At 45.5% G+C, this 68,370-nt stretch overlaps 8 protein-coding genes and 3 non-coding genes across 14 annotated transcripts in view; 6 read left to right on the forward strand and 5 right to left on the reverse strand.

The window, feature by feature from the left end:
• The window catches only part of mybpha (myosin binding protein Ha), an 18,884-nt gene extending 12,405 nt beyond the window's left edge, over window positions 1-6,479 (forward strand). For all 4 annotated transcript variants that reach the window (XM_067240872.1, XM_067240873.1, XM_067240874.1 and 1 more), the window contains 4 exons: window positions 3,480-3,666; window positions 3,979-4,044; window positions 5,822-5,865; window positions 6,039-6,479. In XM_067240872.1, the coding sequence (XP_067096973.1) occupies window positions 3,480-3,666; window positions 3,979-4,022 (231 nt within the window). In that variant the 3' untranslated portion in view covers window positions 4,023-4,044; window positions 5,822-5,865; window positions 6,039-6,479. The remainder of the gene's footprint in view (window positions 1-3,479; window positions 3,667-3,978; window positions 4,045-5,821; window positions 5,866-6,038) is intronic.
• A 3,747-nt stretch (window positions 6,480-10,226) lies between these two features.
• Window positions 10,227-20,282, forward strand: LOC136946510 (Fc receptor-like protein 5). Its single transcript, XM_067240876.1, has 19 exons — window positions 10,227-10,314; window positions 11,744-11,803; window positions 12,356-12,622; window positions 13,136-13,417; window positions 13,729-14,019; window positions 14,318-14,599; window positions 14,911-15,201; window positions 15,500-15,781; window positions 16,093-16,383; window positions 16,495-16,776; window positions 17,069-17,359; window positions 17,655-17,936; window positions 18,233-18,347; window positions 18,577-18,734; window positions 19,094-19,195; window positions 19,490-19,552; window positions 19,776-19,835; window positions 19,955-20,020; window positions 20,146-20,282. The coding sequence occupies exons 1-19, from the start codon at window positions 10,287-10,289 to the stop codon at window positions 20,217-20,219; spliced, it is 3,567 nt and encodes a 1,188-aa protein (XP_067096977.1). The 5' UTR covers window positions 10,227-10,286; the 3' UTR covers window positions 20,220-20,282.
• A 726-nt stretch (window positions 20,283-21,008) lies between these two features.
• apobec2b (apolipoprotein B mRNA editing enzyme, catalytic polypeptide-like 2b) lies at window positions 21,009-23,134 on the reverse strand. Its single transcript, XM_067240877.1, has 3 exons — window positions 22,733-23,134; window positions 21,750-21,930; window positions 21,009-21,467 (listed from the first exon to the last, which is right to left on the reverse strand). Exons 1-3 carry the CDS (start codon window positions 23,029-23,031, stop codon window positions 21,120-21,122), a joined length of 828 nt encoding a protein of 275 aa, XP_067096978.1. The 5' UTR covers window positions 23,032-23,134; the 3' UTR covers window positions 21,009-21,119.
• Window positions 23,135-26,891: 3,757 nt separating this feature from the next.
• Window positions 26,892-31,242, reverse strand: si:dkey-109j17.5 (zinc finger BED domain-containing protein 4). Its single transcript, XM_067239123.1, has 5 exons — window positions 30,699-31,242; window positions 30,059-30,274; window positions 29,658-29,917; window positions 28,784-29,381; window positions 26,892-28,576 (listed from the first exon to the last, which is right to left on the reverse strand). The coding sequence occupies exons 1-5, from the start codon at window positions 30,846-30,848 to the stop codon at window positions 27,746-27,748; spliced, it is 2,055 nt and encodes a 684-aa protein (XP_067095224.1). The 5' UTR covers window positions 30,849-31,242; the 3' UTR covers window positions 26,892-27,745.
• Window positions 31,243-32,861: 1,619 nt separating this feature from the next.
• ccdc115 (coiled-coil domain containing 115) lies at window positions 32,862-34,649 on the reverse strand. Its single transcript, XM_067240463.1, has 5 exons — window positions 34,381-34,649; window positions 34,174-34,277; window positions 33,985-34,094; window positions 33,602-33,805; window positions 32,862-33,092 (listed from the first exon to the last, which is right to left on the reverse strand). The coding sequence occupies exons 1-5, from the start codon at window positions 34,495-34,497 to the stop codon at window positions 32,971-32,973; spliced, it is 657 nt and encodes a 218-aa protein (XP_067096564.1). The 5' UTR covers window positions 34,498-34,649; the 3' UTR covers window positions 32,862-32,970.
• Window positions 34,650-34,779: 130 nt separating this feature from the next.
• Window positions 34,780-37,755, forward strand: ebp (EBP cholestenol delta-isomerase). The gene is made up of 6 exons (XM_067240451.1): window positions 34,780-34,799; window positions 35,647-35,783; window positions 36,154-36,454; window positions 36,696-36,732; window positions 36,825-36,955; window positions 37,167-37,755. The coding sequence occupies exons 3-6, from the start codon at window positions 36,154-36,156 to the stop codon at window positions 37,385-37,387; spliced, it is 690 nt and encodes a 229-aa protein (XP_067096552.1). The 5' UTR covers window positions 34,780-34,799; window positions 35,647-35,783; the 3' UTR covers window positions 37,388-37,755.
• trnae-uuc (transfer RNA glutamic acid (anticodon UUC)) lies at window positions 34,904-34,975 on the reverse strand. The gene has a single exon. It is a non-coding gene; the product is annotated as a tRNA-Glu (tRNA).
• On the forward strand, window positions 35,270-35,341 carry trnah-gug (transfer RNA histidin (anticodon GUG)). The gene has a single exon. It is a non-coding gene; the product is annotated as a tRNA-His (tRNA).
• Window positions 37,756-38,152: 397 nt separating the features above from the next.
• On the forward strand, window positions 38,153-38,225 carry trnaf-gaa (transfer RNA phenylalanine (anticodon GAA)). Its single transcript has one exon. It is a non-coding gene; the product is annotated as a tRNA-Phe (tRNA).
• An 857-nt stretch (window positions 38,226-39,082) lies between these two features.
• On the reverse strand, window positions 39,083-41,236 carry fkbpl (FKBP prolyl isomerase like). Its single transcript, XM_067240464.1, has 4 exons — window positions 41,169-41,236; window positions 40,575-40,712; window positions 40,182-40,462; window positions 39,083-40,086 (listed from the first exon to the last, which is right to left on the reverse strand). The coding sequence occupies exons 2-4, from the start codon at window positions 40,708-40,710 to the stop codon at window positions 39,355-39,357; spliced, it is 1,149 nt and encodes a 382-aa protein (XP_067096565.1). The 5' UTR covers window positions 40,711-40,712; window positions 41,169-41,236; the 3' UTR covers window positions 39,083-39,354.
• A 17,437-nt stretch (window positions 41,237-58,673) lies between these two features.
• Window positions 58,674-68,370, forward strand: part of LOC136946559 (protein Wnt-2b-A-like) — an 11,973-nt gene continuing 2,276 nt past the window's right edge. Inside the window, 5 exon segments of the mRNA XM_067240934.1 lie at window positions 58,674-58,907; window positions 63,438-63,561; window positions 63,563-63,659; window positions 65,921-66,198; window positions 66,534-66,798. Coding sequence (XP_067097035.1) covers window positions 58,723-58,907; window positions 63,438-63,561; window positions 63,563-63,659; window positions 65,921-66,198; window positions 66,534-66,798 — 949 coding nt within the window. The 5' untranslated portion in view covers window positions 58,674-58,722.

The following is a 68,370-nucleotide window of genomic DNA, read 5'->3' on the forward strand; positions in this document are numbered from 1 at the left end:
GACATGCGTACACACAAACACTGTACAATTTGGCATGAATAGAATCACCAGGATATCATTTTAATTCTATTCCATTTCTATAATCTCACCGCCTCTTGCTATATTCGCATCTGAAACGACCCGCATCACAATGGCCTTCCCAGCATGCCCCACAGAGAGCTGTTGACAGCTGCTGATTGTTTGGTATTCTTCCACGTGATTGGCTACCCGTGATTCTCCCGTGGTGACCTGTGAGTGGTCAAATCAGAGCGTAGACACGCTTCAGATACCTGGGAGGGCTAGCAAAGCTATGGTGATCTGGAGAGACAGGGCGAGGACAGGACTCCTCATGACTGGCAACATTTTCACCTCAGCGGTTAAACTGTGAACTGTTGAAAGTCAGGGTATTTGTCAGTTATTCTTAAACTGGTGTAAGGGCTGTCATTCAGGTTTCACCTCAGGGTAAGAAGTTTAGAAGGAATGTGCTGAGATCCAATCCATGTCACGTGTGGCCCCGTGCCAGGAATGTCTTTGGGACTTTAGCTCATTGTCTCACCACATAGCTGAGATTCACTTACTCAATATCGCTTGAAGAACTTTTAATCAATATCGCTTTAATATCGATTAGAAGTCAGATCAGTGTGTCCCACAGACAGAGTAGTGTGTGTTAACCTTCAGGTGTATCACCTACAGGCAGCATTTCTGTTACCAGTTATCCATTCCATCAGCAAGCCAGTATTGACGGCTAGCCCTGGCATGTGAATGCGATTGTCTCAATCCATCAGTCCAGTCTACATTACATTACATTTACATTTAGTCATTTAGCAGACGCTCTTATCCAGAGCGACTTACAGTAAGTACAGGGACATTCCCCCCAAAGCAAGTAGGGTGAAGTGCCTTGCCCAAGGACGCAACGTCATTTTTGCACGGCGGGGAATCGAACTGGCAACCTTCAGATTACTAGCCCGACTCCCTCACCACTCAGCCATCTGACTTCCAGTCTCCGGCCAAAGTCTATGCTTTGGCGGCTGCTCCCGCTGGTTAAACATATCTTTACAGTTGTCTTACTGACGCAGATGGCTCGCTCTCCAAATGGTGCTGCTGGGTGGAAACAAGGCTGATTATGTGTCCTAACGTCCTTGGCTCTTCACCCCATCCCGCGAGGAAGAGAGACTGAGAGAGGGAGAGAAAGAGAGAGGCAGAGAGAGAGGCAGAGAGAGAGAGAGAGAGAGAGAGAGAGAGAGAGAGAGAGAGAGAGAGACAGAGAGAGAGAGAGAGAGAGAGAGCGGAGGGAATGGGCTGAGCCACATGCCAGTGGTTGCTGCTGCATATCTGAGAGGGGTCCTCACAGGTGGCCGTGGCTGCCCGCTGCATGCCTGTTGCTCTCTCTAAGGACCCAACGGCGAGCGCACAGGCCAACTGGTGCCTCCTTAGAGCACTGAGCGAGAAATAGAGAAGCGGGGGTGGGAGGGTGGGGTCAGTGTGAGTGTGAGTGTGAGTGAGGGGAGGGGAAGGGGAAGGGGGGAGAGAGAGCGTGGAGGGATGAAGGTAGGAGAGGAAAGGGGTGTTAGACTGGTAGAGAAAGAGTCATGTTTCAAGGACAGCTGAGGAGGGTGTGGGGAATGAAAGTGTCTGTGTGTCCGTCTTTCTGTGAGTGTATTTATTTGTGTTTGTGGTGTGGTTGACAGAGAGCGATGACATGACTGCTGAATGTGTGGTGAAATCCTCGTTCGTTACGGATGCCCAGGGATATGCCTGCATTTCCAGGAGGACCCTGGTGCTGACCCCTTCTCAGACCTGTAAACCTATAGCTGCACTTGCCATATCCTCGTCTATAAGGGGGACGGGTTGGGTTCGACATGTGCAGCAACTACGGCAGCTGTCTGAAACCTACTTGTCTTTGCGCTTGCCTGTAATTGTGTGTGTGTGTGTCCTCTTGAGAGGCTCACACTTCTGCTGGCTCTGTGTCCAGTGACACCACAGCACAAAGAGGTAGATTAGAGAACACAGTGATAGGCCCACATCCAACTCCTGATCAAAATAACTCTCCCAGGACATAGGAGGTTAGAAGGTTAGATGAGAAAGCAGAAGCTGTAGGAAAGAGAGAGAGAGAGACAGAGCAAGAGACAGAGCAAGAGAGCGAGCGAGAGCGTCGAGCAGAGAAAGTGAGAGATTGTTTAGGGGGGAATTTGACACAGAGATAAGAGTTGCCTGTCTGTGTTGTATCAGTTCAGGCACTATTTTTGCCACTAGACAAAGACAAGACAAAACCTGACCTCAACTGTATATATATATATATATATATATATATATATATATATATATATATCTGTAACTGTCCCTCAGACTATGGGAGTGGGTTTGGATGAAGAGAAGAACCATGGTGGGTGAAGGAGGCTGGAAAGAGATAGAGAGATGAGAGCCTGACAGCTTGTGAGAAAAAGGGGGCTTATCAATCAACTCCCTGAGGCTAGCCACGTTAGCGTGGCTCCCCCCTCAGCTCTGTTCCTACCCATGGGAGTCATGGCCCTGCCTACGGTAGGGTCAGAGGGACAAACTGCGTGCCAGGGGGTGTGGGGTGCTGGGTATGGCTGGGGGTGGAAGATAAAAGTTATTGGTCTGGTGATAGATATTCCAGAAAGACACTCATGTCTACCATACCTCAAGCAGTTATTTCTGTCACCAGATTGACTGGGGTCTTCTCTCTCTTATTCCTTCCATCCTTCACTCCATTTCATCCCTCTAGTCTCTACGACCCAGCCTCATCCTCTGGTCGAGGGTGATGCTCTAGTCTCTACGACCCAGCCTCATCCTCTGGTCGAGGGTGATGCTCTAGTCTCTACGACCCAGCCTCATCCTCTGGTCGAGGGTGATGCTCTAGTCTCTACGACCCAGCCTCATCCTCTGGTCGAGGGTGATGCTCTAGTCTCTACGACCCAGCCTGATTCAGGGACAACAGGGTTCTCTCATGCAATAATGTAGAGTGATGAGAGCTAACATGCGAACCTGCTAGACCCCTGGAGGTGTAAAACAGTGTCCAGGGATATTAGCTTGTGGATTCAGCAGTCGTCCTCCATGGAAGTAGGAAAGCAGCGGGCGAGGGAATGTGGGAGATTCCATCCCCTGGGGGTTCTGACGGGAACGCCATGTTGCCGGAGCATCAACCAATCACAGAGCAGCACATTCCTGACCAGGGGTCAGGGACAGGCTGGGGTTACTCCCTTGGTGCCCCTGGTGCCCCGACTGTAAACCTCACTAGTCTGCAGGGCCAGGATAGAGGAGCAGGTCAAAGTGGGGGTTGTCAGGAACATAGAGGAAAGGAAGATTCTGCTCCTTTCTGAAGTTGGTTGATACTGACCTGTTCTTATAAAGACTGTGACTAGAAGTCAAGTGTTTGTCTTCTCATTTTAAGATTACCAACACAGACTGGTTGTAGCACAAAGATTTCACACTTTACACTGTCTAAGAATTAATATCGCTATCTCCTCCCCATCCTCCAGCCCAAGGTCATGTGGATGAAGAACCAGATTCCCATCGGTGAAGACCCCAAGTACCGTCAGATCTCCAACCAGGGCGTGTGCTCCCTGGAGATCCGCAAGACTGGCAACTATGATGGGGGCGTGTACACCTGCAAGGCCAAGAACGCCCATGGAGAGGCAGTGGTAGCCTGCAAGCTGGAGGTCAAACGTGAGTATGGATGGACTGGGCATTTACTGCAAAACACCTACATGACACGATGCATTACTGAGACATGACAGCAAGCACAATCAATCCAAAACCTTTATTTGAAATAAGGTCCTCTTGGTAAAGCAATGCATAAAGGGTACTGCTGTTGTCAAACAGTTACAAACTCGGTCAGATACAAAGGAAATAGTTTGAATAGTAGCACCTTAAACCGAAAGTAACAGGATGCATTTGGTTCTGTTGACGAGTCACATGGTGTACATGCACGATGGGGGTCACTTCTGACCGTCGCTCTTCCTGCTTCTGTTCCAACAGAGGTCATTGTTGCAGACGCTGATAAGGAGAAGGAGGAGGAGTAAAACAAAACCAACACACACACAGGTGAGTAACACACTTCGGTCAGCGTTGGCCAATCTCAAAGCTCTGATGCTCTTCGCTGGCATCGAGCTCACAGCCTCACATTAGAGGCATTACTCTCTGCCCTTCTCACCCTGTGAGAGCCTCACACACACACACACACACAGTCATTCTTGCCCCCTTGCCCCCAAGTCGTCTTACCCCTCCCACGCCCCCCCCCCCCCCCCACCCCCTCCCCCATCACACCCCAACAGCGAGACACTTTGGGAAGTGGTAATGTGGAGAAGATTAATGTTAGTGAAATTGCAATACCGAACAGCGAATGGCTGTTTGCCCTGCTTTGATGTTTCTATACATGTGTGCAAACTGCTAGGCAGCTTGTGATACTTGTTGGACAGATTGTTTAGTGCTCCTCAAATGCCAGTGGAGTTTCCCTTTCAAGGAGAGCCAGGGAGAAGTTGTGGAGCGATATTCCCTGGCATATCTTGCTATTCCCAGCTCCCCTCCATACCTCCAACTCTCCTAGCAATGCTGCAGAGAGGAACAGAATCATAAAAGCACACAGAAACGTAGGGATAGAGAGAGAGAGAGAGAGAGAGAGAGAGAGAGAGAGAGAGAGAGAGAGAGAGAGAGAGAGAGAGAGAGAGAGAGAGAGAGAGAGAGAGAGAGAGAGAGAGAGAGAGAGAGAGAGAGAGAGAGAGAGAACAAAAAGAGATAGAGAGATAGAGAGAGAGAAAGAAGTAAAATAATGGAGTAACGAGAAGCTCGGCAGGGAGCTAGGAAATATAGAGTAAGAAGGAGAGAGAGAGTAGAGGGGTTATAAATTGAGGAGAGAGAGAGGAACATGGAAGGAGGGAAGGAGGGAAGGAAGGAGTGATGATGCAGAGGATGGGTCAGGGTAATGGTTTCCACATGAAGGACCAGTCTGTAATGTGACCCAGTGTTTTACGGCCCATGTAAAAAGAGCCGAAGCTACTGTACATACAGATCTGGACTGCAAATGACCAACCATGTCCCCGTCTCTGTCATGTGACTGTGAAGATTTATGATGATAGATAGATCAGACAGAAAGACAGATAGATAGATAGAAAGATAGAGAGAAAGAAAAAAAACGTAGGAGGACAGAAAGACAGTTTGACAGGAAAAGAGGGAGATAGAAAAAGAGTGCATTTGCCTTTTTGACCAGACAGAGGCAACAGTGGATTGAAACGTGTCCACTTGAAATGGGTGGTGGACACATTTCAAATTTCACAGCGATCCACTGCTGCCTTGAAATGTGTCCCAGGGTGGTGTATGTGACAAGATGAGAGGTCCTGAGCTTGCTTTTCTGTTCTGAGTTCAGGTCTTACCATTAGTCTCTCTGTCTGCCTGGTATGTCACAAAGGGGTGGGGGGGGGGGGGGTGAAGAGGGAGGGAGGTATGGAGGAATGGAGGAGAGGCAGCTGTGGCCCCCCTAAGACACAACCATACATGGGAGGACTCTTCAAGTGAGGGGGTGCAGAAGTTCCTTGGGTGGTGTATGTGTGTGTGTGTGTGTGTGTGTGTGTGTATACCCGCCTTCTAAAAATGACTTTCGGTGCGATGGCGCTCAGGGCTGTCGATCTCTTCACATTACCATGAGTCAACAGGGTAAGAGGAGGTCCCCCACTGGTAGAGGGGAGAAGAGAGAGGATGAGGGGAGGGGAGGGGAGGAACATCCAACCCAGGTAGACAGGTTACATCAGATACTGCCATTAAAGATTGAAGAATGGATTCACACGCACACACTCAAACATCTAATACATTGTCTCTTGTCTTCCAGTGCCTTAGCAGGACCAGTGGGAGTCTGGACCTTAGTTTTCAAATGTGAGTCATTGTTTCTCTGTGTGTGTTCGCTTATTGATTGTATTACATTTGACATTTTATTCGTTGAGCAGACGCTTTCATCCAAAGCGACTCGCAAATTGCCTACAGTCCATCTGTTCCACAGGTGTGTGTATCCAGTATCTCATCCTATGTCTGTACTCTCCCAACCATAGATTGTTGATGGAGTTGAGCAAGACAGACGATTGGCTGCGCTGCAGCATGTACATAAGAAGAAGGAGGAGAGGACGTCACCCACCCCACACACACACACACACACACACACACACTCCCCTCCCAGCTCCACCCCCGTGTACCCACCCTATGAGGACTGCAGGAAAACACCCATCCCAGATGTTCTTATTTGTTAAACCCAAACCAACCTGTCGAAGTAACGCCAAAGAATACACCTGGAAACGCATTGGATGTATGCTTAGTTGTGCAGGCTAGCGTCGAGGGAGTCACTGTTATCCAGCGCTATTTATTTCTGCTTCCTTGTGTCTGTCTGCTGTTTATTTTCACCCGTGTGTTTGCTCAATAAAAGGGTGAACCCACAGACATGTGAGTGTGAATGTGCTGTGCATGAATATGCATTAAAGTGTATTTTTTGAGACAGAGATATTAATTTGTGTCTTTTTTTTTACTCTCCTCTTTATTGACACTTGGATTGACTTTCCTTTTCTCCGAGTCTTTTATACCAAGTTAATACTCGTAATAGTTACTGGACATTGTATGAGGGGTACACTGACAGCCTGGCTGTACAAAACATTAGGGGTCGATGATGTTACACAACTTTACACTTAACTCATGCTACATCAATATGTTTTACTTCCATGAATGTGTTAACAATAATGGCTTTACAACTGGCACAAGGTGGGCACAGTTGGTTCTGGGTGTGATTGTTTTGAAATCCAGGGGGTGCCTGAAATGATGTCAACTGTGTCAGCAGATGTCAGGTTTAGTCTGTGTTTTAAATGCTTAGTCATTTTCCTATGCCATCTCACAAGACATCGACTGTGTCTGCACTTCTGTAAGTTCTTACATATCGTATTTACTGATCCTGTAGTAGAACATTACTCCACCTTGTCATGGTGCAACACTGACACCTAAAGGTCACTTGTTATTTCTGCGTCTGTGCTTGTTTCTCTCTGAGACACACAGTCTCTCTCTCGTTCTCTCTACCTCTTTTTTATCTCTTTCTTTCTGTCGACCTGTTTCTATCTCGCTCAGAATTAAGACGACTTTTCTGGTATCGGTACTTTACTTCACTATTTATTTTTTTTCCAACTTTTTACTTCCACTCCTTACATTTTTTACACAAATATCTGGTCTTTCTACTTCGTACAGTTTTTTACAATCACTTTGACACAAATTTCAGTACTTTGATGTCCTTTCTCAAAACTCACAACTGATACGCTAACACAATTTTCAATTGCTTGGATACAATACAAATTCACCTTAGATCATTGAACTATAATCATCTGTTCAAAATGATACAACTAATCAAAGTAAGACCATTTTAAAATGAAATTCACAGATACATCTGAAATGTCTATAATTTCCTTACATTAATGATCTGTCAATTGATACGACTGCTCAAAATTATAAGTAACTCTTGCATTTCTCTTACTGCATAGTTTTGTAGAAAATATTCCAAGTTTAGAACATGAAAGATTCAGTTTTCAGATTTGAAAACCAGCAGCACTTCTAGGTATGCATGTCTTGTACTCTAATTGCTTTGTCAATTTACAGCTTTGTACTTTCCCCCATACTCTCCCTTCCTCAACCCAATTGAGGAATTGTTCTTCACATGGAGGTGTAAGATAGGCACCCTCATGAACAAGTTACTCTTCTCCAGGCCATGGATGATTCCAATGATTCCCCTGTCTGTAATATTCTCTCTTAGTCCATTTATGGTGATGTAGTATCTTATGAAACATGTATCGCATATTTTGTAGTACAATATGTAATGAATGTACAAACAACTACATGGTGAAAGTATGGGTATCTTGTGTGTGGATGATCTAAGTGAATGTTCCTATGGTATTTTTTGAACTAATGTTTCTGCATGTGCAAGGTAAAATATGAACATACAATGTTATGCCTTGAACATGTGACAGTGTGTGTTACAATTAATGACGGTTTCGAGTTTTGTATCTAGAGTTTTGAAAAAGGACATCAAGGTTCTGAAATTTGTGTCAAAGTGATTGTAAAATTTCAAGCCAGTCTTGTTACTTTAGTGTCAATCTGTATTTGGTGACGTGACCTCTTTCTCTCCTCTACGTTCTCTGTGTGTGGAAAGTAGAGGAGAGGTTTTGAAAGGTTTTTAAAGTTTGACTTTTTTATTTACATTTCGGATCACCCATGGCCATAATGAGGAAGATGTTCGAAATGTCTATAGTTTATTTTTGTATTAATGTCTTAATATGGTCCGGTTACCAGCGTGACACTAAAACTTGGTAGCAATGGCTACTTTTTACTTAAGTATAGAGCCCACACTTCTTTACTTTAACTTGAGTGAAAAAGTCAACTTTTACCAGTCTTTTTAAACATGAGTATCTGTACTACTTGAATGAAGGATGTGTGTACTTTTGCCATCACTGATCTCACTATCTATTCATCTGTCTGTATTTCTGCTTTTAACATAGACAGGGCAGTATTCATAAAATGCAATACACTTATTATTATAAACTATTATACTAAAAGTAAGTGGCTTTTTGATGACCAGTTTTGAAGAATCTCACAGATAACTTGCCAGGCACACGCCTGATGAATCAGCCAGCCACAGGGCTGCAGGATGTGGTGTTTGATTCTGCTCCACATCCTTTTCACACTCTGAACACACCCATCATGCAGGGGTCTGATGTTACAAATGCATGTGACAGTTGTAAGGATAGACTTCTATTGACTTTTATTTAGATGGATCTCAGGGCTCAACATTAACATTTTTTGGCACTGGCCCAAGACAATTTTTACTGGCCCCCCCTCCAAAAGTTGTAATTTATCATTGTTACAACAAAACCAAAGACTTATAAGTTGTGTTATTCTGTTAACATGTTTAACCATTTATTAAACACATCCTGGATATAAAAAGAACAACAATGAAATCACATTTCTAGTGATAAAAAATAAAAAGGTAATAGTCAGCAAAACAATTGACTTTTAACCTCAAACGTGACGTGCTCTCTTCCCTGCTGACAGCCATCTCTCTGCACAACTGAAACCTCTGGTCCCTCAATGCTAATATATAAAAGCTTCCATAGCATTTCATCAGTATGATACTAAGTACCTAAGTCGACACCATTCTTCTGCTGCAGTTCAATAGCCTGGGGGAACGAGGCGAACGGCTGGCCCGTCTTAATTACGTGATATGCCGTTGTTATAAATCGTGCAATAACACGATGGGCATCTACATTTAAATTCCTGACCAGCATAGTCAACGGCCTGGAAGATGGATTGTCAACCATCCGCTTAGCTGTCACGCAAACCAGGTGCTGTCTGCTACTGCTAGCATGGCTGGTCAGGTATTGTTTTCGAAAATTGTCGGTGCCTCTGTAAAATGTAAAAATATCCACTTTTGTCTGCTTTAGACGGGAACATACGACAAACGACACAGTGCATCTTCGTTCCATAAAAAAGTTGCTTCCGTTTGAGCTCGTAGCTCTACTTTGCTGCCATCTTCACTTTATTGTCTCGCGCCAGTCTCGCGCCAGTTGTTAAAAAATGTATCGAGATTAGAGAATTACAATTTGACAACCACTCGTCACTCCTCAACTCTTGATTTGCCAACTGTGCGCCCCACGAGCTGCAAAGTTATTTATGCATTTAGCAGAGAGCAAAACATATGAAGGATGTTAACTTTTACAATGCACATTTTTTTTTCAATCAATAATTTGCAGTGGCCCGATCGGGCCAGTGAGTTGCTAGTTTAACTGTCCCGACAGTGGACAGTTAAACTGGATCTTTCTTCTATGGATCATGTCAACTCCCCTACAGTCAGCCTGGCTTTTAGTCTTGGGTCTTGCATTTTGATTCAGTGAGGGTACTAGAAATTGAGCTTTTGATTTGTTCCCTTATCTCTAGCTGATCGTAAGTCCAGAAGTACAAGTTAGATAGGTATGGGTATGGTTGAACAATCATTTCCTGTTTCGTCAAAAGGAGTGTCAGACAGTGTTTAGGGCAGGAAAGGCAGATGTATGCTGAAAGTTTGAGGTGAGGTTGGAAATATGCATAACCCACAACACACACACAGCATCTGTACAAGGGGACACACCACACACACAAACTGCTGACATGCACACACCACACACATACACACAACAGCACACCATGCATGCAGAAGCACACTACAGTGTAGAGTGAGAACAGCAGATGCAGGTCAGAGAAGCTGGGTGTGCGTCACCTTCAGAGACACTCAGAGGAAAATGTGTCTCGATAGGCTCCTCGTCTTCTGTAAGTTATCATTTCTTCAACATTTTTGAGAACATTTACATGTAGGGTGAGTTCAGGTAATGTGGGACATCAGGTAAAGTGGGACAGTTATGCATTTTGATGATTTAATATGTGCAAAACCAACATCCAATCACCAGAGCTGATCTTGACTCGTAAATACAACACTCTAGTCTATGCAGTGGTTTTTATTTGTCTGACATCATCTGAGTATGCGTGATCTGGCTTGACAGGGGGTCCGTACAGAAAAAAAAGCATCGAAAGTTCAGCGGCATATGACATTCTATTTCTCAATGATAAGGCTGGCAAAAGGAATTTAAATTAAGTTACACTGAGTATTATTGCAGCATAATGAAGGGGTTTAACCACTGATTGAAACACACAAAAATGTGTAAAATAATGCTTTGTTAGCAAATAACAAAACGTTTTATGTGACTGCATTCTAAAGTGGAACATCTAGTAATGCTTTGTTTATGCTATAAAAGTAATTTAATTCGACAATTCTCACATTTTTAATACCAATGCATCACACTGCACTTAAGTTCCCAAGTAAATAACAACTTTCACTGTCATCGAACCAGCGCTTTCAGACTTGTAAGCGTGACCCGCTAGTCCAACAGAATGCTAACGCATCGTGACTATAGCTAGCTAGCACATATACTGCAGATCACTAAGGTTTACATCAGTTACACTTTATGCCTATTGTATAAGTCAAACCCCACAACTAAATGAATCTTGCCACACCCTTGCACTGTTGCATTGTTGTATATAAACGAATTATTATTAATATTAGCGATAGGCTGACAGACGATGACTGTCCCACTTTACCACACAAGCTGTCCCACCTTTGTATTTTTTGTAATTTTTGTATTTTTATATTGTAATTTACGGCAACTTATATTTTATTGTATATTTAATTCTATTATAATCCCACTTAGTACTGCTAGTTTATGTACCCTTAGTATAGTTAGTCCACATATTTAAATTTTAGGTATATGTTTATTGTATGCACCTTCCTGCCAAAGCAAATTCCTTGTCTGTGCAAACTTTCATGGCGAATAAATCCCTTTCTGATTCTGATTCTGATTACCTGAAAATGCTTCCTGAGTGAGAGAGGGGATAATGTTATGTTTCAAAGTGTGTATCTCCTAAAATATTGTGTATCCCCATTTCATTCCAACATGAAAATGTTCCTAAGTCCTAAAACCATTTACAGAAACCTTTTGCCTCGTCGGATATTTGTGTTTCTCTGGGTCTTTCACAAACTATTACGCCCTTACAAGTTTTGGAAAGGGTATCTACCTTACGTTCCATCTTAATGCGCGAGCTCTGACAGAGAACTGTCATTTTGATCAGATAGTGCGGCATGCAAAATACGACCAGTACGAAAAAAAGAGAAAAAACTAAAATTGTCATATTTTCTGTTCTGCAGTGCTCTCAGTTAGTCTCTGCTCAACCCAAGATCATACAAAAGTTACACCACAACTGGATGGTAAGAACACTTCTCTTTCTTTCTCTAGTCTCTCTGTCTCTGTCTTTCTATTTATTTATCTTTTTCTCCCGATTAAATTAAACAGTGTCATGATAATTCTGCTGAACAAGATAGAAAGGTTAGCAGTCAACATAACCAAAAGAGCCTGAATCCGTGTTCACACTTGACTTTTTTTTTCCGTTCTATAACACCTTTGTGCATAAGCAAGCTTCGCTCGACTTGAACATTCTTTGCATTGCTGTGTATCTTTACATAAGGTACAGTACATTAGGGTTCAAGGCAAAAAAATCACAAGTGATGCGTTATAACAGAAGTAAAACTAATTTAGCAGATAGAAGAGAATTTAACGCTTGAATTTCCTATATGATTAATGAAGTGAATTGACATCATTTGATCACAGCTTTGCTGTTCTGACAAAGGGCTGCTTTGTTTCTGTAAACCATGGACAGTATCTTTTTTCTATTTTGGTTCTGCTTTCTGTTCTACAAACATCCTCTCCTCAATAGCTGACGTTTGAAAAGTTTCCTATCATAACCACTTCTCTGTTCTCAGTGACTGGAGTGACTCCAAGCCTGTCTTTGGAACCAGCCACTGAGAGTGTGTATACTGGGGAGGAGGTCACTCTTCACTGTCAAGTTGATGTCTCCACTGGCTGGGAATATCTGTGGTACAAAGACTCCCAGGGAACACAACTGCCCATCTCAGGCATCAGTTACACCTTCAAGACTGAACTGGGTTATGCTGGAACATACTGGTGCAGAGTCACAACAGAAGCAGCATTCTCCCAGTTTAGCAGCCCAGTCTCATTAATTGTCAATGGTGGGAAAATGTTGAACTGTGTCATTTATCACTTTATCATTTATCAATCTGGAAAATGATTAAGATTCCTGTGACCTGCTGTCCATCTGACATTTATTATCTGAACTCTAGAACCACCAGTCCCATCCCTGAAGCTGCTGTCTGGATGGCTGGATGTGTTCCCCTCTGAGAGAGTGGAGCTGAGATGTGGGGTTCAGGACAGCTCTGACTGGACATATATGTGGACCAGAGGAGGACAGAAGGTTGGATCAGACCAGACTGTCTCCATCAACTCAGAGGGAGCTACTCTCTCCATCGTCTCTGCTGAACAGAAACACTCTGGAGAGTACAGCTGTTTGGGACAACACAAGACCAGGCCTGTGACCACTGAATCCAGCAAATCAGTCTCTCTGAGTGTCTATGGTGAGCTTTCTTTTCATGGTTTTCAAAATAATCAGAATTATAATTATTGGTCTTGATCAGTTGTAATGACTGTATATTGAACATTGCTTTTGTTAATTACCGTAAAACCAGCATCCAAGCCCAAGCCGCAGTTGAGCCGGGATCCAGGTTTTGAGGTGATGTATGTTGGAGAGTCGGTCACCTTCACCTGTAAAGTTGATGTCTCCATTGGCTGGGAATATCTGTGGTACAAAGACTCCCAGGGAACTCCACTGCCCATCTCAGACACCAGTCAGAGCAGTTACACCATCAAGACTGAACTGAGTCATGCTGGAACATACTGGTGCAGAGTCAGAAGAGGCAGCCATCAGTTTCACTCAGAAAACAGTGTTGACATCCGTCTGAAAACGCAAGGTAAGTTAAATAACTAATGACGTGTGAAACATTGGGAAAGGAGTTGAAAAGGACTTGACACCAGATCAAATGAGCTTTTCTTCAGACATAACATTGACCTATTTGCTAAGGTTGTACAAATTATTTTAAGTTGTTATTAATTTTATCATATTTAAAATCATGTATAGTACAGCTAGAAAAAACAGTGGGTTGCAAAAAAATCTATTCTTCAGTACTTAGGCATTTATTTACATTCTTAGAAGTAGAGTATACAAAAATAAACCTATAAAATTACTGTTTTTCCTATTTATCTTATGTGACGTCTCCCATAGCTGTCCCAGTCCCATCCCTGGAGCTGCTGTCTGGATGGCTGGATGTGTTCCCCTCTGAGAGAGTGGAGCTGAGATGTGGGGTTCAGGACAGCTCTGACTGGACATATACATGGACCAGAGGAGGACAGAAGGTTGGATCAGACCAGACTGTCTCCATCAACTCAGAGGGAGCTACTCTCTCCATCGTCTCTGCTGAACAGAAACACTCTGGAGAGTACAGCTGTTTGGGACAACACAAGACCAGGCCTGTGACCACTGAATCCAGCAAATCAGTCTCTCTGAGTGTCTATGGTGAGTGTCTGTGGGTTGAAATAGTAGGTGACCATTGCAACCATTATTCTTCATCTTAAATTAACAACAAAAGAAGTGTTCATGTGATCATTTACACTGATCAGCTAAGATCATCACTGTTGCTTTGGCATATTTGCTAAATGTTTTGTACTGAACCAAACCTAGTAGCACCATCTGTTTAGTTGAATTGTTAGCGTTGCAATGTGTTGATTTTAAATATTTAGAGATTGTCAGACGTATACATTGGAATGCTAACTCGTATCTGTGGAACTATTTGGTCTATTATTTTATCTCACAGATGAGAAACCCAAGCCCCAGTTGAGCCGGGATCCAGGTTTTGAGGTGATGTATGTTGGAGAGTCGGTCACCTTCACCTGTAAAGTTGATGTCTCCACTGGCTGGGAATATCTGTGGTACAAAGACTCCCAGGGAACTCCACTGCCCATCTCAGACACCAGTCAGAGCAGTTACACCATCAAGACTGAACTGAGTCATGCTGGAACATACTGGTGCAGAGTCAGAAGAGGCAGCCATCAGTTTCACTCAGAAAACAGTGTTGACATCCGTCTGAAAACGCAAGGTAAGTTAAATAACTAATGACGTGTGAAACATTGGGAAAGGAGTTGAAAAGGACTTGACACCAGATCAAATGAGCTTTTCTTCAGACATAACATTGACCTATTTGCTAAGGTTGTACAAATTATTTTAAGTTGTTTTTAATTTTATCATATTTAAAATCATGTATAGTACAGCTAGAAAAAACAGTGGGTTGCAAAAAAATCTATTCTTCAGTACTTAGGCATTTATTTACATTCTTAGAAGTAGAGAATACAAAAATAAACCTATAAAATTACTGTTTTTCCTATTTATCTTATGTGACGTCTCCCATAGCTGTCCCAGTCCCATCCCTGGAGCTGCTGTCTGGATGGCTGGATGTGTTCCCCTCTGAGAGAGTGGAGCTGAGATGTGGGGTTCAGGACAGCTCTGACTGGACATATACATGGACCAGAGGAGGACAGAAGGTTGGATCAGACCAGACTGTCTCCATCAACTCAGAGGGAGCTACTCTCTCCATCGTCTCTGCTGAACAGAAACACTCTGGAGAGTACAGCTGTTTGGGACAACACAAGACCAGGCCTGTGACCACTGAATCCAGCAAATCAGTCTCTCTGAGTGTCTATGGTGAGTGTCTGTGGGTTGAAATAGTAGGTGACCATTGCAACCATTATTCTTCATCTTAAATTAACAACAAAAGAAGTGTTCATGTGATCATTTACACTGATCAGCTAAGATCATCACTGTTGCTTTGGCATATTTGCTAAATGTTTTGTACTGAACCAAACCTAGTAGCACCATCTGTTTAGTTGAATTGTTAGCGTTGCAATGTGTTGATTTTAAATATTTAGAGATTGTCAGACGTATACATTGGAATGCTAACTCGTATCTGTGGAACTATTTGGTCTATTATTTTATCTCACAGATGAGAAACCCAAGCCCCAGTTGAGCCGGGATCCAGGTTTTGAGGTGATGTATGTTGGAGAGTCGGTCACCTTCACCTGTAAAGTTGATGTCTCCACTGGCTGGGAATATCTGTGGTACAAAGGTTCCCAGGGAACTCCACTGCCCATCTCAGACACCAGTCAGAGCAGTTACACCATCAAGACTGAACTGAGTCATGCTGGAACATACTGGTGCAGAGTCAGAAGAGGCAGCCATCAGTTTCACTCAGAAAACAGTGTTGACATCCTTCTGAAAACGCAAGGTAAGTTAAATAACTAATGACGTGTGAAACATTGGGAAAGGAGTTGAAAAGGACTTGACACCAGATCAAATGAGCTTTTCTTCAGACATAACATTGACCTATTTGCTAAGGTTGTACAAATGATTTAAAGTTTTTTTTAATTTTATCATATTTAAAATAATGTATAGTACAGCTAGAAAAAACAGTGGGTTGCAAAAAAATCTATTCTTCAGTACTTAGGTATTTATTTACATTCTTAGAAGTAAAGTATACAAAAATAAATCTATAAAATTACTGTTTTTCCTATTTATCTTATGTGACGTCTCCCATAGCTGTCCCAGTCCCATCCCTGGAGCTGCTGTCTGGATGGCTGGATGTGTTCCCCTCTGAGAGAGTGGAGCTGAGATGTGGGGTTCAGGACAGCTCTGACTGGACATATATGTGGACCAGAGGAGGACAGAAGGTTGGATCAGACCAGACTGTCTCCATCAACTCAGAGGGAGCTACTCTCTCCATCGTCTCTGCTGAACAGAAACACTCTGGAGAGTACAGCTGTTTGGGACAACACAAGACCAGGCCTGTGACCACTGAATCCAGCAAATCAGTCTCTCTGAGTGTCTATGGTGAGCTTTCTTTTCATGGTTTTCAAAATAATCAGAATTATAATTATTGGTCTTGATCAGTTGTAATGACTGTATATTGAACATTGCTTTTGTTAATTACCGTAAAACCAGCATCCAAGCCCAAGCCGCAGTTGACCCTGGATCCAGGTTTTGAGGTGATGTATGTTGGAGAGTCGGTCACCTTCACCTGTAAAGTTGATGTCTCCACTGGCTGGGAATATCTGTGGTACAAAGACTCCCAGGGAACTCCACTGCCCATCTCAGACACCAGTCAGAGCAGTTACACCATCAAGACTGAACTGAGTCATGCTGGAACATACTGGTGCAGAGTCAGAAGAGGCAGCCATCAGTTTCACTCAGAATACAGTGTTGACATCCGTCTGAAAACGCAAGGTAAGTTAAATAACTAATGACGTGTGAAACATTGGGAAAGGAGTTGAAAAGGACTTGACACCAGATCAAATGAGCTTTTCTTCAGACATAACATTGACCTATTTGCTAAGGTTGTACAAATGATTTAAAGTTGTTTTTCATTTTATCATACAGCTAGAAAAAACATTGGGTTGCAAAAAAATCTATTCTTCAGTACTTAGGTATTTATTTACATTCTTAGAAGTAAAGTATACAAAAATAAATCTATAAAATTACTGTTTTTCCTATTTATCTTATGTGGCGTCTCCCATAGCTGTCCCAGTCCCATCCCTGGATCTGCTGTCTGGATGGCTGGATGTGTTCCCCTCTGAGAGAGTGGAGCTGAGATGTGGGGTTCAGGACAGCTCTGACTGGACATATATGTGGACCAGAGGAGGACAGAAGGTTGGATCAGACCAGACTGTCTCCATCAACTCAGAGGGAGCTACTCTCTCCATCGTCTCTGCTGAACAGAAACACTCTGGAGAGTACAGCTGTTTGGGACAACACAAGACCAGGCCTGTGACCACTAAATCCAGCAAATCAGTCTCTCTGAGTGTCTATGGTGAGTGTCTGTGGGTTGAAATAGTAGGTGACCATTGCAACCATTATTCTTCATCTTAAATTAACAAAAGAAGTGTTCATGTGATCATTTAGACTGATCAGCTAAGATCATCACTGTTGCTTTGGCATATTTGCTAAATGTTTTGTACTGAACCAAACCTAGTAGCACCATCTGTTTAGTTGAATTGTTAGCGTTGCAATGTGTTGATTTTAAATATTTAGAGATTGTCAGACGTATACATTGAAATGCTAACTCGTATCTGTGGAACTATTTGGTCTATTATTTTATCTCACAGATGAGAAACCCAAGCCCCAGTTGAGCCGGGATCCAGGTTTTGAGGTGATGTATGTTGGAGAGTCGGTCACCTTCACCTGTAAAGTTAATGTCTCCACTGGCTGGGAATATCTGTGGTACAAAGACTCCCAGGGAACTCCACTGCCCATCTCAGACACCAGTCAGAGCAGTTACACCATCAAGACTGAACTGAGTCATGCTGGAACATACTGGTGCAGAGTCAGAAGAGGCAGCCATCAGTTTCACTCAGAAAACAGTGTTGACATTCGTCTGAAAACGCAAGGTACGAGGTTTTAGCAAGGGACTTTAGCAGTATAGAAGTAAGGTGTGGCAACAAATGTTGTCATTCAAGATAAATATTCTTCTAATGTTAAACTGGGGTCAACCTTTACAAATGAACAAATTGTATGCCAAATATCCTCATATTATTCTCCCATTCCTTGTCTTTGTTGTCTCTCTGTGTGTGTGTGTGTGTGTGTGTGTGTGTGTGTGTGTGTGTGTGTGTGTGTGTGTGTGTGTGTGTGTGTGTGTGTGTGTGTGTGTGTGTGTGTGTGTGCGTGTGTGTGTGTGTTTCCGTAGTCCGTCCGTGGGCAGAGATGACGTTGGAGACAGGTTGGACAGATGTGTTCTACACTGATAGTCTGGTACTGAGATGTGAGATCCATCAGAGCAGTGACCAGTGGAACTACACATGGTAAACTTACAACTACAAACTCAACAATCCCAACAGCACGACATATAGAAGTACAACTTATTGTGATTGAATATCAATTATTATTGTTTTTTTTTTTGTGTGTCTAGAATAGGATTGGTGAATGACTATGTTCACACAACATGTGTAAAGTGTACATTTTCCTTCATCATATATCTTCAACCCCCTTCCCTACACACACACACACATACACACACACACCCATACACAGGTACAGAGAGGAGGTGTTTGTGGTTAACTCTGGGGACAGGAAGTACACTGTGACGCCCCAGGAGGACCCTGACCAGAGCCAGTACAGCTGTGAGGGCCAACGTGAAGGGAGGCCATCTTACTCCACCCGTAGTGAAGCCTTCAAGACTCGGAACTTAGGCAGGTCACCTGAGAGGAGGATGATCTTAGAATATGTGCCTTGAATAAGTCTGCACATATATTGAATATAGTGAATCAAGCAAAGAAGAAAATTTATTCTGATTTCTTTATCTTTATCTGTCCATGCTTCCGTTAACTTTCTCCCTCCCTTTCCCTCTCTCTCTCGTGCTCTCGTGCTCTCTCTCTCTCTCTCTCTCTCTCTCTCTCTCTCTCTCTCGTGATCTCTCTCTCGTGATCTCTCTCTCGTGCTCTCTTTCTCTCTCTCGTGCTCTCGCTCTCTCTCTCTCGTGCTCTCTCTCTCTCATGCTCTCTTTCTCTCTCTCGTGCTCTCTCTCTCTCACTCTCTCTCTCCTTCATAGCTCTGAAGAGGAAGGTTCTTCTCTCCATCTCTGGCTGCCTCTTCTTCGGCCTCATCATTGTCTTCATCGGATGCGTCGGCCTACGTCTGACACGCAAACCAGGTTTGTGCCTTTAGCCAAAATGTCCCCTTGCCCCTGTAGGAGTCCCTGTAAACATTGCCCACTGTCAGCCTAATTTCACAGGTTGTCTGCTGTATGTCATACATGTAAATAACACACACGTGAGACAACATGTAACTGTACATATGATACAATCACTTTGACATGTCCATGCTCAACACACGAGCCTGGCTGATGTCAGGGTGTTCTAGTTCTAGAGACTGCACAGTGTTTAGAGAGGACAACTTGTGGTGAGGTCATGGTTTTCATCGGTTGTTCTTTTTACTTCTGCTGTAGAAACTGAGAAAACCGAGACAGAAAACTTGTTCCTCTCCATGGCTCAGCTCAAATCAAGCACTGGTATGTAGACCAAACTGTATGATTCATCTTTCATGGTAAACGGAAGTCAATCAATAGTCAGTAATGCAGAATTGGGATTCTGAACACTCTTTCTTTCATATATACACACATACAGACACACCCACGCACCTTGAATGGACAAACTTTGATCTATAATATCGTGATAGGCTTGTAAAAAGATGGTTAGTGACTTCCTGATCATGCTTCTTCTTCCTCTCTGTAGATACACCCAGTCCATTGAATGGATACATCCTTGAGGCAGATGACAAAGTTGAAAGGGAAGGTGAGTTCACCAATACACACACAATGCACAAACTTATATATAAATCAGTTGGTCTACCTGCATGCTTACTCACCACTGTGTGTGTGTGTGTGTGTGTGTGTGTGTGTGCATGGATCAAGACAAAGATGAGGTGGGGATCTGCGATGAGTCCACACCTCTTCCTATATTTTATGAAAATGAGCAAGGTACAGTAATGATGATCGCCATGTATCCCAAATGTACCGTACTATTCTTTACTGGACGTATACATATACAAACCTTTTGGTACTGTCTCACAGTGACAAACTGTTTCTTTCATTCCACCCCTTAGTGATGTCATCTCAGAACACTGACACACTGGCTGCAAACGGAGGTATGGTCTCCTTCATGTCTCAGGACAATTGACAATCCAGAATATGTCACAATGCTCTACTCTCTCATCCACTGCCCCCATTCTTAATAATCACCTGGTCTGTTAGATCTCTCAGCCTAACCTGTACACATGAGCTCTTTGTCTACTGCTAGAACTTTAGCTCTTAACGTCTAGATTAGGAGAGTCCTCATGTATCTGAATCAACTGGAAGAACTCGGGAAAATGCTAAGGTGAAGAAATGCGAAGTTGTACTTAACATTCTACCATTTGCCAAATACTTGTCCTGTCTTGTCTGGGTTATGAGAAGTATATTTAAGTTCAAGTCTGAAGATTAAATACTTTGTATTGTTTTATGATGTGGCTTTCAGGTATTTTCCAATGTATTTATATGAATCCTAATTCAATTTGTCCATGTAAAGCTAGTACTTTTTAAACCTTTTTATTATCTTCTTATCCTCAGTATGGGTCTATAATAGGATGAACCAATACATAGTAAACTATTGAATATAGTTAATATTCCAGAACCTTCTATGGAACGGATGTCAGCTTGCATGTACAGTATATGAATGTTTAAATAGTGTAGTTCTTGACAATACCACCAGATGGTGGCAGCTACAGTATATATTTATCCTTGTTGCTATTTCTTCAGTTTCCTGTCTTAGTTGTGCTTCTTAAGTAGCTGTGTTGTTTTTCAAATCCATATGAAATCCCGTTAATATAATATAACTTAAGAAGTATTCTATATATGTTAAAGTACAAAAAATAAATTTGTATTGCTAACCAATACCAATGGCTGTTTTTTTACGACGCAGAACATCATCTTAGTCAGAGATACCAGTAGAAGGCACTCCCTTATACTTGCATGTAAGAGACATCTATAATTATCTAACATTTGGTAAATAAAAAAGTAAAGCATAAGGTAATACACATTTCTACTTCAAGATCTCGGCCAGTTTCTCCTCATAATAGACATAGTTGTCTTGGCAGTCTTCCCAGGGAGCAAAGATCTGCTCCTCCTTCTCCACGTAGGTGTCCCACACCTTCAGGAAATCTGTCGGCTTCATCATCCTCAACTTACAGCCCACGCCCACTAGGGCCTTTAGCCCCTCCCCTATCTCTGGCTCCTCCCACATGAAGAGGCGGGAGCAGAGGATGGTGAGGCGGAGCTTCTTCCTCTGACGGAGGATGTCGGCGAGTTTGGTGGCGCACGCCGCGCAGGGGCTGGACGTCACGTACCATGTGACCTCGTAACACTGGTTGGGGTCATAGTGAGGGAGCACCTATGGAAAGGAGCAGAGAGAACTCAGCTCTGTGTGCGTGTGTGTGTACACCTATGAGTGTGTGTGTGTGTGTATGTGAGTGCCTATAAGTGTGTGTGTGCGTGTGTGTGTGTATGTGAGTGCCTATAAGTGTGTGTGTGCGTGTGTGTGTGTATGTAAGTGTCTATGAGTGTGTGTGCCTATGAGTGTGTGTGTGCCTATGAGTGTGTGTGTGCCTATGAGTGTGTGTGTGTGTGTGTGCATGTATGTATGAGTGTGTGTGCTTGTGTGTGTGTGTGTTACCTGCTGAAAGAAAGCCTCCTCTGCGTGTGCCAAGGCATGCTCGTCCTCCATGAAGCCTTGCAGAGGCTCCACACTGCCCCCTGGTGTCTCCACTCGGAAACACAGGAAGGTCTTGTTCCTCCCGGATGAGTATTCAACGTTCCTGAACTGGAACTTGAAATAGAACGGGTTCATTTGTTCCCTATGAGAGGAAAACAAGAGAAAGTGAGAAAATCAGACTTAAAAATCCTTGTGTCAATATCAGTTCCAGTCACGTATCCATCCCTTTTACCTAGAAACTACACTTGGTCTCCTAGAAATCACAGACAACGTTTCACTTCTGCAGCATATGAAACCACCAGCTTTTTCATAATTCAAACCGTTTATTTATGGCCACCACACACCGTCTAGAGATCTATCTGCTATTAAATGTAGTCAGTGACAGTGGTGATTCTGTGTTTCCAGCCCTCCTACTGAACCCAGCAGGCCGCAGGCCAGCTAAAACAACCTCCTTGTCAGGATGAGTCATGCGTTTAATACAGGGGCTGAGGGAAAATCCAAATACCTCAAAATACATCCTTCAAACTGTCCTTCCTGGTCCTTTCCTGTTAATTAATCAAGGTAAATATATATGAGATATCTGAGAATATGAACCATGAAATTGCATTTCATAATACAATATGTATTTAGGTATTATTTGAAAGGAAGAGTGAATGTAGAGTACGCTGGAAGGGTATAGCTATATAAATTCAATGAGTCACCCCTACCCTTACTCCTGAGAATAGATAGCAGGTGCCTGTCATTAGTCTCAGTGTCTCTCATGTACCCTAACAGTAGAGTATTGTTGTTTGTAGAATAGAAATTGAAGAAAGAGAGAGAAAGAGAGAGAAAGAGAGAGAGAAAAAGAGAGAGAGAAAGAGAGAGAAAGAGAGAAAAAGAGAGAGATATGTCTCTGTGTGTGTTTGTGCAGGTTGGAGTGACTGAGAACAGTAGATCTTACCCACCCTGTGACGATCTCAAATGGTGGCAGGTCTATAGGCTGGAACTCTCCATTCTCTTCCACACCATCCATCTTCCCCTCTGCCCCCTCTCCTGCTCCTGCTCCACCATCTCCCTCCTTCTTCTTCTCTTCCTGTGTCTGCGGTTGTTCTTCGGATTTCTCAGACTTCTTCGCTGTTTTATCAGGCTTTTTCACGCCTTTATCTTTTTCTTCTTTTTCTTTCTCCTTCTCTTTATCCGTTTTGTTCTCTGACTTCTTCTCCTTTTTCTTCACGATGGGACGACCTGCGTTCCTGTCAGCCATGATGTGTGTTTGTGTTTCAAAGTAAGTGGCTGTCAGGCAGAGTATGAGGAGAGGTCTGTGTGTGAGCCCCCCCAGAAATAGGTCTATTGTGGTGGCACGAGTATGTGTGCTTGTCTGACTTCAGTCCAGTGAGAAGTTGCTGGTATCATAGCTCACTCCCCCCTTTTTCCATGCCTTTCTATAAAAAGGCCAAGGGACATCCATGAGTGTGTGTGTGTGTGTGTGCCTGGGGGTGAGGGAAGGCCATGTCATAACAGCAGCAGTTGGCCGACATAATCAACGTTGTCATGCTAAGGAGACAACATCACTGAAATAGACTTGTGTGCGTGTTTCTCCTGTGTATTTGTTATATAAACAGAAAGATGCACACAACTTATGCTTTCCTATTTGTCAAACTATCGGTAGTATCAACAACCAACAACAGGCAGGCTATAAATAGCGCAACTCTGGCTCTGTATGTGTATGGGGGTTAGCGGGGTTCTCTAGATAGATACATACTGAACACCTCTCTACTGCTGCCAGTTATAAACTCTTCGGCCCCTGGCCGTACAACCGCACTTAGTCTCGCTAAAGCGCAACCACACGCACCTAAAAGAACAGGCTAAAAGTTGTTCAAAACAATGGATTCTAGCACAACGTGTTTTAGTGTGTGCATGCGTGTGTGAAATTAGCACGCTTAAGACAAACAATCAATGGTTGAATTCCCACAGGCGTCAGTGTGGACGCCACAGGAGGAGGGGAGGGGACGGAGGGAGGGAGGAGGGAGAACGGGATTGTGTTTGGGAGGGAAATGAATTTCTGCACTGCAGATGTAACTAGAGAGGGTACAATTTCTGGGGAAATTGTAGGGTGTGCTTGCTTGCGTCGGTTGTACAGAGATTTTAATGTCATTTTTACAACTGATATTCCTGTATATTTTATATAAAAATGCATAGGGCCTACTTATTATGTATAAATATTACATAGATTTAAAAGAATATTTTTTTTGCTGCTCATTTACAACTCAAAATACGAGTGAAGTGTAGAATGAAATATGATGTCTTCTCATTTCCCCTGGAAGAGGCAGCCTCTAGCTGAATCAAAACGAATACATTTGGCAGACCGGTGTAAAAATGGACCTAATCTCTATGATTTAAACGTCCTTTTAAGTTTTCCCTTCTCGTGATATTTTCAGACATTTAGCCTACTCATATTGCATTCATTCATTAATAAAGAACCCCCTTTGAAGATTATTCTACGACGTTAAAGGCAGAAGATAGAATCGCGATTCAAACAGTACCATCTGCTAACTGAAAATATGCCCCCAAAAACGTAAATAAGCTTGACATTTATTTAGTGGAAAATCGCTCATTCATAAAAAGCTCACTGGTAGCGATCATTGTCAGTAACAACGCAAAATGCGATACAGCCCTGTGTGGAGAAGCTGCGCCGGTAAATTGTACTACTACAGTACAGTACTAGACTACTGCTGTGTTCGTCTTGGTAGCGATTGCGTTGGTTGAATTCGATTAAACGTTCCGTTGTACGGTTTAGGCTGAAATTAATTATTTTCATGAACAGATTGACAAAGTTTAGGCTGTGGCAATGAAGTTCAGGTTAGTAGTCAGATAGTTTCACCTATTGAAAGACTTTTGATTTAAGTAAGGGGAGTGCCGAACATGTTCTGTCGCCGTTTGACTTCCTAAACGGCTGTCTAAGTTAGATGTTTTTGTCGTGTGTCTCCTGTAGGCTACAGCTTTGCAATGAGCAACACTGGTTTGAAACCACAGGTAATGATAATTTCACCAACAAATCGTTTACTTGTAATGTAATGTCATAATAAATCCTACAAAGAAAATGTATTTGTGAGGAATGTTTATTTTAACGATTGAAAACAGATGCATCATAGACCACTGTGGTATGTGTTGCCCGGGCAACAGAGGCTAATGTCATGCTAATGCTTCAGTGAAATAGTAGACTACCGTTTCGAAAGTAGATGTGGGCCTACTTCCTTAATAATATCAGCTAATATTGTACATTACATTTCATAATTGTGTTTCACATCACAAAGTAAAATGAGTAAATAGTTATCACCCTGGCCTCTTTGCTTGTGGCGTTTCTGCAGCTGCCTTGCAGTAAAGCTATAGTTAGCCTAGCTATCCCCCAAGTTCACAGATGCGAAACGAATGTTCTGCTACAGGTAGTCACGCGTGTTTTCGTGACGTTAGTGACGTAGTAACGTCAGTGACTGGGGCTAGCAAATTAGCCACCGTTAGCTTCACTTTTCACCACAAAAACGCAATTTCTACTTAAACCATGCAACGGAATGTAAATAAAAATACAACCAACGCAATCGCTAACAAGACGAACCTTTTGACACCGCCGTTGTGTATGTAGTCCAAATATTGACTGATAGTTAGGGGGGCGAAAATAAACAATAATAAATAAATATATATGTGAGAGAACAAAGGTTGTGCCCTTGCCGAAGGCAAAGCACACCCAATAACGTGAAGCGCAAGAGAGGGGGGATGGGTGGTGGTGGAGGGGGGGCAGTTCAATTACAATTTCCTTTTCCCCCCTCTCTGCTTCTCTGTCTGCCAAGTAATTCATTTCAGAGGCAATTACCGAGGCTGCACAGTAGCTAGCACAGCTTGCCCACGTCTAACTTAAATAGATGAGCTGTCACCGGGGTGGGGGTGGCCTTCAAGCTGCAAACACTCACACACAAACATCTGTGTGTATAGTAACTAGTCGCATGAAGCATAGACATCCCACGTGCATCCAGTGACTGTTTCGGAGTGATAATTTATGATTATGATCTATGGGATCACCTTGTAATTTTATTAGAGAAATTGTTGTCCCTGTAAAGTGATTTCCCCACACAGAAGAAGAGAGGTTGGGGAGAAAAAAGAAAGAGAGAGAGAGAAATAGAAACGGACAGTTAAGAATGTGCATTTTGAAGAAGGGGGGGCAGGGGGGGGGGCTGCCTCGTTGCCATGAGCAACCCCCTTCTCCAGATTGTTTTGATGAGACCAATTCTGTTTCTGTCAGACCATCTCCATCCCTCTCCACCTGACTAACAACCTGGCTGACAGGGTGGGATTGGACTGGGCGGGTCTATCTCGGGAGACATCTAGCTACAGAACACTATATTGTGTCTCAGTGATCATGTGTTGCCCTTTATAGGCTGTAGAACCAAGTACAGTGACGAATGTAACTTCCTGTCTGCCTGGCTCCCTCACAGCTTATTTAAACTGAACCGTAATGGAATTACTTTAAATTACCTAATATCTTTGCTGGCCGGACTACACAATTACAGTCCCTGTTCGTAAACAAAGGGATCATTCCCATGCATGCCCACACACATCCGCGCAGAAACTGAAAGACACACATAAAGGCATGTCAAGCCACCACCAATCCAATCCCTCCTGTGAAAGGTTTTTAGGGTAGAGTCAGGGATCAATCCCATTTCATTTTCCCTCTCCTCAGAAATGAAATTGGACATGAAATTGGAAGGGGGAAAAAGAGCTCATAATGAAATTGAAATGAAATTGACCCCCCAGTCGGTGGAAGGGTATGTGGGCTAAGAAGGATTTGCAGGGGAAGATATAAATGCATTAGGGTCAAAAATGAGATTGGCAGTCTGCCTGCCATTCCTCCACCAGCGAAAGATGTGTGTGCGGACACACACACTCATTCCTATGCGCACACGGCATGCTTTCACTATCAGAAAACACAACAACACATACTGTATGTCTAAGAACACATACTGTATGTCTAAGAACACATACTGTATGTCTAAGAACACATGCTAAGATGTCTCAAACGGACTCAAACAAACTTGCCCATCCACTATTGTACAAGTTTATTGTAGTGAGAAAGAGAAAGGGAGTGAGTGAATCAGTCCATCTTACAATGTGTGTACAAAGTGAAGCCTATCACTCCTGGCTCAGCTTCACTAAGCTTTAACATATTTAATTAGTTACGACATAAGCTTATCATTGATATATAAATGCTATATAAAAGACCATTTGGTTATCCTTGGTATCTGACTACAGTATACTGGCTGGTAGTATAGTACAGGCACAAGCTGTGTTTGGGAGTCAGTGTTTTCTGTAACATAATATTATGATTCTAAATCCTGCTGCAGCTGTAATAAGAATGTCGGTAAATGCATTAGTATTGATCAGCCTTCTTGGTCCACAGAAATATAATACATTATTCTAGATTGTCCAAAGAAACACCTAGACTGTGGTCAGAAGGCTAGTGCTACTCTGCACGCACACAAGTCTGACAATGGTGGCATCAAATACCACCTAAGCCAGAATCCCAATTTAAGAACAGCTAGATAGATGTGACTTCTGAGGCAACTCTGAAATCAATGCATAATCCATGCTCCCAGATCTCACATTGGTTTGAAGTCCTTGAAATAATTTAGGTTCCCATAATTACTGACACAAGCCAATTCCAACCAACGTGAGTTGTTTCCATAGCAACTAAGTAAAACTTGCTGGGCTGTGATGTCAAAGTAGCCCCTTGTTTCAAACTCAAAATAAAGGATGGAACCCATAAAAATATTTTGTTTATATATAAAGTATTTATTTATCTACCGAAACAAGCAAGTTACAACAATTGGAGTCCCTTAAGACCCATCCCCTTAGCTCAGTTGGTTGTAATTGGCCCAATGTCTTACGGTCAGTAGTGAGTGTATCTGAACAGCAGTAGAATTTCTCCCCTACATCCACAGAAGCCTGTAGTTGGCCTTCAGGTAGATGAGTGTCTCCAGGTTCTTTGGTAGGACGCGGCCCGTCTCTGGCCGCAGACAGCGTCCTGCCAGGGAAAAAATGGTTTCTACACCCGTGCTGCTAGCTGGGATGGTGAACGCCCTTTGGGCCACCTGGGCAAGCTGAGGGAAGTCAATGGCCTTCCGCCTCCAGTAGTGCAAGGGCTCCTCGTCCGTGGGCTCCTCATGCAGGTACGCAGCCAGCTCCTGCTCCAGGCTCTTGGCCTGTGCCGTTGGCCTCTGTTTGATGAAGGAAAAGAGCTTGCAGGGTCTGGCCAGTGAGGAGACAGGTGATGGGGCCTGGGATGAAGGTGACTGGGCCTGGGGATGGGTCTCCGAGCAGGGGTCCTGGAGGCTCGAGGCCGGGGTGGAGAGTTTACTCACCTCCTCCAGGACAACCTGCCTGTGCCAGTCATCACTGCTCCAGGAGAGCTTAAACTGGGGGTCCAGGGTGGTGGCAGTGATGTAGAGAGGGTCCTGCAGGAGAGGAGCCAGCCTGCGCTCCACACCTTGGGCCAGGCCCAGCAGGAGAGAGGGGCAGTGGGGGGTGGAGGTCTCTGACAGGTGCTTCCGGAGCCCCAGCACACAGGGCAGAGCTAAGCTGAGGGCCACGTGTCTGTCTGCCTGTCGGTCTCCTTGCACCATGTCCCAGGCTTCAGTGAAGGGCTCCAGCGTGTCTGTGAGCTCCCTCAGTAGCGCCCTCTCTGGGCTGCCCAGCGCCAGCTCCCCTCGCCCGCTCACCTCCTCCAGGAAGTCAGCACAGTCAAGCATGCGCCGCAACACCTGCACGGAGGACACAGTCACCCTTTCCAAATAACAAGAATAATCATTCCAAATATTGGTATCCAATATCCCAGTGGTAAAGCTAACGTGAAGTCTCATAGCAGAGAAATCTCATTAGCATAGGTGCAGCCCAAAACTAGATAAACGCACTATTGCAGGATAATGTGTCTATGTTGGTGTATTTTAAATGTTACAGATGCTACTCACCTTCAGCTGGGACGCCCAGTCCCTTTCCACAGGTGCAGGGCCCCTCAAACCTGCCGGGGGGCCCTCGGGGTTGCCGAACACCTGGTTGAGTTTCTCTGTGGGTACAGCAGAGGTGATGTAATTGTAGAAGCAGGCAGCTTTGGCCAGGGCGGAGGAGAGCTGAGGGCAGGAACGCAACCCCTCTCTCACACAGGCGTCCAGGGAGCGAGAGAAACAGTCCACCCGACACACACCCAGACCCTGGTCCCACAAGTCCCCCCACTCCTCTCCCACTTCTTCCCCTCCGTCGCTCCCTCCGTTCCTCTTGTCCGCTCCCTGCGCGTCCTCGTTCCCACTGTCCACCTCTTCCTCCTCCTCCCCTTCTCCATTGGCGTGGATGTGGAAGCCCGGGAGATGACACGTGGGCCACGTTTCAGCAGGAAAGGCGTCGGCCACCACGCGGAACGCGCGTCCCAGGACCCCGTTAGCATGGCACACCTCTTGAAACTCTGTCAGCACACGGTTGGATGAACTGCCACCAACCAGGGAAAGGCATGCCAGCAAGGCAGAGCGCATCTGCCAATCAGCGGTCAGGAAGTGGCAGGTGACACCCAGGTACCTACCAATGAAACACGGTGACAGGCAATGTTGTTACAAACATGTTGTAGATGATAGAAAACATTGGCCCGAGGTGGAACATTACAGATACTATACAATATGTTATACTTATGGCATTGAGTGATGCTCAAATCTATACCTTAACATTTTTGCTTAAAATACAAATGTTTACCAAGAACCTAAATAAAAGAAAAAAGCAAGTCTTGGATCCAGAAAAGAGAGAATGTGGATACGACAAATACATAAAAACACACATTTAAATGTCCTATACACCTACCCTGCATTGGCCCCTGAGGGACCACTCCACAAATCCAGGCTTAGACTGAGAGCGTGCGCCGAGGCCAAGGCCTGGCGGGTGGCGAGCTGGGCCTGGTAGGCATAGGCTGGTAGAAGCTGGCTCTGGACGTTGCGCCGCGACTCAGGGGTGAAACGAGGCTCCAGAAGGGCGAGGAGCTCACGGAAACCTTGGTTCTCCACGATGGACGCCGGCTGCAGGTCACGCACGATCATCTTTGCGATAGCCTCCGAGATCAGGACCTGAGGGATGACGGTAATATGAGGAAGCCTTAAATACAGCACTTAAAAAAGATATACTACTCCCGGTTGATAACACTGCAATAAGCTTGCATTTGCAACAAACAAACAAAAAAACACAGGAATCTAAAGGTGTGAACCCACCTGCCGAGGATCATGGCGGTCAAACTTGGTTCCTCCTGCAGCCCCTCCTGCTCCTCCTATCCCTCCCCCTCCGGCTCCAGCAGAAATTGTGTGAGAGAAGCGGGCGCTGCCCCCGTTGGTGGCGGTGGTGAGGCCATGCATGGAGCTTGATGAGTATGCCTCTCTCTTCATATCCTTCCTCTTAACAAACTCATCATACATGGCCTGGTGCTTACGCTGTAAGCAGGCATAAAACGAAGGAAAGATGGAGACAAGTGGAGGGGAAGGTAGCCTCCTGAAACTTTGTAACTTTATAAACAAACATTATCCAACCACAGCCATCTCGCTGTGTGAGCAACCATGTAGCCTACAACATTCTGTTTCGTCTATAATTCCTTCTCTCCGGATGTGATGTTTTGAATAATTGTTCCATATTACTCAGAAGCCCTCATTAGTCTGTGACATAGTCATTATGAAGATTGTAGACAGCTTCATAAAGGGAAAATCTTCGGCTAACGACTAGCCCAAGCCATCGGGCAATTCCCTAATTCCCCTCCCCTTTTAAAAAACGTCTCCGCACAACATGAATGTGCCACTGAGGGTTTTATCAAATATATATCATATGAAGGCAAAAAAAGACAAGAATATATGATCATTTTACCTTCAGATGGGTGACGAAGTTGGATGTGACACTTCGTTTGGCCTGAATCCTTGTGCCACAAGCCTTGCAGTTGGATTCGATTTTGCCATTTTCCCCTTCAAATACGATATTAAAGTAATCCAAAATAGATACCTTCGAATTTGACGCCATTGGATTGTACAACCCTTTTACTCGGAAGTGAATAGAACTCTTGATAGACGATCTTGGATAGACTGTGTATCATCTCACCTCGCCTCTGATCATGAGAGTAGCGATGTTTTCTTTTCAATCGAAATGATCACAGTCTGGCATGAGAGCGCAACAAAAGACAATTGCAAACAGCAGTTACATTTCTGCTTTTAGAGCTATCGAATCTGAGAATGGCTACAGTGATGCTGGCCACTGTGCGTGTCATGCTTGGATGTAAAGTATATCGTTTCTAATCCTACACAAGTGTTCCATCTCTTCTCTAGGTCTGTCATCCGTCCGTTGGAGGCAGATGGGTTGGTCTCAGAGCAATTCGGTCTCCATTACAATTGGACCAGGAAGTATACCGTGCACGAGATTATATCGTTCTATTTCGTCAGTTCCCGGTTGGGCATTTAACGCGGCTCCGGTCTCATTTGGTTTTATCCGTTGGATCCATGGATTCGGATTAACCATCATGTGATCTGAGACGGTGTAGCTACTGGCGTAGAATGGAAGCATATTGACTTTATTCAAATTCTATTTTTTTATGGAAACTTCAACCACATTATTTCTGTCAAAATCAAATGAAAAGGAAATCATGTGATTTACATTTTCATGGCTGGTATGCAAATTTCCTGACAATATTAAAAATGAATTTTAGCATTTCATTTTCAAAGTCATGGCCAGCTTTGTAAAATACCTTAAAAATGAATATGCGATCCCACAATAGCATTTTAATTTTCACATTTTGCCTGCATTACCCTCAGTTTATGAAAATGCAATTCCACAATATGATTTAAAATTTCTGTTTTTGTCTGCATTTTTTTAGTCCATATCAAAATGAAATCATGTGATTAGCATTTTCATTTTTGTTTAAATGTGAAAAGTGAGAAACTGCACCACCCTTTGCTATTGTATGAGGAGCTGTTTAGGAAATAATTCAGACTGTCCTTACACAAACACATGTACAGTAAGAATCATTTGATGGTGGGATATACAGAACAGAAGTTACATGGGTGGTGCATTTCAGGGCAGTAATGTGTCTTGCCAAGAAATGCACCCCCTGCTAACTCTGACTAGGAAAGTTCCAGATGCATGAAACTTACTCTGGTTACTCATAGTAATCCCCTCAGTGTAGGCCTACAGTAAGAATAATTTGATGCTGGGATATACAGAACAGAAATTAAATGGGGGGTGCATTTCAGGGCAGGGCTGCATTGTGTCTTGCCAAAAATTGAAGTGACAGCAAAAAATCTTCACACTCCAGAACCCTGCTTTCTTGACTTTTTCTAGATCTGTGTGTTTGGTCACCCAGTATTATTTTTTGGGGGTCCTGTTTAAAGCTATTATGCTCCTGTTTCTGTAACATTGCTAAACTACTTAAAACTGACTTCCAGAAATGCTGAAATGGATTCCGGATACTGAACGCTTTCTCACACTCTTACATTCTCAAACATTCTTACTCATCCTTATAAGACTTGAGTGTTTCATATGTGTATGAATGTGTTTCACATGCGTCTGTGCGAGCATTTAATTTGTATGTAAGTTTTCAGTAGTATGAATGCGTGAACATTTCACATGTGAATGCGTTTTGTGTTTTGTAAAGACAGTATGAATTATTTCCTAAACGGCCCATTGCATTTTCACGCTCTACCGCCGTTTTCCTGGTTTAATTCCTTTTGGGATTTCATTTTCATTTGCATGTTGTTCCGTCCTGTCAGTCATTCCCTGAAGGCGCCAATACTGACTGGTCAGCATTAGTAATTAGAGAATGTTTGCTACGCATCTGACTGGGGATCTGGGATGCTTTCGACATGATCTGCAAAATCTAACTGCACTTCCCCTATATGCCATTGTACCAATTATAGTATAACCAAAGAGTATGGTAGGCCTATATTGTAGGTACCCATATGATTTATCTATGATTGAACCCATTTCCGGATGTCACTGACATCAGTCACTCTTTGCAAGAAGCACACACAGTCGGAATGTATCTTCATCTAAAAACATGTATACATATGCACGAAATATTTTAATAGGCTACATTTACAGCCTGACCATAAAGTACAAGATTGGATTCTAAATCAGTCTATGGCAGTTAGTCTCATGTGGTTGCATCCGTTTTTTCCGGTAAACTTTGTTTGTCTTTCAGGAGTTGCTGCAACTGTCTTCTGGTCCTCAGGACTTCACTCTGGAGAGCAGCAATCTCTGCAGAAAGCTCGATCCCTATATTTGAGAGAGAGAGTGTGTGAGTGAGTGTGTGTGTGTGTGAGTGTCAGAAATGGCTGCATCTTTCGTTTGTGCACTAAATAAGATTTGTGTTTTATTGTTATTGCGTGACAGTTTCAGTGATGAATTTTGCCAGCCCCGACGACTACATTATGTAAACCTCCAAGGTAGGCCTGGTCCATATAGCAAACAAATTAGCGCAATATATGACAATGTTTAATTTAATGAGGAGAAAGTTACACCAGTAAGCTAATAGCTTCACTAATCGCCCCTCCTTCATGTGGCCTCACTGCTACCATAAGGCCTATGTTGAACAGCTTGCCGTCAAAACAAGCTTCACGTTGAAACCTACTTAAGGTAAAAATGTATAGTTTTATACAATCAAAGGCACTGAAAGGCGACCTTAGTGTGTAGATTTAAATGTCAGTATTTTGGCCCCATCATAGTATCTGTAATGTATGATTTGGTCAAATCTATTCTTTTTTGAAAAGACACACTAAACAAACCTTGTTTGAAAGAAGACTGAGCTTGTTTCAGAGACTGGGGCACAAGAATCCCAAACCATTTCAGTGGGTCTTGTTGTGGGTTGTGCTCGGATTTAGTTGGTTTAGATGAGGAACCAACAGGAGCATTCTCAGTTTTCGACGAAGGCTTTTCATCCACATCATCTTCTGCACCGTCCTTTTTAGCTTTAACTCTTCTCCTCACACCTGGTGAACATTAATAGTTAAGAAAGAGCTGGAAATAACACGGGAGTTAATGAGTGAAACAAACTGAAAGCAAATAGGCCTACATTTGGATTATTACTTAATCCCATCGTTCAAATTGTTATTAAGTAGGTATGTTCTTTTTAAAAATAACGTTGATACAATATATTATGACAACGTACCTTCCTCTTTAGGTCCTATATCTTCCACTGGCTTTGAGTCTTTTTCGTTGTCATCGCACATCCGCGTTATTCTCTCAGTGTGAAACTCAGCATCACCATTCGTCAGTGTTCTGTAGCACACGATTCAAGTCAGGCAGCAAATTTAGAAAATCCACATAGCATTATGTACAAATCAAAGCAAATTCTTACCTTGCATGCACACGGACTAGCGGCTCCATCTCGCTCCCATACTGAAGAGACGAAACCTGTTTGTTGCCCATGGAATAACGCGCTTGCGACATGGAAAACCATCCCTAGAGAGCACACAAACGACATTGAGTGTGCGGTCTTTCTAGCCTACACATATTCGGGCAGTTCGGACATTGTTGTGTTGTGCTTTTTTGCTGAAACCCAAACCTGCTCAATGAGTGAGTTCAATCTGCCTCGTTTCTCCTCCAGTTCCTCTAGCTGGTCCATAAATGTAAGCAAAACCTCATCCAACTGTAGAGATGTTTGTGAGTCAGAAAGACCCATCTTCTTTTCTTCCTCTCAGTCCCAAACAACAAAATAGCAGAACATGCAATGTAATCCTTTGATGAACAAACGTCTATCGCTTCCAATTTAATTGATCTAGAGAGCAATGTATGCTTCTTTAGTAATGTCAGAGAATGTCTAATATCTTAAACAGGCTCTGGTAATGTTTACAAACTCTTCCGTTCGTCTTATTTCAGTTCCGCATTGACATGTGACAGACACCACCTGACCTATAGTTTAGCCAATCCAAGCTGCTGCCTTCTCGGTCTTCGGTAGACTAGGACGATCCAAGATCACGCTAGGTAAAGCTCAGTGTCGAATGAATTGACAAAATTGTTTTAGCATCGTATTGCATCTAGGGAATTGTAAGACATTGTTAAAGAATCATCAATTATAAAAAGAGTAGTTCCCATACCGGGAGTCGAACCCGGGCCGCCTGGGTGAAAACCAGGAATCCTAACCGCTAGACCATATGGGACTTGTATATTTTTTATGTGAGACCCGTTTATCAATATGTAGTCGTTGGTAAAGTGTAATAATTTTATTTTTAGGTTGATGTTGATGGAAAGCTGTTGCTACAATTGTTCCATCAGATAACCAAAAGGCATGAAACAACGTGTGCCTGTCTGTTGTAGTCTGTTGTAATATCTTAATAAATTCCTGCCTTGTATTCCTAACCTTATAATGCGTTTATGTTGCGAAAATAAACCGGTTGGACGACAATGTACATAAAGCGTACTTTAAACGCGCAGTGCAGAGCCTTCAGTAGGTTGCCGTGATCGTATAGTGGTTAGTACTCTGCGTTGTGGCCGCAGCAACCCCGGTTCGAATCCGGGTCACGGCAGGGATGTATCCCTGACACGGCAGGAGGGTTCGCTTTTGTTTAGTTATTGGAGAAGTGTAATGTATTACAGCACACGTGTGTGTTGGTTATTACATCGGTTGATGCCAATAGTTGATAAGGTATAGTTCGTTTACAACTCGTACTGGATCTGATATTGGAGAGAAACTGCTCGTCACCACATCCATGTTCCGACATGAATGACCAATCACCGAGTTGAACGGCCTCACGTGTGTTGTTCAGGATGTACAGTTTGCTATCTGATAGGCCTGTGTTATCATTTGTGTCTGCCTCTTTTTCATCTACAGCCAATGGATCTCAACGCCCGACTGTGTTGAAATTGTTCTTTGAACGTCGGGGCAAGATATTCTTACTCAAGGAATATCCATCTATTTTACATTTCTAAAACAGCTTGACCAGCAAACATCTGCAAGCTGCTTCCAAGGTAAGTGTGCAATTGAACAAACTCCATTCATTTTGTTAGCAAATCAGACTGCTGTGCGTCTGTCTTAGTGTCTGTTTAAAATGTTGCTCACTTCGGTATTATTATTCCCCCTGGTCCCGCAGAGCAGCTAACAGTGGTTATAAGTAACGAATGGCAAAAGTTGCTGAAATAATAATTAATATAATTCTAATGTTTAAGTTGTTACCTCAGTACATCCTTACAATAGTTTAATAGCCTTAATGACAGGTGAGATACATTTAAAAACTGTCATGGTATCTCGTCTTACACTGTCGTACACAACTCGTAGTTTTGTCACCAAAAGTACTTTTTGTAGTTCCTTTTATCAGTGCTCTGACTCTTTCTCTGACAGATGATGGAAACACGGGTTCCCCATCCATATTGGCCACGTAACCTGTCCATCCCACACTACGTGGCCAATGACCGTTCCATGTCGGAGATCCTGGTGTTCCTTTTCTCTGTGTCGGGGGCCTTCCTGGTGGCTACCTGGCTGATAACTGGACGGCAGGGGGCCGGGGGCAGGCTGGGGGTCGGACGCCGTCTGGCCCTGTGCTGGTTTGCCGTGTGCGGCTTCATTCATGGCGTCATAGAGGGCTGGTTTTCCCTCTACTATGACATCATACCTGCCGACCAGAGCTTGCTGTCTCAGCTGTGTGAGTGTGTCAGTGTGACCACAGTGTTTACGCCACAAAGAGAGAGATACCGTGGCAATGCATTAGCACAGCTTGTGGTTTTCATTTACGTTTATTCATTTAGCGTACGCTTCTTTTCATCCATTAGGGTTAAGGTTGGGGACTTCATTTGTAAACGACTATAACACTGCCTAGCTGAAAGATTGATCCGTACAACAGAAATCATGTGACCAATGATCTTGTCCTTTTTTGGGGTCAACAGGGAAAGAGTACTCCAAGGGTGACAGTCGATACGTAATGTAAGGCACTTTTGTTTTTACAGCACCTAGACCAGAAGTTAATCTTATAACTTCAGCCTCACTGATACAGTATCAATCCCCTCTCTCTCCAGAGCGGATAACTTCACGGTGTGCATGGAGACAGTGACCGCTTGGTTGTGGGGCCCACTCAGTTTCTGGACTGTGTTTGCCTTCCTGACCAACAGGCCTTACAGATTCATCCTGCAGCTCATCGTCTCACTAGGTAGGTTATTTTGCAAACTCAAGCCTTCCATTGCCCAGTTCACCCCCCAAAACGATTTTATTGCTCAACAATGTCAGCTGCCTTCCAGACATTTGTATTGTGGTCTGAGATGTACACACTGTTGCCAGCCAGCGTTGTCTCTGGACTCCATCAGCGTTCGGGTGTCTCTCTCATGTGTGCAGTGTTCTCTAACCCTGATCTCTGCCTCCAGGCCAGCTGTACGGAGCGGTTCTCTACTTCTACACGGAGCACAGGGACGGATATGCCCACAGCGAGCTCGGACACCCCATCTACTTCTGGTTCTACTTTGTCTTCATGAACATACTGTGGATCATCATCCCTCTGCTTCTCATCACAGACTCCTGGAGACAGCTGTCGTCTGCCCAGATTCACGCAGACTCCAGCGGGGCACAGAAGAAGAAGAGGAAGTGAGGAGAGGAACGAGAGTTAGAGACGTCCTTCCAAGGGGAGAGAAGGGGGAGAGAGGGAAAATTGGGATATGGGAATGTCAAATTCTACTTTAATACTGTTGGAACCAGGGAACTTTGAATGTCAAAATGAACTGTTTTGAAAAAAATGTGGTGTACACTTTTGGTCTTAGCAATGTATGGTTTTTGTCATTGTGCATTACAATTCTTGTATGTCTGAAGCTTTCTTCATGTAATATGTCATGATGTGGCTTTTGTTAACTCCAACCTGGGAGAACTACAGTCTGAGATTGCACAATATGAAGTCTAAAACACTTGTATACCTTTTTTACTGAAAGTTCAAGACAATAAATACTGTAAAGATTGTAAGGCACCAAATATTTTTTAAGTTAATATTTTTTACTGGCAGAGATGGCAAAAGTACACACATCCTTCACTTTAGAAGTACAGATACTCAGTTAACTGTGTAATAACAGTGTAACAACAGTGTAATACCAAACTTACTAACAGTGTAATAACAACATAATAACAGTGTAATGACAACATAATAACTATGTAATGACAGTGTAACAACTTACTGGCTTGATTCAGATTTTGTAGAAACATATTACATCTAAGTTATGAACAACTGGACAACTGCAAAGCCACATATAAACCTTTTTTGTTTTTTATTCCAGAAAACGGGAAGGCTTATTTTTTCTTGGGATTTACCTAACTGAAGAACTGAAAAAACACATCTTAAAACAATGTAACACACAGTTGTAGCCACGCCGAAATAGCTCAGTTGGGAGAGCGTTAGACTGAAGATCTAAAGGTCCCTGGTTCGATCCCGGGTTTCGGCATTTTAGTCCCTATACTTTGAATTGTACGTACATTTAGAACGTGACGACTGACGAGTGTTGAGAATGGCACTGGTGTAGGCAGGCGTTCTGTACTCGTATAATTCATTACTTTACAACTGATTCCCAAGGAGACAACGCAATTTAGCACCTTTAACACAGAAAAGCACGTTTAAAGTCAATGGATGGTTCATAAAAGTCAGTGATAAATTACAATGAATCCAATGTATTACTGCCATTGTTAAAGTTATGGTATTTATATATATATATAACATATATCAGATGCATGGAAAAACGTATGGTGGACTCGAGCGACCATCTTTTCGTCAGCAGAAGCAGCACGGGCTATCTTTTTCGCCTGTGAGAGTTAAAATTCTAAATGTCTACATTCCAATGAACGATACCAGGGCTGCCAACTTTAAAAAACAACAACCTTGGAGTGAGATTTGGTGGTCTGGGGCAAACCCACCAAATCTGGTGTCGTTGGCGTTGCCTTGTCAGTGTGAGAAATACAAGGTATGGCGAGAGAGCGTCGGTGAACTGGTTGAAATGCGTGTGTCTCACGGCCAATGCGTGAGAGTTGCCAGCCCTGCAATACATTATTTTATATTATTTTACATAGTAACTAGACAAACCATTAACTGTAAAAAGAACAGTCTATGAGACAAACCTTGCTATCTTAGCTTGTAGCAAGAAATAGCCTACTATTTGGTTGAACAGGATCAATGAAAAAGTCCTTTAGTGGCCTATAGCGGTGTTGACTTTGTCATCGCTAATCTCACAGCAACTTTTGACCATCATCAATTCATAAAAGTTTTGGAAAAAGGATTGGAGATAATTGCGCTTCACATGCTGGGATTCATTATAAGCATTTATTTTGAAATCCAAATCTTCAGTTGACCATTCATCATTAATATTGATGTCTCTCATATAGCTAGGCTACTATAAAATGTGGCCTACATAGATTTACATTCAGAAAATAAATATTCATTGAAGTGCACTTGACAATTATAAAAGTGGTCAAGCAATACAGCACCAGTAACACCAATGGTTTTACAAGCAGTTTTGATCTGATAAGATGTTACAGACTTCCGGAGCTAGATTCCAACACCCGCTCGATCTCAGTCCAAACTCAACTGAACATTTTACTGAGTCTCTGTCCTAACTGGCTGTTTGTCTCCCTCTCCCTGTTCCCCACTTCTCTGAGTCCCTTCTGAGCAGTGGACGAGTCTGGCTGCAGCTCAAGTAGCCTCTGAAAAGCTCTCCTGGCCTCCCCCAGATCAGCCACTTCCAGGCAGGCTTGGCCCAGCCGGTACCAGGCCTTGGCCCCGTCAGGCTCCAGCTGAACGGCCTTAGCAGCATTGGTCCTGGCTCTCTCGGGTAGGTGCAGTTTGAGCTGGCATAGAGAGAGGTTAGAGTGGAGCTCCGCTTTGACGCTTCTGTACTCCCTCAGCGTGGGGAGAGGGGCTTCTGAGGGCGGCTGCTGAGTGGCATCGCCTGTCTGCTGGTCTTCCTCCTCCTCTTCCTCCTTCTCCTCTATGTCCTCCATCCCTCCGCTTGTATCCCGCGTGTGTTGCTGGAGGGTAATGAGGAGTTTGAGCGCACGGCTGTAACTGTCTGCGGCCCCCCACACGTCGCCGCTCCTGAACCGGGCTCCTCCGCGCTCCTTGTGCGACCTTAGCCAGCTCCACTTCTCACCTGGGGGAACTTCCCAGGATTCCCTGCCTGGCGTGAATGAGTGGAGCTCGACGATGGCGCTCAGAGGCTGGTCTGTGGCGTTCTCTCCTTCTGCATCATCGGTTCCGGGGCAGAGCACCAAGTCAGCGCTGGCTTTGGAACCGTGTCTCACTGGAGTCAGTAATATCTAGAGTGGGGGAAGAGGATACAAATGCTGCACGCTTTAGATTTCGACAATCAGATCGGTTTTGGCTGTTTATGTGTTTTTCTGTTTTGGTTTACCTCACACATGCCTCTAGCTGTCATCCCCTCTAGGCAGCTCTCTGTGATGTCACACTGACCGTCCCCGAGTCGCAGCACCGTCCAATCACCCAGCGGGACCTGCAGGACAGAGTCTAGAGCACGTGGGAATGGTATTGGCTGCGTCCCAGTCAGCTCTGTGATTGGCTGGTCCGGTGTGACCGACAGGCTCGCATCCAGCTGACCCATTTCCGGACCCTCTTTGAGTCGGACTCTCACTTGACACAAAGAACCCAACCGTGGGCAGTCACTCGATGATAAAGCTGAAAAAGACAAATTATGATTGTCCTAACAGGTTACGGTTAGGTTTGAGTAAAATACATCCAAATATAAAGAAGTAGTAGTGTTAAGTAGTGAGAAGGAGAAGTATCTTACCCCCATCTCCTCCAGTGTGACCAGACTCTCTTCCCTGCTCTATGTGCCTGCACTGAACCTCCCTAAGGCCTCTGGGACACACACACACCCAAGAGGAAGGGGTATTTCCCGACTTCTCTGCTATGGCAGGCTTCATCACTTGGGAAAAAGAGTGGAGGGTCGATGTGATTAGTAAAACATGTGATGTATTAGCCCTGCAACTTGCCTACAGTGGTGTTGAGTTATACTGTTGTGTCAACTTGGAGTAGCCTAGCTAGTAGATAACTTAAAGTGCTACCACTGACAAAAACCGATGATATACGTTAAAAGCAACTACCTAGGTTACGTGACACAGTACAAGTCACACTTTTTTTGTTTGTTTAATCGTTAACTAACTTGCTGGTAGTCGGTAAGTACTGTAATCACTGACACTAGTTTTATAGTGTCAGTGATTACAGTAGCCAGCTAGCTACACAATACCACCTTAGCTTGCGCCTTAGCTAGCACTGCACGCTTTCTAATGTGATAATAGTCCTAGTAGACATGATGACCGCAAAAGCCAAAACAATGTTTAATGCATTTTAATAATCTAGCCTAGACAGTACAAATCTTCACCTGTAAGACCCTGGCGATGAAGAACACGCAGCTGGCCAGAGCTCACCGTGAGCCGCAATGTACATAGTTCTGTCAACTTCCGTGTTATCCTGGAAGTGACGACATTCGCATAAAAAAAATAGGAGAAAGTATGAGTAGGAGAAAGCCTCCTTTTAGTTTTATTGGGATAAACCATCGTTATACAGTCTATGGGATAAACACAAAGAAAAACAATAATTTCGAGTTATAGTTTGACATAATGCCAGGTACTTACATACATTTTCTTGCAAATGTAAATTCATTTAATTGTGGAAAGAAATCTATTTAATTAACTAATCCATTTGTTTCAGTGACAACTCCCTTAGGTGCATGTTGTACAAACAGTCATACAAATGTATGCATGTGTGTGCGGGTTTGTGTGTGTGTCACTCTCATGTTAACTCGTCATCTTCGCAGGCCTGCTGGTGCTAAGCTGGTCTGTCAGCAAGGATTAGACTGTATCTGACTGAGAGGAGTTTTCACTATCAGAGCGAGTATGTGTGAGTGTGTGTAGGTGCGCGCATACAGAAGCGTTAACAGACACAAAAGAAGCACTAATACGACTGTTGGGTGGTCACCTCCACAAGCACTAACATTATCAACTTCACTACAAACCATTAGCCTATTCGTTTGTCTATCACACTATAAAGTAATGTCAATGTTTACCACGGCTGTCATACTGCTAATGCTTCGGCTGGTGCACCATTACGCCTAGACTGTGATAATACTAATGTAAACTCTATGAGTTTCTCTCTGTACGGGGGATTCATGGTTATCTTGGCTGCATACAGTGATAAGAAACAGACATGGAGGTAATTCTGTAATGCCCTTCTGGGCTTCAGTCCTAGGAAGCGAGGAAGGTGAAGGAGTATCTACAGCAGCCACATCACAGTGTAGCTGCCACCCTGAGGATCATCATGTCAGAACAACCGCATGACAGGTGTCTTAACAGCAAGGTAAATATGAGTGGGGGTGTGTTCACTACAGCCGTTATTGTCTTATCTCTCCACTACCTCCTCTTTTTTTCTTTCCTTCGTTTCCATCTTCTTCTCCACCATCCAGCGCCTCCTAATCCCTCCTTCCTGCCATCCATAAAGTATATTTGCAAAGAGGCTTGTGATAAACTTATGGGAAATCTGTCATATTCTGAGATACTGTAAGAACTGTGCATTTTTAGTCGTTGGTCATCTGCTGCACTCACTACATGGCCAGCAGGTGTCTCTCTTTCCCCAGTAATGCTGACTTGTGTAGCATTTTTTATTTATTCATTTGCATTGGCCTCACATCCTATTTCTAAGCAGACTCTCTCCCACCCTACACACACACACACACACACACACACACACACACACACACACACACACACACACACACACACACACACACACACACACACACACACACACACACACACACACACACACACACACACACACACAGAGACACACATGCACACTGTATAAAGGGGAGATATGTCTTCATCCAGAGAGGAGAGGGGAGTGGAAGGTCAGTCTTTCCTTAGTGTACTTTAATGTTCCGGAACAAATTCAGCTTGGAAATGCTAAACTCCAAACTGTGTGCTAAACTAAAGTGTGTGTGTACTATTTTGAGGGGGGTTTCGAGGCTTTAGGGTTAGAATTGCATTAAGGGTTGGGGTTAGGAGTTATGGGATATCTTTATGGTTAGGGTTAAGAAATGGAGTTAGGCTTAGGTTTAGGGTTCAGGTTAGGTTTTGGGGTAAGGCTAGAGTTAGGATTTTCAAAGGGACTGAATTGATTCACCACAAGGATAGATGTACACAACGTATGTGTGTGTGTGTGCATGTGTGTGTGTGTGCGTGTGTGTGCGTGTGTGTGTGTGTGGGTGCATACAGTGTTGATTACCCAAACACACTCTATAATACTGGTCAACAAAGCTCTCTCCTCATACACTGTCTCACACATGCACACACACACACATACACACATACCCCTACAATTTCACTCTCATCCACAACCTTCTCCACCTCCCACTTGGCTCCCCCCGTCTCCCCTGCTGGCCTCTTGTGTAATATCCCTGTGGGTACGATCAGAACAACGCATCCCGGACCCTTTGGGACAATCCATGTTCGTCAGAGGGGTGTGAGAAGCAGCCAGGAGAGGGCCTGGCGAGGAGCCCTAACCCTACTCACCAGGACTAACCCCTGCTGTAGGGGTTTGGTACGGCCTCAACGAAGCTCACTCTGGGGCTCGGCCTGCGTCATTTGGGGAGTTGAGGGAGAGACAGGTGAGGCAGTGGGGGGGAGGAGGGGGGAGAGGGGTGAAAGAGGGAGATAGTGATGATGATTGTGGCCGCCACAATCATGTGAGAAGAGAGGAAGAGGAGGAGAGTGCGAGAGAGTAGGAGGACGGGCAGGGGAGGTAGAGAGTGTAAGGGAGATGGGGTACAGGCAGGGAGGGGTGGTACGGAGTGCAGGGGTGATGGGGTACAGGCAGGGGAGGGGAGGGAAGGTAGAGGTATGCACCCCCAGCTGTGTTGCATCACCATATTATGTCATGCTGTATGCTTCGGTGCGTACAGAACTGTTCATCAACAGCTGTGACGTCCGCAGTTTGTCAGGTTGTCAAGTTCAGGGGATTTTTATTCGGGGTTGTCCTGTGTTTCCTTCAGCCTCTGTTTTCTCTTTATCCTCTCTTTAGGACACTTGTTGGTGGTTTGTCGGGCAGAGCGGCGGAGCGGCTCCTCCCACGGGGATAAAGACGGTTGACCACCAGCCGGATCACTCAGCGGAACTAACCGGGAATGTCAATCCCAGTGCTGAAACTATCATCACAGCCCACTGTTTACAGAGAGAGAGAGAGAGAGATAGAAAGAGAGAGGGGGGGAGAGAGAGAAAGGAATTTAGCAAATAAGAAATGATGGAGATCAAGGAGTGATTCAAAAATGTAAATGTTGAGAGTAGAGAATTAGGGAGGGTTTGAGCATTGGGGACAGGTGACAGTAATGGTTTTGTTCAGCTGAGGGACAGGATCTGTCCTGCCTGACTATGAATCCCAGCTGTGTTTTGGTCTGAGCTTGTGTGTGATGTGTGTCTCTACGTCCAAGTTATGGGTTTGTATTGCCTCAAAAAAGGATAGTCACCTCACCATGTAATCCCTTATCATCCATCAGACACCCCTAAACACACTCTCTCACACACACAAAGTTGCTTCTTCAGAGGCAGACTCATAAACGAATCGGGCTGCACTGCGAGGTAAGCTGAGCAGCCATGGTGTGTGTGTGTGTGTGTTTTACATAGTGACTGCAGAGAGTTCATAATATAAACAAATAAACACAGATTTAAATTTGTCCTTCGGCCAAATGCGTCAATGAAAAGGAACACCAACATTCAAGATCCGTGAAGCACTTTGCTTTGCATTTAAATTCATATGAATAACATTATAATATACAACTACGCAGACGTATAATGGGGTCATGATATAACATGTAATCTTCAATAGTCGTTGACATCGTAGGCCATCTTTAACATGTCTGTCACTGGAAGTTGATTCATTCCGGTTTGGAGGTTCAGGCTGGATCAGGCGTGATTCTCAAGGTGATTAGCTCATGCCACTGACATGATGGGAGGCTGGGGATGAGGGGGAGGCCCAGGGTGTAACTTTGGACCTGTTTGGAGAATGCCCCTAGTCACCCCCCTCAACCATCGAGCCTCCTGCTTAGTCATAGAGTCAAGCCCCTTCCAACATGAGAGGTCAAGTTTGTGACGGGAAGGACGTTGTACGACCACCACGTTGGCCATCAATTCTCTCTCAGTTTTAAAACGTTAAATCATTTGTTAAAACGAATGTGGTGTGGTGCTCAGAGTGTACGGGGAAGGGGGGGCTGTGGGGTTCTGGGCCAAAAAGTCTGTTTGGCATCGTCTAACTGTGCTCTGGTGTGTGAGGTGTTCTGATGGATACAGATGTGGAGTTTGGAAGTGCATAGAACAGACTCCTCAAGTTCTGCAACAAAATGTGCTAAAGGGTGATCGAAAGGGCCTCACACATCAAAGCCTCTACCGTTACACACAGGCACAAGCGCACACACGCTCACATACACAAACACACACGATACTATCCCATTACTTTGTCATTGTTGTGGAATTTAAAATCAGCTCATAAATGTGTGGTGGGTGGGTGGGCGTGCGTGTGTGTGTGTTTTCAAGCAATACTGCAACTGGCACTAACTTGTATACCAAGACAAGCTGTTTTATCTAAAGCGTATTGAGTCTTTAACTCCATTATGGTGTTTCCCTGGGGGCCAGTTAGTGTGACGGACCTGCACAGCCTCAGTGGGAACCTACTGAAGGGAGGAGATGGCTATCAGGAGCCCAGGGGCAAATGGGGAGACCGCTTTTATCGGCACACACATGTAATGAGGGCTTCCTGTACATGGTGCCTGAAGTGTTCCTCCCGATGACGCTTTGAATTAGAGTGTGTGTGTATGTGTGAGAGTGTGTGTGTGTGTGTGTGTATGGATATGCATCTGTGTGAGTGTGTGTGTGTGTATGCATCTGTGTGAGTGTGTGTGTGTGTGTGTGTGGATATGCATCTGTGTGAGTGAGTGTGTGTGTGTGTGTGTATGGATATGCATCTGTGTGAGTGTGTGTGTGTGTGTGTGTGTATGGATATGCATCTGTGTGAGTGTGTGTGTGTGACCAGAGAGCTGCTGTGGGGGCTGAGACCTCCGCACGCATGGTAATGCACATCTGGATGTGCTTCCCTTGCCATCGACACGCACACACACACACACACACGCACAGACACAGTGGGAATACACTTGACCCACTAGTGACCAGTTGAACAGTTTGAGCATGTGGCTGCCACTGTTCCACTCTCTGCATCGCTACACAAGGTGTACAAGTGCTGTTGTTGTTTGCTTATCTCTCTCCTCTCTTTTGTTGCACTCTAATGACTAATTTCCATACCATGTTATAAAACATTCTCTCTCTCTCTGTCTCTCTCCCTCTCCATTCTTTATGTCTCTCCCTGTTTCTCTGTCTGTCTCTCCGATTCTCCTTCTGTCTCTCTGTTTCTATCTCTTTCCTTTGTCTCCGTCTCTCTCACTCTCGACACGCACGTACACACTCTAACAGAGTAATCAGGGAGAGAAGCCTTCGTGATCCCAGCCTACGAGGGAGCCTTGACGTTAAAGCATGGTCGACATACCCATAAAGATTTTACGGCCTAGCTTCAGGGGGGCCTTGTCTGTGAGGTGTGGAGCTAAACTTGGAGGATGTATCAGCTTGGAGCTAACCCCGTACAGGTGTGGCACGCCCCGCGCTCGCCCTTCCTTCGCCCCGTCTCCCCAGCCCAGACCAGCGGGGTCAAGTCATGCAGGGAAAGGAGAGGGTTGGGCGTGGGGGGTGCCAGGAAGAGCTGAGCTGGCCGACAAAAAGAAACAAATGTCAAGAAGCAGAGACTGTACCACCTGGCCAGCCATGATTTATATAGGCGTGAGCTTTGAAAGAGGGAGGGAGGTAACTCAGTTCAGCCCCCCGGCCCTGCCAGAGGTAGCAGGGTTGGGGTCTGTGTTCTGTTAGCTTGGAGTGTGACAGAAGACGTGACATGCGCTGGGCCTCACACCGAGGGCTGGCTTCACACACTACTGTCCCATCACTCACCCAGCGATGTGGGATGACACCCTGCCATTGGGCCAATTAGAGAATTGATGAACCATTCAGACAGATGGGTCCATGTGAGGTTGCCCCGGGATTGGCCTAGTGGAGCAGTCGGGCATTGTCAGAGTGGGATGTTTGGGACATGGATGCTAGGTTGAATGTCAATAACAAGCTACTGATGTCCGGCAGAGGCTTGTGTTGGGACTGAAGAGGTGGGAGCTGGAGGGGAGAGGGGTTAGGAGAGATGGGAGTGGGGTATGAGGGGTAAGGAGGGATGGGAGAGGGGTAAGGAGAGGAGGTAGAGGGGCATGGGGGGTGCAAGAGGGGTGTGGGTGGGCCACCCATTGGAGACCCACATGCGGTGGGCAGATGTGCTGAAGGGGTTCTGTTCAGAGTACAAAAGGTTGGTCTAAATAAGACCCAGCTGATCCCCCCTCTCTCTCTCTCTCTCTCTCTCTCTCTCTCTCTCTCTCTCTCTCTCTCTCTCTCTCTCTCTCTCCCCAACTCATTCTCTCACTCCTCTCACGTTCATCTCTTCCTCATCCAGTACTCCTCTGTTAAATCCCATCTCACCCCCTACGATCCCCCTCTGTGGCAGGACTCATGGGAGCAGCTCAAGGAGGATAAATCTACACATGTTCTGACATCTCCCAGTCTCTGGTTCCCATTTGGTCTCATGCCTAACAATCAGTCACTCCACCTTTCTCTTCCCTCAATCCATCTCTCTCTCTTCTTACTCTCATTCTCGCTTGCTTCTCTGAAGACTATCACGGACAACACAGCAAGGTTCTCAAAAGCAAACACCTCGTCAAAAGCTTTGAGAACCCTCTCCGTCGCGGCCTGAGAAACCTGAATGAACCGGTCAGTGATCCCCATTTTACATGCCAAGCCTCAAAAACAGAGCAAGTAGGTAATTGTTCGAGCACTTCATAACACTGAGGTTTGACCACTCAAGTGTGTTGTCCCTGACAGCCGCTCTACGGACGTAATGAGGACCCGGTCCAGGTCTTTCATCCCTCTATCGCTCTGGTGGATCTGTGAGCCGGGTGACCATGTGACCATATGTTTCCTCTGCTCACAGTCTGGTACTGAGGCCCAGGGCAGTTAGAGAGGGGGAGAGAGGGATAGGAGGGGGGAGGTGTGTGTGTGTCTGTGTCTGTGTGTGTATGTGGAGAGAGGGGAGGGGGTGCAAGAGAAAAAGTACGAAAGAGGGGGTGCAAGAGCAAGTGCAGGCGTTCTGAGAAGGGTCGAGGAGGAGGAAGAGGGAGGGAGAAAGTGAGATAGAGAAAAGGGGTTCATATCGAGAAGAGGGGGGGGGCGCAGAGAAAGAGAGGGAGAAAGAGAGAGTCTGTTTCAAATCCAACTGACTGCGGACTGATAAGGGTGTCTGTGGGAGTTTACAAGACCCCTGGTTTGGAGAGCCCGTCGTGTCATCTCAGTGTGAGTGTGTCACACTGCACCCTTGTTTGGACTAGCAAGATAAGGCCCATGTAAAACAGGCCATTCCACTAGGCCAGGTACTCTCAGGGCATGCCTTGCACATCTTCCTCTCTCTCTCTCTCTCTCTCTCTCTCTCTCTCTCTCTCTCTGTCTGTTTGTCATTCTCTCTATGTTGCTTATTCTCTTTTTCTTGCTTTCTCTCTCTCTGCCTATTCTTCTGCACAGTCCACATTTGCAAAATACTTGTGAGAGATTAGGGGTTGAAGGGTAAATGAAGAGATGGATGGAAGGGGAGATGACACATAGATAGGGGTTAAGGAGAGGGGCATGAGGGTGATCCGGTTTGGAAGTAAGTGTGCTTTGGATTGGTCCTTTAAGAAGACAGACCACCAAAGAGTGCCTTACGACTATGTGATTAGGAGCACATGGCGAGTGGGCCAGACGCGTGGATGTGTGTGTGTTCGTGTGTGTTTGTGCATGAGCGTGTGTGTGTGTTCGTGTGTGTGTGGCGGGGGGGTTAAATGGGAAATTCTAGACACGTGTAACTGATGGGTTACAGTAATTAACAAAGCCAAAACATCTCTCACACAGACACACTACCAGTAACGGATATGCTCTAAATACAAGGAGACAACAGTGTCATGGAATCTTGTTATTTTTGCACTTTGTCAGCTACAGATCTGCACCTAACTGCATACCTTTTTTGACCCATTATTTCTATTTGTGTGTGTGTTTGTGTGTGTGTGATTGTGTACAGTATGTGTTGATTGGCACATACGTATGTGTTTGTGCATATACGTACGTGTGCATTTGCATGTCTTCGTGCCTGTAATTATTTGTGTGTGTGCGTGTCTGTGTGTGTGTGTGTGTGCGTGTCTGTGTGTGTGCGTGTCTGTGTGTGTCTGTGTGTGTGTGTGTCTGTGTGTGTGTGTGTGTGTGTGTGCGTGTCTGTGTGTGTGTGTGTGTTTGTGTCCGTGCTCCAAGGAACCCTGAGATCCAGGACAGCCCGTCCATCTCCCACAGAGATAGTGCAGTTTACAGAAAGCTGACCCCAGGCAACATTTCATTCTGACAGACCAAACCCCATGCCAGTCGGCTCTGGAGGATGTGCCAGCTTTTACTGCCCTCCTCAAACCCGCCACAATACACCTATTGTTGAAAGATGGATTGAAATCTGATGGTCTTCACCAAGAAAACGTTTTCATTTTGATTTGGACAGTTCCTTGCAAGTTTCTGACAGCAGTCTGGCAAGTGCAGGAGCTTCGATGTGAAGATGGTGGACTGGTGTACTGTTAAATCACCCTGCTTGTTGCGTCAGAAGGCTTTAGATAATATCACCTTCCAAAACTGTCAAAACAACATGGAAGATGCACATTTACACACACACACACACCTTTGGGTCATCATCTATGTGGCACTCCTCACTCTAATAAGACTCTCGGCCCCAAACAAGCCTGTCTGCAGAGCAGATACTACTACATCAGACAGAACCCCACCGGGAGTGTCTGCTAATCCCAGCTGAGTCCTGTCTGTCCCACCCAAGTTGTTCCAGGGCTTCAGCCTCACAGGAAATTGAAGGGTAGAGACAGACCTCACCCAGGGTCTGGGAGTCCATCAGACATTCCTCCAGTGAGAGAAAACACACAGGACGAGTTCGACTGGACCCTTCTGTCAGGAAGACCTGCTCACTCGACCAACCACACATCTCACATGTGATGCTTTTCCTTGAAGCTAATTCATTCTAAAACAAACATTTAGAGCATAAATATAACCTCTTTAACTTTAGAATAGGAACATATAAGTAAAACATTTTTATAAAAATAGTTCCAAAAAAAGTAAATCCATTCATTGTTTGCAATCCGAGGAAATCTGAACTCTAATCTGATCAATGAGAATGTGTTGGCCAGAACAGTATCAAAACAGTATCCTTTTTCATAGTATCCTTTAAGTGAATTCACCAGTGTTCAAAAGTCACTGGGACAACGCTGGCTGACCACAGCATCCCAGCACCATTAAACACATCAGCACGTCACTGCAATGCACACATCACACTGATCCGACACTTCGTCCGCCGGTACGCATCTCAAGCATCGCCAGAACTGACGGCAAGATCGATGAGTCATCGCCTCCGTTGGCGGCCCAATTCTGCCATGTGTCGGAGAGTGAGACGGATTTGTTTGGAAGTGCGGCCTCCGGAGACAGTGCGGTCCGAGGTCACCGGTTTCCCCATGAGTGTCTGTTTACGTGCTCAGCCTGTTGCTGTGCCAGGCTGCACAGCCTCAGCGTGTTAGCTCTCCTACGCACTCGCTGCTAGCAGCTCGTGCGTGGAGGTGAACCAACACATGACGGTGCTAAAATGAAGGGCTGTGGAGGCAACCAGGGGAGCAGAACACACACACAACACACACACAGTCATCACCCACACACACACCTACACATCACACCCAGTTGGGAGCTCTTGTGATGGCGTGTCTGGGCTGAGGGGAGCACATTTCCCAGATCTGTCATCTCTTAGGTTCACCAGGGTTGCCACAGAGCACTGAGTGAGGTGGGTCTGAAGATGACCACCATGGAAAACCTTACCTCCAGCAATGTCTGTGTGTGTGTGTGTGGTGAATGTGATTGGTGGCTTGTTTGTGTGTGTGTGTGGTGCAAGCACGCCTGGGACTCAACCGCATTAGATTTTTATACCCTCGTGGCTAACAGGAGCCAGATGTCTCTACCTCCAGGGAGATCACCATCCAAAGAGCCATTCATTTCTCTCTCTCACTCACTTTAATGAGTGTGTGTGTGTGACTGCGTGCGTGTGTGTGTTTGAGGGTGTTTGTGGCCGTATGTCTGAGCACGCGGGGCATGCTAGCGGCGTACGTCTGCATGCATGCGTGTGTGTGTGTTTGGTTAACGTGTGAGGCAGGAGGGGATCATCGAGTCATACCATGAAACCCCTGACGGCTTTCCTATCCAATGGCTATTGAAGGCAGTTGGCTCAACTTGCTCGGTTATCCCAGAGACACATGTCCTGTGCTCGAGGTGGGAGTGAGGGAGAAGGAGGAGAGGAGAGGGCATCCATGATTTCATCCAGTAAAGATGGATGAGAGGCGATAGATCAGAGCGTCGGAGCTTAGGCAAAACTCAGGGCTCAGCCGCAGCCAAAAGCTGCAAGAGGAGAGAAGACGAAGATTCATGGATCCTGGAGTGAGAGGTGAGGTCAGACGCTGACACACACACACACACAGTGCACACACACACACACACACACAACTGAAAAGGTAACAGATTGGAACGGTGGCTGATTAGGAGGATTCTGGCGTCTTCCACAGCTCCTTCCGCCGTCATCACACATTCAATCTGGTGTTGTTTTGTACAGTCAATCAAGATCTACTTTTAACTACTCATTTGACATTTCCATGTAGTCGCTGTAAATACGGAGGAAAGGAGAATCCGAGAGGCAGGGAGAGAGAGGGAGAGTGTTAATTGAAAGTGAATGTGTCTGTCCTGGCTTGCTTGATCAGAGATGGGCTGGGTTCCCAGTTGGCCCACACTTCAAAGCCCCTGCCCGCCTGTCTCAGGCACACCTGCAGCCGGTTAAAGCCTTCTCTCATCACTCAGGGCGTAGAAAGGCCTGACCTACACTACAGCCTCTATAAGGCCTCCACTACAGAGCCTATATGACCTCCACAAGAGGACCAACACAGCCTCTATCACAGTGCCTCTTTGTGACCTCCATCACTGGGCCAGCACAGCCTACATCACAGGGCCTATATGACCTCCACATTTGGGCCTTTTTGATGTCCACCACAGACCAATATGGCCTCCACCACATGGCCTATACTATGACCTCTGCCAAAGGGTATATTTGTCCTCCACAAGAGGACCTACAAGACCTCCAAGATAAAACCTAAATGACCTCCACAATGACATCACAAGGAGCATAGGGACACAACATGTAGTTTCACCTTCACAAAGGGTCCTACAGAGTCAGAAAGAGAGTAGGAGAGAGAGTGAAGCTGGGGCTTACGATGCTAAACAAACACTAGAGCAGATTAGCCCTTAATCAGAGAACAGCTATAATGGCCTGGTCATTCTTTCTCTCTCTCTCTCTCTCTCTCTCTCTCTCTCTCTCTCTCTCTCTCTCTCTCTCTCTCTCTCTCTCTCACTCACTCAATCTCTCACAGGGACAACTTTTCACCAACCAATTTTTTGGTCGTAAACACAACTTTGCTGTCTTCAACAATCTACCATCCAAGTTTGTGAGACACATAATGATGGTGAAAGAACCCCCCCCCATTTGTTACACTCACATTTGTTGCCCTTGTTCCTCGCACCCCATCACATCTGCATCCCTCCACAGCCTGACAGATATGCTGACTCAGCCAACACGGGAGGTTCTCTGGTGTCACCCTTCCCCTGAGCCCTGGAGACCACGCCCCCCCCCCTTCCCCTGAGCCCTGGAGGCCACGCCCCCCCCCCCCCCCACACACACACACCATGCTTGATGGCTGGCCTGGTGTTTTCTTTCTGGTAAAGCATTGTGGAAAACCTTTGGGTGAGCGAGCCAGTTTCTTTGGAGCATGGTTATGAGTGGTCTTGTGTTATGTTTCTTCCACTTAGAAAGAGAACATGAGAACGAGCAGGAAAAAAATGAAAGTAAGAGAAACAAATAGATAAACCCTGGAGCTTGTTGCTTGTTTTTTTGGTGCAAACAAAAAAACCTGGGGCGTCAGGTGGCTGAGCGGTGAGGGAAGCGGGCTAGTATTCTGAAGGTTGCCAATTCGATTCCCGGCCGTGCCAAATTACGTTGTGTCCTTGGGCAAGGCACTTCACCCTACTTGCCTCGGGGAGAATGTCCCTGTACTTACTGTAAGTCGCTCTGGATAAGAGCGTCTGCTAAATGTAATGTAAATGCAAACAAAGCCTTGCTTTTGGTATAAACACATGAATCTACCAGGGCTCTACTCGAGTGCATCCACATCCACGCATATTTGCCCTGGAAGACAGCTACACAGGGTATTTCCCTCTATGTAACTCACTCGTGGAGGAACACAACACATACATTAAGATGGAGAAGAGGGAGTGAGACATGCTGAGAGGCTGAAAGAAAGACCGGGGTTCAGAAAGATAAAAAGGGTGTGAATTAGAGAGAGCGAGAGAGTAAATCTAATCTCCTACTGACATGTCCCCACTCACTCATAGGAGGTAAGGAAAGGGGGAAGTAGGCATGTTTCAGGTATTGGAATACGGCCCTTGTCTTTCATGCTTCCACACACCATCATGTGACCTGTGGCCTATGCTCTTCAGGGTGTGCGTCACACAGACAGTTCCCCAGTGGAACAGGAAACCAGTCAGCACAAACTTAGTTCCACTCTGAGAGGAGAAGGAGAGAGAAGACAGTCTGACTGACCAGCCTCCATAGGTGAGTAAGGTTTTCTGTCTTGTCTGTCTGTACGTATTCACTGTATTTCTGTCTTTATGCATGTCTGTTTGTGGTGTGAGAATATTGTCTCAGGTAGATTATGGTACCTAGTTACAGGCCTCTGACTCTTATTCTCCTTTGCCCTCCGCTCCAGTGTGTGTGTGTGTGTGTGTGTGTGTGTGTGTGTATCACCTGCTCCAAGTTTATCCTGTGGTGATGACCGCATACTCCAGCTATCCAGTAAAAACTCTGTTATAGAGTTATCACCATCACATCTACTGACAGTGACAGTGTGTGTGTTCGTGCGTGCATGTGTGTGTACGTGTGTGTGGTGTGTATGTGTGTGTTGTGTGTGCAACTATAAAATCTATTACGGACAACCTGTCCTGGGGATAAAGAAAGAAAGGGTCACATGCGCCTTGGGCTTAGCTCCATAGAGGCCAACAATGATGCAACCCAAGGGTACATAGCTGGGTGTGTGTGTGTGTGTATGTGTGTGTGTGTGCGTGTGTGGGTGGGTGGGTGCATGTGTGTGTGCGTGTTTGTGTTTGTATGTCAAATACGTTTCAGTGTTGTGAGTTTCTTAGAAGGTTTTAAGGACCTTTATATTTTTTGATTGAGAACTATGACCCCTTAGTTTCAGATGCTTCCAAAATGCCTGTGACACTGAGTTTGAACCAAGCACTACATCTCTGTCAGCACATCTAAATTTACTGTGACAATAAATTATCACAGAACTGATTCCCGGGGTGTGAAGTACACACAAAAACGTGCACACATGCACAACACACACACATACACACATGAACAAACACACACACGTATCATCATTCTCCTGTCCCTAGAGGACAGTGGTATTTTTAGTGGTCTGTGATGTCGATGACCTTTATGTAGGTCCATGAGTAATGCTTCTGGATCTCACCTGATTGTTATCAATCCAGCTTCTCACCCATGCTAACATTACCCCATCCCCACCAGACAACCTCACACACACACTCACACACACACTCGCCAGTCTTCCTATTCTCAGGCCCAGGTATCTTCCCAGCCCCGCAGCTCTGATCCTGATGCTTGTCACTCTTTAGTAAAAGGACAACGAGTCATGGATCTTGTGACAACAATTGATCTGCATGCTTGTCTTTTTCGCATGTGTACGTGTCACTGTGTCTCTTATTAATATGGCTTCCCTCTGTTGCCCATGTACAGGTTCAACATTTCAAATACATTTGACCCTTGGCCTTTATTTCCTTCTTCCTGCTTCCTATAATATTCCCTTCCCCTCTGCCCTCTTTCCTACCCTTACATTTACATTTAGTCATTTAGCAGACGCTCTTATCCAGAGCGACTTACAGTAGGTACAGGGACATTCCCCCGAGGCAAGTAGGGTGAAGTGCCTTGCCCAAGGACACAACGTCAGTTGGCATGACCGGGAATCGTACTGGCAACCTTCGGATTACTAGCCCGATTCCCTCACCGCTCAGCCACCTGACTCCTACCCTTCTCCCCTGTTCACTACCATTGTCCCATTTCTCCCTTCCCTGGTCCTGGCCCCCTTGGGCTCCATGCAGGGCAGGTGCAGCAGCCTTGCCTGCCCTCCCTGCTAACCGCCCTGTCAGGGCAGCTCTGGCAGAGCGGGCCAGGCTTGTGGAGGGGATGGGAATAGACAAGAAGCTCATCTCTGGAGAGCATGCCTGACAGCTCACCCTAACTGACAACCAGCCACCAATACAAGCCTGGTTCTCTCTATTTCTCTCTCTCTCACTCCCCCCACGCCTCTCTCTTTCTCACACACACACAAACACAGACACACACATATTGGAAACACACATACTTTAGGCCAATTAGATCCACTATGTCCCTTCCAGGACCAAAATAATCCACAAAGATTACAACCAGAAATTAATTGGATTAATTGCAGGGAGAAGTAAAGCCCCTGCTCTTCCATCCAGAACTCACCCAAGAGTATTTCCTCCCTCCTTCCACAGCTATCCCTCAACCCCAGTCCAAGCCCTCGATCCCCTCCCCACCCCCACCCAGTACTTTTCCTCTAGGGGTGACGATTGCCAGATTGGGCTCCTTACATCAGTGCAAACTCATTCCTCCGACTGACAAGGAGGCACTCGACTCTGTTATTGTTTATGAAGAGAAAGCTAGGGTCAAGTTCACAAGCTGAGAGAGAAAGAGAGAGACAGAGACAGCGAGAGACAGAGAGAGAGAGAGAGAGAGAGAGAGAGAGAGAGAGAGAGAGAGAGAGAGAGAGAGAGAGAGAGAGAGAGAGAGAGAGAGAGAGAGAGAGAGAGAGAGAGAGAGAGAGAGAGAGAGAGAGAGAGAGAGAGAGAGAGAGAAGGAGAGAGAGAGAGAGACCCTGTCTCCCTGGGAAGAATAACTCAGTGGTGTTTGTGCAGTTCTAATTCCTTTTGATTTACCAGAAAATCGTGCACTAAGCTGCAACGCACACATATTCACCCGAGCTTAGCTCCCGCACCTCAACTCATAAAACCACGCGCGTGTGTGTGTGTGCATGTGTGTGTTTGTGAGTGCAGAGTTGACGGTATAACGTTTGCATGTTTGTGCGTGCGTAGTTGTGAACTGTGCGCGCAACAATAACCTGTAGACCCGCTTTGAGCTGAAATGAAAATGTCTCAGAAAGCGGCTTATCTTAACTAATGCACCAGCATAAATGCTATAATTGTTTTCTCCAGCTTTTGATTAAACTGCCGTTTGCGACAGCTAATTCTAATAGTTTCAATTCCGACAGGGATTTTCTGATTTGTTTACTTGTTTATTTGTAGGCCTATTATTGGGTCAGCTGAATCAAGTGTGGTATTGGTAATCCAATATCATGTCGTGGTTGATGCCATAAATTTCAAATTCCCAAAACAACACGGTAGCCTATGGACCAGACAGTGGGAAAGTGGATGCGACACGTTAGCATCAGATTCCACAGGTTTTGGACTCTCGAACTGGTCTGTGGACTCTCCAAGATCTAAGACACTGCAAGACAGCTGTGAAGGTAAGCCAGCAGTGTGTATGTGTGTGTGTGTGTGTGTGTTGGCCGGGGGGGGGGGGGGGGGGTCAACATTGCCTCAGCGCTGTCTCAGCACTCTAACACTGCACACATGTTTCATATTGAAACCATAGCGCTGTTCCACTGGGCGATTTGGCAGCGTTTTCTCATGTTCTTTTCTGCCGACACTCATGAGCGGTAGGAGCTGAGATGACGTAGATGAGGGGCGGAGCTTGCCTCTCAATCACATAGGTGCAAAGCACCGGACGGGGCCAAGGGAACAAAACGGCAACTAATGTAAACAGGATTCATGTTCATTGAAACAAGTCAAGTGATAGAGGCTACAACAGGCACAAGACGTTTCAGTTTAGCACTGTCTGTAAGCTATAGGTCAGCTGCATAATTCATTCATTTATCATCATAGCTGATAAATGAAGCTCTGTGATATCTCTTAAGATGCCAAACAATGTGAAACGTGCTCTTCGCTAAAGCCCATAGATAAAACTTTTTTATTTTATTTAGGGCGAATGACCGACCACGACCGCACTGCTGCTCAATGATGAGATAGAGGCTATAACTAAATTAACCTATCATTTTTGAGCGCTATCTATCTTAACCAGCAAGAGCACGGTTATCTGACTGAACTCGGGTTGATTTATAGCCTACATTTTCTATTGCCTCTACGTTTCCCCAGAATCTGGCAAAGGGATGCGCCACAACATAGTTGCCTAATTGTATAGGCTACTGCTTGTTAAAATTAAAGTGAAATTGTGACGTTCTGAAGGGCTCTGTTTCCTTGACGGTGGGAGTTCACATAGGGCTCTTAAGTTCCGCTGTTAGTTGATGTTAGTTAGTCTCACTTGATTGGTAGCGCAATAAATAGGTTCCATTAAAACGAATAATAAATAAATGCATGGCTAGGCTAATAGTAATATGGCTTGGTAATTAGGCTTTTAGTAGCCTATTAGATCCTTGTTCTTAATATTTTATCAATAACGAATTAAACAAGTCTAGCATACAAGCTTAACCTATAAAAATCTGAATGCCTGCAAGGTCATTCTGCCGCTCAAAAACATTTCGGAAGCTTATCCAATTAATTTGATTGCTGTTTTGGGTTAAACATTAGCCTATACTCATTGCCGGAATAGCCCAGAATTGAATTGATGCCTGCTGCTAAACCTTAACCCGTTGGTTGACAGGTGAAGTGAGCACCACGCGGACAGAGACCCTCTCGAGACCACCATGCACCGCTGGATGCAAGACCTTTTACACTGCCAATTGTAGCCTGCACCTCTCTCTGTTCCACCATCTATCCCTTCATCCGTATCCCTTCTTCCTTCCCACTCAAACTCTGTAACCCCTCCATGTCTGCCCAATGAGAACGAGGAGCTGTCAGAAACGCTCCCCTAGCCCCCGGCCTCTCATCTCCCTCCCCCGTCGCCCACCCCTCTCTCTTCCTCTCTCGCTTACACACCCTCCCACTCTCTCACACACACGTTCAGCTCCCGCAGCTCAGAGCCGGTGAGTTTATCTTCCACACGTTGATAACGGAGAGACGCCGCAAGCCTCGGACCCAACGGAACACTGACTGAACCGACAAGACTTTGCTGGCTGATTCTGGTGCTGATTCTTATTGTGTGGCTCCAGTTATTAATTTAGCACAACTTTCACTCTGGTTTTTGACTTAATAAACATAGGCTACTTCTTTGGTGAAAAGAGCTTTGAATGTACCAAGGAGCTTTTCTTAAGAAAGTCTGAGGAAACGTTTTTTGAAGGAATCGCGTCGGGGTTCATACCCTTGCTATTTGTGGACCGCCTGGTGGAGCGCGTGGACATGGTGCACAGACACTGCCTTTCAAACTCATGACAGCCGTTAGTGTACACCGGCCGCGCCACAGGGAATCAAACACCGGACAACGAGGCCTATGGCTGGCATTGCAGCTGACCGCTTCTGATTAAATCGGGGACTTTTTGTTTTTAAGTGTCGGGGACCTCATCTCAAGTCAGATCCATCACCAATAACAAGACGCACCAAGCCATGTTTGGTTTAAGTAAGGCTCAAGGCTCGCCGGTTACCAGTAGAATGGCTAGCTCGGCGGGGTTAAGGCACGGGCCACGAAGTGGGACATCCTCATGTGAGAGCCATGGTGCCAGCTCGCGGATATACTGCGCCTGTCTCCTGCTTCTGCTCGTGCTCACGCCCAGGGTGGATTCTTCATGGTGGTAAGTAGCTGGTTCCACCTATGTCTTTCTCTACAGACGAGACATAGCCAACAGATGGACAAAGTTCAACACAATAGACTGCGTACTCTGTACCTATATTAATGATCTAAACGAATTTTAGTATTTCCAATTTTGGAGAGGGGTGGGGGTGGGGATTTAATATCTATTTTTTTGCACACACAAAACAAAAAATTATTGTTACTTCAAATCATAGCTTATAGGCCTACTAGAGAAAACGGAAACATGATCTCTATTAATCGAAATGTGTTTCTCATATTGGCCTATAATACGAAAATATATTGGACAATCGAAATTTACATGGATTGATCTTGCATTTAATCATTCATTTTATTAGGCTAATTAATTAATTAATTATCGCATTATTATGGCTTAAACTGGTATAGGACTGTTTAATAGTCTGACTTAATCTGTCTTATTCGTTGTAGAAGCCGACGCATGTTTAAACGCACCCTTTGGTTCATTGCCTTTAGCCTCATTACTAAATATGGTCATCAGTAAACTTGCAAGTAGAGAAGGTAACATGCAGCAAATACTATATCGGAAAAAACGTCGTTTAATTTTAATATTATAACAATTATCCAACTCACAAACTGTAATTTAATATAAAAGGTAAGCTGGTAAAAAAAACTAAGACCAGTTGGTGTACATTGTAAGAGACAGAAAACATTTAAAAAGAATGCCTTAATTGCAGCAAAACGTTTTGGACAGTGAAAAAAAAATATTATGTGTTTGTGAATGGGAGAAGTCAAGCTTTTGTAGGAGGTACCCAATTTCAAAAATGCATTATATTTCCTGATAGTTTTTGGCAGCCAGATATAGCAATAATAATAGAGCGATAAATGTAATTTATGTTGGCGCTCTTGGCTCCGCGCGTGTTCAACTCAGCTGGAGTCTGCATTGAGCGAGGCGGAATGGTCATTAATTCACCAGGAACCCCAAACACACACATAGGCTTCACAGATACTCACGCGCGCACACACACACACACACACACACACACACACACACACACACACACACACACACACACACACACACACACACACACGCACGCAGACACACACGCACACACACAAACACAAAGGCACAGTCTTTAATTCTCCAGGTACCCTAAATTAGACATTTAGGGTAGAGGTGGTGGGTTAAAATATGTGAAAATATCTCACACTACTGTAGCATATGCCTGCTGGTATGCTGGCATAGTGTGCATCTGATAATGTAAATAATAAGGTGTATATGAATGTATACAGGTATGCAGGCAATAGTTTCCATAATCTTACACCCAGTTATTTGCATTTATTTCCAAGGAGAGATAGATTTTTGATCTACTGAGAAGAACTATATATAATTCTGCCAGACAGACAAATACTTGTGGTATTGTCTTCAGGTACAAGTTGCTATAGCATCACAGAAGCTGTGGGTCGCTCCAATGACCAGCATTCCTCATTGAAAAATGAGATCTTGTGAAAGGATCTACCTTTGCACATGTGTTCACATCGCTATTCCCCTCAGTTAACTACTACTTATGATGAGAGTGAGGTTTTTGACTGTGTTGTGACTGGATTAGCATCCATTGGAAAAGTCCTCAATTTAAATTGCTCAAAAAGACACCCTTTGAGGAACAGTCCTTTATATTATACACTATCCTGGGTCAGTTCCTGGAGCATCCTACCAGATGAACCTTCAGACACAGGCTGACCCCAGAACAGCCATCTTATTGTGTTAATGGTGTACTGTTTTATCATTTTTCCATTTACCTAAATGTTTATCCAGCAATGGTCATAGCCCAGATAGCGCGATGTTAACATTGTGATTTGAGATAGGGAGATTTGAATGTGTGTTTCAGAGGGGACTGAATGTGAGGGAATGTGTGTGATCCGGTGGATGAGAAGAAAACCCTGCTCCGACCCTCCCATCTCCTCCCTCTCCCTCTCCTCCCTCCCTCCCTCCCCCCCCCCCCCCCCCCCCCCCTCTCTCTCTCTCTCTCTCTCTCTCTCTCTCTCTCTCTCTCTCTCTCTCTCTCTCTCTTTCCCCTTCCCTCCCCTCCCCTCCTCTCCCCTCCCCTCCCTCCCTCCCTCCCTCCCTCCCTCCCTCCCTCCCTCCCTCCCTCCCTCCCTCCCCTCTCTCTCTCTCTCTCTCTCTCTCTCTCTCTCTCTCTCTCTCTTTGTCTCTCTCTCCTCCCCTCCTCTCTCTCTCTCTCTCTCTCTCTCTCTCTCTCTCTCTCTCATGTAGACACACTCTCAAACACACACACACACTCCTTTTCTCACTAAGAGTGTAATAGTGGGTCTTTACGGCATGTTAGTTTAGACCAGCAGATAATGATTTAGTACCCTATAAAAGCACCAGTCCTGACTCTGTGTGTGTTAGAGAGAGAGAAAAAGAGAGAGGAAGAGACAGACAGAGTGTGTGTGTGTGTGGTGTGTGTCAGTGTGTACCTGTGTGCATGTCTCTGTCTGTGTGTGGGAAAGGTGAAAAAGTAAGAGAAAGACTGTGGTTGTGACAGAGTGTCCGTACATGTGTGTGGACTGGTCCTTTGATGAGCACTCTGTCCTAATTGTCCCACTCAGGAAAGTAGAGACCCTTTACCCTGAGTCCTACTAGAGCTCCATCATAAAGCAGCCGTGCACACATCGAAATGATCCCTGACCTACTCGCCCTGACCCTGGCTGACCCTGCAACCTCAGAACTGCACTGGGTTTCTGTGCCACACACAATAAATTACAAACCTACCGTTAGTATGTTTTTCTATGAGAAATGATCCCAGAGATCTAGAAAAAAAAACCTGCGGTTGTGGATGATCAAAGAATTTCGTATTGAAGTGAGACTTGATGGAGGTGGTGTCAAGCTGCATGACTGGGGCTGGGCCTGGGGCTGGAAAGGAATTTTGCACTTTTAAAGAAGTTGATTAACTTTTATTGACATTAATCTCGCAATATGAATCAAATTGGAAAAGGAAACTGAAGGTAAGAATCTCTTAAAACAGGAAGCAAAGATGGCTGATGAATAGACCAGGAAGAGTATGTCTGTCTCACACACCCAGGATCTGGTCCAGTCTTTGGCTCACTGACTTCATGCAGTCATTGCATGCAAAGGATATCCAACCTGAATATGATTACTTTATTTTACAAGGACCTTTGCTGCTCAAACATAATGAGGACTATGTACAAAAAAGTGCTTTAATTTCTGAATGGCTCATCCAATTTACATTAACCCAAACTTTAAACGGACTCTGAAGTCCGTTTTTTAGTCTTAGGTCAATGTATCCTGTTTGCTACAGTACTGAACCAAAACTAGCAATAATGTGTCACTGTCCATGACTTTTGGTGATCGTTGTATACAGTTCCTACACACACCCACATTCAAGTGTACACACACAGAAGTGTGCACTGTTCATGTTTACATTCATGCAATCAATTCAGCCATATCAAGTTGGGGAAACATATAGAAAGCTCTAGTGTGCACTTCCTGGACAGTGTAAGACAGATGTTGTCCAGGACTCTGTTTACCCTGTATGGACACAGTAGAAGCCCCTGTTAGTGACTTTGAGTTTGGGGAGTGAGAGCGTGAAGGGGAACAGTTAGGGGTAAGCAGGTTAGAAAGGGAGAGACAGAGGAGAGAGAGAGAGAGAGTGAGAGAGAGGAAGAGAAAGACCAATCTAGAGATGAGAAGTGTTGGTTAGTTCAAAGGGGAGGAGGGGGGTGTAAGGGAAAAGGGGAAAGAAGGAGGGAAAGAAGGAGGGAAAGAGAAGAAGAAAGGAGGGTGTTTGGTAGAGACAGAGGGAAGGGAGAGGGGGGTTAAAAGGGGATGAGAGAGAGAGAGAACCTGCGAGTGTGGCTGAGAGAGACAGAGAGAGAAGGAGAGGAACGAAAGAGAGGGGTCGAGAAAGGGGGGAAGAGAGAGGAGAACGAAAGAAAAAGGGAGAAGGAGGGTTAGGGTTAGTGTGTAAACGGGGGTTCTACCTGACAAGGTTAATGGAGGCCCCTGACTCCTAGCTCTGATTTGTGTCGACATGATTTCTCCCACTAGACACACAGTAGGAGAGGCTACCACACACGACACACACACACACACACACACACAGACACACACACAGGCTGACACACACACACGTGCACGTCACGAGCATGCACAGGGCTCGTGGGGAGAGGTTAAGTGCTTATTTATTTGGAGAGCAGAGTAAATGGTTTCCTCCTCCTACTCTCCAACCTTTAAGAGTTTAAGTGTAGTGAACTCTGACTCCAAGGGACTACACTCTCTCCCTCACACACTGTCACGCTGACTCATAACCGCGTGTGTGTGGTCAACATGTACAGTATGTCATTCAGAACAAGTCAGATGACAAACATGAATAAATAACCTTTTATACGACTGTGCTATTAAATACATTTTCAAGAACTCCTTTGTCTGTTTCTTAGTGTTCATGTAGGACTTTAATGGTCAACCTAACAACCCTCTGTCTCTCTGTTTCTCTCTCTCTCTCTCATCTCTCGTGTGCGTGTTGCACAGGTACATTGGTGCGCTGGGGGCCCGTGTGATCTGTGACAACATCCCGGGCCTGGTGAACAAGCAGCGTCAGCTGTGTCAGCGCCACCCAGACATCATGCAGTCCATCGGGGAAGGGGCCAAGGAGGTGGATCCGGGAGTGCCAGCACCAGTTCAGACACCACCGCTGGAACTGCAGCACCCTGGACCGGGACCACACCGTTTTCGGGAGGGTCATGGTGCGCAGTAAGTGTGTTCCTCCTTATGTTGGGGGGGAGAGAGGGGTTGGGGGGGGGGGGGGGGGGGTGCAGGTAGTGGATGGTGGGAGAGAGGTGTGTACGAGTGTGTTCCAGACATACTTTCCCAGAGTGTTCCCTTTCTCGTTCTCCTTGACGCACACACACTGCACAGACACATACAGTGGGGTGTGTTTATAGTTGCTAATGGACCCGCTGTAATGCTAGGTGCCTCGTCGATACACACGCAGAGCTGTGGACGCGGGATTGTCGTCACCATGGCGTTTCATGCCTGTCAGACACCTTAGCTCTGAAAATGACCTGAAACACACACACACGCTCATGTATGCGCTCACACACAGTCACACACGCAAGCACCCACCCACACACACTCCCGAACAGATGTAAAGGCACACACTGTTCACAGAAATACGCTTTGCACATGTACAGTTTTGAGTAGAGCATGCGTGCCTTTTTGGATCAGTGTTTATCTGGTTATACAGTTGGATGTAATAAACACTCTCTACGAATGTCCAGAACAGTTGGCTACACAGTGTTTAGTGTTTTGGACAGAGGAAGTGGAGAGAGAGAGAGAGAGAGAGAGGGGAGGGGGGGGGGGAGAGAGAGGGAGGGAGGGGGGGGGGGAGAGAGAGGGGGGGAGTGGAGAGAGAGAGAGAGAGAGGGAGGGGGGGGGGAGAGAGAGGGAGGGAGTGGAGAGAGAGAGAGAGAGAGGGAGGGGGGGGGGAGAGAGAGAGGGAGAGAGAGAGAGGGAGGGGGGGGGAGAGAGAGAGGGAGAGAGAGAGAGAGAGAGAGGTGTTTGTGTAGTCTAGACATCGGACGTCCAAAACACTGAGAGTTGTTACTGTCCCTCCCTCAGCCATGACAAACATGTGTGAGGGCTGGTTATGGACCACACCTACTAGAAGATAGGGACATGTGTCTGTGTGTGTGTGTGTGTGTCTGCTCCGACAACGGGTAAACAGTAATGTAGATGTAAATATTTAGAGAGATATTCTCGCCGACAGACAAACACCTCGGGGTGAGTGATTACCGCCACCCTCTGACCCTTGAGAGGCGTGTGTGTGTAGATGTGTGTGTGTGTGTGTGTGTAGATGTGTGTGTGTGTGTGTGTAGATGTGTGTGTGTGTGTGTGTAGATGTGTGTGTGTGTGTGTGTGTGTAGATGTGTGTGTGTGTGTAGATGTGTGTGTGTGTGTGTGTAGATGTGTGTGTGTGTGTAGATGTGTGTGTGTGTGTGTGTAGATGTGGGTTGTGGGGGTGATCCTGGGTACCCACCTATCTCAACCTGCTACCCAGAAAACCCTCTCATCACAGATCATCCAATGAGGAGTGCACTGGACCATAGAAACATTTGGTAAAGAGGTGCAGTGATAGAAGGTTGACCTTCCAGTTCAGAGCAATTCATGGGACTGTATTCTTGATGGAAAAGAGTTTGAGGCTTCCAGTCCACTTTCAGATCCATCCAAGCTGTCGATATTTCAGGTGATTGAGAACACTGTCTGAAAATTAGGAGCTGGAAAATAAAGTACCTCTATAGAGTAAATCATTGCTCTTTTCTTTCTTATGAGTTGACATGAATCCCCGTTCACTTCAAGCCAATTTTCCACTTGACTATCAACATTCTCAGGAACAAGGTTTGAAGAAGAGTTGTTAGAATTTTTTTTTAGACAACCTTGTTTTTTTTATTTTATTAATTTGTTTTACTCGGCAACCAGATTTCTATAGTGTTCTTCCACAAGGAGAGCCAATGAGCGTCAGGTCTGCAGGTAACACCTTGACCAGTAACCATGCGTTCCTCCTGTCCATGAGTCATCACCTCTCAATGACATCATTGTGGGGCTGATTAATGGGGTATCACTATGTCTGTCTTTAAACAATTTATGTGAGTGGAGGAGAGCACATCTAGTAGGATTATCTCCACACTAATATTTAAACAGAGCTGTTCTGCTCCTCACCAAGCCTGAGATGCCCTCTCCCTGAACAGCATCACTGTGCCCTGATGGGCCACACACACACACACATACACACACACACACAGTGCTATCACACACATACACAGTCACACACATTCACAGTGCTATCACACACATACATAGTCACACACACAGGCGCACACCCTCACACGCACACAAACATGCACACACAAACACACACTGACCTGCCTCCCTGACAGTTTACAGGGCTGCACTGCATCAGCCCTGCCTCACAGCGTGTGTGTTAACCGGCCCCCTCCCCCCCCGTCCCCCGGCAGGCAGCCGCGAGGCGGCGTTCGTCTACGCCATCTCCTCCGCCGGCGTGGTGTACGCCCTGACCCGCGCCTGCAGCCAAGGGGAGCTCAAGATGTGTAACTGCGACCCGCTCAAGCGCGGCCGGGCCAGGGACGACAAGGGGGAGTTCGACTGGGGCGGCTGCAGCGACAACATCAACTACGGGATCAAGTTCGCCAAGACCTTTGTGGACGCCAAGGAGAGGACCGTGAGGGACGCCCGGGCGCTCACGAACCTGCACAACAACCGCTGTGGCAGGACGGTGAGGAAGCCGGACACGCACTCACACACATTTAGTCACTTAGCAGACGCTCTTATCCAGAGCGACTTATAGTAAATACAGGGACATACCCCCCCCGAGGCAAGTAGGGTGAAGTGCCTTGCCCAAGGACACAACGTCATTTTTCACGGCCAGGAATCCAACCGGCAACCTTCTGATCACTATCCCGATTCCCTAACCGCTCAGCCACCTGACTCCCCACACACGTTCACACACCTGCGTGCACGCGCGCGCACACACGCATGGACACGACCTCACACATGCATACGCGCGCACACACACACAAACACACATTGACGGTCTGTGTTCCTCCTCAGGCGGTGAAGCGCTTCATGAAGCTGGAGTGTAAGTGTCATGGAGTGAGTGGTTCCTGTACGCTGCGTACCTGCTGGATGGCCATGTCGGACTTCCGCAAGACCGGCGACTACCTGAGGCGGAAGTACAACGGCGCCATCGAGGTCACCATGAACCAGGACGGGACAGGCTTTGCCGTGGCCAATAAGGACTTCCGCAAAGCAACCAAGAATGACCTGGTGTACTTCGAGAACTCGCCTGACTATTGCCTCATGGACAAAGCAGCAGGTGGGTGGAGGAGTCCAAACACACACAGACATATGCACACGCACACACACACGTACACACAGACACCTATTTCCTCATGAGAAGGAAGAAATCCCATTGTGTCTCTTGACCACATGAAGATAAGCAGGAGACAGCATCCAGAATGTTGATGGATCACCAGTCTGTGTTGTGTGTTGTGTCACAATCTGTCTGAGCGGTACCGGGTGTTCTGTGTTCACAGTTGACTGCTCTCTCTTAGTGTGTGTGTGTGTGTGTGTGTGTGTGTGTGTGTGTGTGTGTGTTGTGTGATGTCTTGGGAAGCTAATACCTCAGTGCCTCCAGGGCCATGCTGGCTGTGTGACCACCTGACCTCCCAGGTCTCTGTCAACACACACACACACATTCACACGCACACACAAGGACACACATCCACACGCTGTCTAAAAACATGGACCGTACACTAGAGAAAGATAAATGAAAACTCACTAGCTTAGGTTTCTAGTTACTGTTACTATTGTTTTTAGTTTGGCATTGCTGGTGTCCAGTCAGAGTAAAGCCATAGGTGTCTAGGATTACCTAGATTACCACACCTGTCCCATCCAGCCTCCCCCTCCAGCTTAACCCCACCCTCACCCTCACCCCAGCCCAGCAGTATGGCTTATCCCTTCAAACACACATAAACAAGCAGGAACTCAGGCATGCATGTATGGGCATACAGGCACAAAAGTTGTGTGTGTGTGTGTGTATGTGTATGTGTGGGGGGGGTGTTGAGGATGATGATCTACTGTGTGTGTGTGTGGGGGGGGGGGGTTGTGTGTGTGTGTGTGTATGTGTGTGTGTGTGTGTGTGTGTGTGTGTGTGTGTGTGTCTGTGACTCATGACTCAGCAGCCACCACACCTCCAACCACAGCTCCACGTTCTCCTCACCTCCCTCCACCTCCCTCTCCCTTCCTCCACTTCCATCCACCTCCCTTTCCCTCCCTCCACCTCCCTCTCCCTCCTTCCACTTCCCTCTCCATCCCTCCACCTCCCTCTCCATCCCTCCCTCCACCTCCCTCTCCATCCCTCCCTCCACCTCCCTCTCCCTGCCTCCCTCCACCTCCCTCCCTCTCCCTCCCTCCACCTCCCTCTCCATCCCTCCACCTCCCTCTCCCTGCCTCCACCTCCCTCCCTCTCCCTGCCTCCCTCCACCTCCCTCTCCCTCCATCCACCTCCCTCTCCCTCCATCCACTTCCCTCTCCCTCCCTCCACCTCCCTCTCCCTCCCTCCACTTCCCTCTCCCTCCCTCCACTTCCCTCTCCCTCTCCCTCCCTCCATCCACCTCCCTCTCCCTCCATCCACCTCCCTCTCCCTGCCTCCACCTCCCTCCCTCCACCTCCCTCTCCCTCCATCCACCTCCCTCTCCCTCCCTCCACCTCCCTCCCTCCTTCTCCCTCCTTCCTTCTGATGGAATTCACAGCCTCGGGACACTACAGGCTCGTTTTTCTAAATCCTCTCCTGTCCATCGCATTCTCTGTCCCTACCTCTGTCTCTCTTTCTTGCCCTCTCCCTGCCTCATTCTCTCTCTTTAATTCTCTCTGTCTGTCTCTCTCA

Source organism: Osmerus mordax, chromosome 7 (genome assembly GCF_038355195.1).
Source record: "Osmerus mordax isolate fOsmMor3 chromosome 7, fOsmMor3.pri, whole genome shotgun sequence".
In the NCBI taxonomy this organism is placed as follows: domain Eukaryota; kingdom Metazoa; phylum Chordata; class Actinopteri; order Osmeriformes; family Osmeridae; genus Osmerus; species Osmerus mordax.

Excerpts from the sequence above, each read along its gene's own strand:
- LOC136946510 (XM_067240876.1), top strand. The coding sequence starts at position 10,287 with ATGTGTCTCGATAGGCTCCTCGTCTTCT. Across the intron at positions 10,315-11,743 it reads CGATAGGCTCCTCGTCTTCT|TGCTCTCAGTTAGTCTCTGC; the intron begins GTAAGTTATCAT and ends TCTGTTCTGCAG. Across the intron at positions 11,804-12,355 it reads AGTTACACCACAACTGGATG|TGACTGGAGTGACTCCAAGC; the intron begins GTAAGAACACTT and ends CTCTGTTCTCAG.
- apobec2b (XM_067240877.1), bottom strand. The coding sequence starts at position 23,031 with ATGGCTGACAGGAACGCAGGTCGTCCCATCGTGAAGAAAAAGGAGAAG. Across the intron at positions 21,931-22,732 it reads CCATTTGAGATCGTCACAGG|GGAACAAATGAACCCGTTCT; the intron begins GTGGGTAAGATC and ends TTCCTCTCATAG. Across the intron at positions 21,468-21,749 it reads AGGAGGCTTTCTTTCAGCAG|GTGCTCCCTCACTATGACCC; the intron begins GTAACACACACA and ends TCCTTTCCATAG.
- si:dkey-109j17.5 (XM_067239123.1), bottom strand. The coding sequence starts at position 30,848 with ATGGCGTCAAATTCGAAGGTATCTATTTTGGATTACTTTAATATCGTA. Across the intron at positions 29,918-30,058 it reads ACCGCCATGATCCTCGGCAG|GTCCTGATCTCGGAGGCTAT; the intron begins GTGGGTTCACAC and ends GTCATCCCTCAG. Across the intron at positions 29,382-29,657 it reads CCCTCAGGGGCCAATGCAGG|GTACCTGGGTGTCACCTGCC; the intron begins GTAGGTGTATAG and ends TTTCATTGGTAG.
- ccdc115 (XM_067240463.1), bottom strand. The coding sequence starts at position 34,497 with ATGGGTCTTTCTGACTCACAAACATCTCTACAGTTGGATGAGGTTTTG. Across the intron at positions 34,095-34,173 it reads CTAGTCCGTGTGCATGCAAG|AACACTGACGAATGGTGATG; the intron begins GTAAGAATTTGC and ends CGTGTGCTACAG. Across the intron at positions 33,093-33,601 it reads TCAGTCTTCTTTCAAACAAG|GGATCGAGCTTTCTGCAGAG; the intron begins GTTTGTTTAGTG and ends TCTCAAATATAG.
- ebp (XM_067240451.1), top strand. The coding sequence starts at position 36,154 with ATGATGGAAACACGGGTTCCCCATCCATATTGGCCACGTAACCTGTCC. Across the intron at positions 36,455-36,695 it reads GAGCTTGCTGTCTCAGCTGT|GGAAAGAGTACTCCAAGGGT; the intron begins GTGAGTGTGTCA and ends TGGGGTCAACAG. Across the intron at positions 36,733-36,824 it reads GGTGACAGTCGATACGTAAT|AGCGGATAACTTCACGGTGT; the intron begins GTAAGGCACTTT and ends CTCTCTCTCCAG.
- fkbpl (XM_067240464.1), bottom strand. The coding sequence starts at position 40,710 with ATGAAGCCTGCCATAGCAGAGAAGTCGGGAAATACCCCTTCCTCTTGG. Across the intron at positions 40,463-40,574 it reads TCACACTGGAGGAGATGGGG|CTTTATCATCGAGTGACTGC; the intron begins GTAAGATACTTC and ends TGTCTTTTTCAG. Across the intron at positions 40,087-40,181 it reads CAGCTAGAGGCATGTGTGAG|ATATTACTGACTCCAGTGAG; the intron begins GTAAACCAAAAC and ends CCCCCACTCTAG.